Source organism: Macaca fascicularis, chromosome 12 (assembly GCF_037993035.2).
Source record: "Macaca fascicularis isolate 582-1 chromosome 12, T2T-MFA8v1.1".
Lineage (NCBI taxonomy): Eukaryota > Metazoa > Chordata > Mammalia > Primates > Cercopithecidae > Macaca > Macaca fascicularis.
The window spans coordinates 46,080,535-46,152,623 of record NC_088386.1 but is presented as its reverse complement, the minus strand read 5'-3'; the positions used below and the strand labels follow the sequence as shown (position 1 = coordinate 46,152,623).

At 38.6% G+C, this 72,089-nt stretch overlaps 1 long non-coding RNA gene across 1 annotated transcript; it reads left to right on the top strand.

Moving 5' to 3' along the window:
* Positions 1 to 30,179: 30,179 nt before the first annotated feature.
* Positions 30,180 to 49,452, top strand: LOC107127004 (uncharacterized). The gene is made up of 6 exons (XR_001484265.3): positions 30,180 to 30,238; positions 31,272 to 31,301; positions 31,470 to 31,545; positions 31,999 to 32,559; positions 45,286 to 46,303; positions 48,653 to 49,452. It is a non-coding gene; the product is annotated as an uncharacterized lncRNA (long non-coding RNA).
* Positions 49,453 to 72,089: the final 22,637 nt, after the last annotated feature.

Sequence of the window (72,089 nt, the reverse complement as noted above, 5' to 3'; positions counted from 1 at the left end):
AAATAAAATACACCTCTTCTTTAGAAACTAATAATTACATGGGAAGTCAGACAAAACACAGCTCAAGAGATGTGACATTTCCAAAGTATAGCTGTGAACAGCTATAAAGATCCACAGAGAAGAAAGTGAAAGCTAATTCTCGATGTGGGAATAGGTATAGCAATTGTTTCAAAGGTCATTTCCTCAAAAGGATGATCCGTGCAGACACTCACCTTGCCAGGGACTGAAGTTATTTCAGTTCTGTTTACCAAGCAAAAGGTACACATGAACATTTCTGAAGCTGTGTGTGAAACATTGAAACGCCTTACCTTCTCTGGAATTCTGACTGAGAAAGCACTGAATGCTAGCTGAAATTTCTCCAAAAAATTTCTGGTATGCCTCCTTCCACATAAAACAAACAATAAAAGGAATGAAGGAAGAAAGTTCTCTAGGTCACAGGCTCCACATGCACAGCGTCCCCAAGCTTGCATTTTCTTTATTTGACTGAGCAGGCACATTCTGCAATCGGAAGGCCTGTAGTGAAAGCTTGTCATATAAGCATGATGGCTAATGCTAATAGAAAAAATACTCTGTGACTGGCTTTCTTCTACCTAGCTTACATACGCTGACTTACTAATCCACGCAAAAACTATTGTTGTATGTCCCACTATAAGCTCCATATTATAGATGAAGAAATGGAGGCAGAGAGAGGTTTGGCTCAAAGTAGCACAGGTGGTAAGTGGTGAAGCTGGCATGCTAACCCTGGAGTCCACTTTCTTTACCATTAGGACAAAGACACCCAAACTTGCTTGGGTTCATGGTACCTTTAGTATTACAGTAATTTTTTTTTTTCACATTGTCCCAAGGCCAAGAGATATTTGAGTTTCATTTATTAAGTAGCTAAGTCAAAACAACTTAGTTTTATGTCCTAACAACTTAATAGCCATTTAAAAAATAATACATATATATTAAAATAAAATATATTTTAGTTCACTGGTACATAGCCACAATCAGTTACTAACAGGCTGTGTGCACCTATTGGGCACTGCACAGCTTTTCAAATCCTGGAAATCAGATTAGGTATGGCTATCCTCATTTCCTAATTCACACTGATTATGGTGCCATATTTGTTTTTATTGTGTCAGTTGCCAAAAACTCAGCTTTACAATAAGAAGCTGTCATGGAAACGAATGTAGCATGATCTAATAATGTTTAAACTATGTTTAAATGTTTAAACTACCTTGAGGTAGCAGGTCTCATGCTATTGGCAGACGTCAGTTAATACCATGTTTCCCTCCAAAGTTTAAAATACCTTGTAGCCCCTGTGAGTTCCCTGCACCACCCTAGGGCACCTAAGTGCAGCTTGGGAATGGTGACTGTAGACTATATTGTCACTTGAGTTTAAGACTTGTCCAAAAATGAATTGTGATTGCTTTTAATTCAAAAGATGCCTTTTGAAAAATCATACTCCAAGTTGCCAGCTTCATTATTCAAAGATTTACTTATATTTAATTGAAAGATTCTTTCACTTGGCTTAGCACTCCTTTGAGAAAAGTATAACAAATCAGAGGGAATGAAAATGAAGCCATTTGGGGAATCTTAGCCATTTCAGGTTTGTACAGCTACAAAACATGGGGCTGAACTGAATGGTTTCTAAAGTCCTTTCTAAACTTCAATCACTGGAATTTATACACTCGAGTCTTTTCTCTCTAGTTGTAGGTATAATATTGCTTTTCCACATGAGGATTCCTCCTCCCTCCCTCTCCCCTCAGCTTCCCTAAGCATTGAGTCATAGACTATGATACAATCAACACCCTAGATCCCCACTGAAAGATCTCTGGGGTTCTACTCTGAGCTCTGACATACACCATCTGTAAGACCTTGGGCAAGTCACCTCACCTTTTTGCACTCATTCTCCTAATTTATAAAAATGAGGACAGCAGTGACTGTCTCACCAAACTGTGGTGGGATTAAAACAGTGTGTGTGCGCCATAATCCTCTTCAAATTATAAAGCACTACATGATTATATTATTAATATGATGAGTACGAGTTTATATTCTAGTGGTGTTAACATCTCTCCAGATTAGCGCCGCCAATAGGCTGTGGTGATAATTACAATTTATTAGGGGAAAAATGTTTTCTTAGGGTCTCTTAATTTATAATCTATATATGCCAATCCAGCGCCACAGTTTTGCTCATGTATAATCATTTTAATCCTAGGTTGATTAAATAAACATATATAGTGCAATCTATCTTTAATCTAGCTTCGTTCTTCTTAGTGCCTGATCATTTGGATGGTTGCAAATCAATTCTGAAATTATTTAAACATATTTTTAAACAAAAACAGACACAAAGCATAAGACTCCAAACTCACTCATTATAACTCATTAAAAGTTAAAACCCATTAAAAGTTAGCTCCTATCAACCCAGAAAATGAAAACATGACTGTTATTAAACTAGTAAAGATTCCTCTTAGCAAACATTATACAAATCAGATAGTAGTATTTTGTCACTTTGGGGAAAATATTTTCATCTGATTGGGACATTCAGAATGTGGTTAAAGATGCCATTTATTGCATCATTGTTTCCTCTTTACCTTAAAGTAGTTTTCTCTGTTCTTGATGTGACAAATGTTGTATTTCACCTATGAACTTTTTTTTTTTTTTTTTTTTTTGAGATGGAGTCTTGCTCTGTCGCCAGACTGGAGCATTCTCGGCTCATTGCAACCTCCGCCTTCCGGGTTCAAGTGATTCTCTTGCCTCAGCCTCCCGAGTATCTGGGACTACATGCCACGCCCAGCTAATTTTTGTATTTTTAGTAGAGATGGGGTTTCACCATGTTGGTCAGGATGGTCTCGATCTCTTGACCTCATGATCCACCCGCCTTGGCCTCCCAAAGTGCTAGGATTACAGGCGTGAACCACCATGCCCAGCCTGAACTTCTTTTTTAAATATTTTTTCTCTTTGACTTTGTCTGTTAGCAAGTTTGGAGATAAAATGGCTTCCACTTCTCACATGCTAATATAATTCCCAATTTTAGTTAAGTCCTTGCTCTTATTTTTCCCTTTGTCTCTTTTTTTCCTTTTCTTACCAATATTCATTTTATTTTATTTTGTATATTTTGTGGATTATTTTAAAATACAACAAATCCTTTAGAGAACAAATCATGATACATGAAAGTTGTCACATAGAAAAATATCCTAACAAATGGAAATACATTCAGCCTCATGATCAGACCAGGCTCTGACAAAACATGCATGGCACATCCAAGAAGGGTAATTTAAGGAGATTAATAAAAAGAATGATTTACGAAGTTGTAAAGAGGGTATAAGCAGTCTGAAAACGAGGGAGCAATGCCTCAGAGGTAGTGGCAGCAGCAGGCTTTCCACGTCCGGGCTTAAGGTGACAGTGAAAGGAACCTTTACTGGAATCCAGAAAGGGGCCTTGTGTGGAAAGGGCTATCTGGCAAGAGGTGTGGCCTTTGGTTGTAGCTCTGCCAATGTAAAGAGGCCTCACAGGGAGGAAACCAGAGGGAATAAACACCCTAACTTTGCTCTTTTCTTGCCTTCTGATCTTCCGCCAGATGTCAAACCCAACAGGAAGATGGAGGGCCACAGAGCCCACTGATGGAGTGTGTGGAGCAGCCTCTGCCAACAGGCACTGAACAGGGTAGAGATGGCTAGAGAGTGGCCCTGAGGCTGCAAATGGAGGTTCTCCAGCTGATCTAGCAATGGTTAATAATGGAAATAAAAGTAATCCACAAAGAAATGAATCTGTAGGCTGGAGGGAATAATATATGGCACCTACCATCCCTATAGGTCAGTATTTCAAAAAGCAGTATTCAAAAAATTTATAATCATTGAATAATATAAACTCTAGCATGTTAAAGAAAATCCTCAATACTGAGTATATATTTTACAATATACAATAAAATTAAAACTTACAGCATATTATCATCATAACCACAAGTTGTAAAAATAGGAATTATGGCCGGGCACGGTGGCTCACGCCTGTAATCCCAGCACTTTGGGAGGCCGAGGTGGGCGGATCATGAGGTCAGGAGATCGACACCATTCTGGCTAACATGGTGAAAACCCGTCTCTACTAAAAATACAAAAAATTAGACAGGTGTGGTGGTGGGCACCTGTAGTCCCAGCTACTAGGGAGGCTGAGGCAGGAGAATGGTGTGAACCTGGAAGGTGGAGCTTGCTGGGAGCCAAGATTGTGCCACTGCACTCCAGCCTGGGTGACAGAGCGAGACTCTGTCTCAAAAAAAAAAAAAAAAGATACACATATTTTACCCATTCCTAACGGTATACAAATTAAATAGAAAAGTCAATGTTAAAATGCAGAAATTTTATGCATTCTTTGTTATCCTGTCATAGTGAAGACTCAGAAGTCATCACAGAAATGGCAAGACAAAGACAAAATACATCTAGAATAGTGAAATCCAGTACATAAAACATTAGAAAACTAATTTTTAGAAATTTAGAGATAGACATTTAGAAGCTAGAAGAGAGATGCTATTGTCAGCCAACATGATGTAGAAATGAGAGTCTAATAAGATAGAAATATATAGAATCATATTTTAAAATGTTTTATGTTTGTATGGGTCTTCTACTCTTGTTTAACATCCCCGCCCTCCCACCGCCCCCCTGGCAAGCCTAAATATGTCACTACTGTTATTATCATTTGCTGCTTGTCTGGTTTCTTTGCTAGAGAGATGAAAACAAATCATTTTTTTTTTTTTTTTTTTTGCTCAAGGTAATGAGAAAGAATGGAAGGAAAATAAGAAAACAGAAAGAATACTGGGTACTTTGAAAGGACATGATGAATTTAAGTGATTGGGACAGCTTGAACAGTAGTGTATTCAGCAATATAACCCCTTGCTGTTATGCCACTAAAATATTTACCATTGTCACTTGCTTTGATCATTGTTTTGGGTCTTTGTGAGTTTTAAATTGATTTTGCCACTTGTGCCTGTTTGTGTTCTTTGGCTCATTTAGATTTAAACATTTATCAGTGAGGTAAACAATAAATTTTGCTTGATTTGAAAAATTGGGCTGTTGTGCTTTCCATCAGTCATTTTGTGAATTAAATCAGATTTCAAATGCTACTTAATAGCAACCAAGTCTACTGAGTATTGACTTTAATTAATTTTCTGTCTCTGACTCTGCAAAGCAATCAACAATTAAACCAAATTTAACTGCCTTTGGTGTGTCAGCTGCTTGAAATGCAATTTTTTTCATGGCGTATCTTAAAAATCTCTGTTAACATAATAGCTTAAACCCGTTCCTTGTTTTCACAGTGATAAAACTATGTAGGTGGCACTTTTTTTTTTTAGTTGGATTCTCCATCATGAATGCACAAAGTTGTTGAAATTCTTCATCCCAAACTCAGGCATTTTAGAAACTAGTTAATTCCTATCTCCTAACTAAACAATACTTGTAATTTTCTGATAGGCTTCAAGGAATGCCTACCAAACCATTTTAATTCATTCCTGAGAAGCTTCAGTTTCTGAAATGAGCTTTCACTTCTTCCTTATAAAATAACAGCTTTGTTTGACATGCCACTGGATACTTACATGTTAGCTTTCAACCGGATTGTCTTACATCCCAGAAAAAGTGTGTATGGGAGCAAATAAATAGGGGTGACTCCAAGGGTCATGGGAAATTTCCCTGATATACGGAACAATGTGAGATATGTCTAAAGAAAATATTTAGTTTCATAATTTGGGAATAGGATTTCATTTAGCACTTTTGAAACGTGTCTAAATCAGTACGCAGCTAGCTCAGGAAAATAGTACTGAAGTGCCTGAGCTTTCAGTCATTTCATCGTTAGCTCTGATGGTTGTTAGATTCCCAGGCGGTGACAGAGTACGGAAGCTGCCTGGACCATGAAACACATCCGCTCCATCTCCTAGGTGTTGCACGTGGGTTATTTGTTGTTTTTGCTGTGTGATGTCCAGAATTGGCCACATTAAACTTTAATTCTCCATTTCCTTTAGGCTTATAGGACTCTTCGCTGAAAGGAAGATTGGATGTTGTTTTGTCCAATCCACTATCTGGTGCTAAATTTGTATACCCTCCTTGCATTCCCCAAACTCTTCAGCAAGCAGCAGATTCTGAGGGAAACACTTTGTCTTAGTCTGTTTGTGTTGCTACAAAGGACTATCTGATTGGTAATTTAGAAAGAAAAGAGGTTTTATTGTTTGTTTGTTTCATTGTTCTGTAGGTTGTACAAGGAGCATGGGACCAGCATGTGCTTCTGGTGAGGGCCTCAGGAAGCTTCCACTCATGATGGACAGTGAACAGGGGACAAGCATACATGGTGAGAGGAAGGAAGCCAAAGGAAGAGAGAGAGGTGCCAGACTCTTTTCAACAACAATTCTCAACAACTCACTCCCCACGAGAATGGCACCAAACCATTCACAAGGTAGCTGCCCCAACAATCCAAACACCTCTCCCACCAGGCTCCCCTCCAACACTGGGGATCAAATTTCAACAGGATACTTAACCGTGCAAACTGCATCCAAATCATAGCACGCATTAAATGAACTACCCACTTCTCTGTCACTTAATTACCTTTGAGTTGCTGAATATCAAAAGATTCCAGATCTAGATAGATAGAGCACTGGACAGATCCAGATAATTTTTCTCTAAGCCAGAAAAATGGGGGCTCACCATGAGGCTACCTATTGTAGAAACATATATTCCAGTCTGAATGCTGTATGCTTCTTCCCCCTCCCATTTTTGTTCCTCCTAGAGGCTAACTTCCAAAGTTCCTACTAAGCCTTGATAAAACAAGGTTTGAACCCTGTGAGTAATCCTGCCCCAGGTGCTGTTCAGATGATGGCCACAGGGCAGACTTTCCTACCCAAACCTTAGCATGATAGCAAAAACCTTAGCCGCCATTGACTATTTTACTTCTGACTGGCAATTTCTGAGAATCACTTTACTGTGATTTTGGAAATAATCTGATGCCTTGATTTTCTTGATAGAACCTAAAATATAGCATTTGGAGCATGTGTCCTTTTTAGAACCACATTAATAATTGTATTTATGGCACAGAGCTCACAGCTAGCAGTTTAAAGTCAGAACCATAGAAAGAAAACCATGTGAGTTTGTATCCAGCTTCCACCCTTGCTGATGGCATTACATGACCTTAAGCAAATAAATTTCTTGGTTTCCTAATCTACAAAATGGGAATAATACAAAGACATGTTAAGTGCCATGGGCAATGCTCATCCACAGTACGTGTGAGATGAGTATGGGCTATTGTTGCTATTAGTCTTGAATAAGCTATGATGATAAGGCCATCCCTGACCATTGCCAGCCAGGTGGTGATAAGTTGAGCCCAAGCAAAGTTCTCAGCCTTCTCTGTACATGCTATGGATGCTGAAGACATTTCATAGAATTGTTACACTAGACCCTGTACTCTTTACCTTTAGCCAAGTCTACTGAGATTCACTCTCATAAATAGATGACAAGCAATTACATCATAAAAGAGATCTTCCATGTTGTCCTCTTATGGTAAGCAGATGTTGGCATCAGGAAATTGTCTTGCATCTTAAATCTTTTGTATTGCAGCGTAAACCAATTTCCTTATTCTGTTCTTGATGAAGAGGAAAAGCCTCTGCTCACTAGATTCTGTAAATAATGAGTGGGTAGGGACAGAGGCAGGAAATGAGAACGCCCACCGTGAGCTAGGAGATCATCATTTTGCACCCAGTTTTGTCCCAGGCAGCAAAGTGAGCCCAGGCAAGTAGTCAGTTTTCTAACCTGTAGATGATCTTTCAAGTTTATTTAACCTCCAACTTACTGTAACTCTCATAAGTACCTTCATGTGTTAATATGTTTTTAAATTACTGTTTAGAGATAATACAAATAACTTGCCTACTGCAGTGACTGACTTATTGTAGAAATGCAATGCATGTTTGTTCCCTTTTCTTCTTTCTTCCCTCTTTTCACCTCCTTTAGCATTAACAGAAACCCCATTATTGGAGAATGGTTTCTGTGATGACAGCCTGTTGTAATATTTCTCAGATCATGCATATATTGCAGCTTCATTAAGAACCTTTTAACAGTAGACATTGAATAAAATATTCTTTGAAGATAATGGACAAAAAGGAAATAAGAACAGTGCAAACTGTCATTTGTCCTCCTGATCCCTAATCAAGGTTGTCTTCATTGAAATAGATGGAGTTGGTGATGGTATGGTATGGAAGATTCTTCTTATTGCACAACTACACCATGGATGACACTAGGTCTGATTTACATTAGAGTAATGGCAAAAACTGCAATTCAACCTAACAGTTGTTTTGCTTATTCTTCTGGGGAAAATTAAAATGAATCTAATTTGGTTTCAAAATTCATCTGAGCCCAATAGCAGCCACACATTCACCTATTGAAGGCTTCATTCTATTAACTTTTAACCATCAGAGCAAAACTACTTTCTACCAAGTTCATCAGCCTTTACTGATTATGTTAAAGTGTGTGTGTGTGTGTGTGTGTGTGTGTGTGTGTGTGTGTGTGTGTTGAGGGAACAGTGGGGATGGAACTTACCATTTAATGAGCTCAATTATTTTCAGCAACATGAGTTATCGAAATATTTCTGCAGCCAGATTTTGCTGACTGGTACAAAATTATATCTGGCCCACACTAACCATTTGCACCTAAAATGTGAGTATCTCCAGAAGCAAAAACATAATATTTTGCAGAATATTTCCAGTGCATGATGTAACATATACCTTACCTTTACAAGGCAAATATGAGCAGCCAAGGTTAATTAACTGCAAGTGGAACTTGAAGAAAAATGCTCTACACAAGCAGCGCTCAAATGTGGCTGCACATACAGGAATTACCCAAAGAGCATTGCAAACAGCACTAATGCCTGGGTCCCACTCCCAGAAATTCTGCTGGAAGTTGTCTGGGATGCAGCTTGGGCATGAGGATTTTTTAAAAGCTCTCCAGATGATTCTAATATATAGCTAAGTTTCCAAGCCACTGATCTACATTTGTGTACCTTCAATTTGGCTTATCAAAAAATTTATGTGAGGAAGGAGGAATCTTTACATTTAGATTCTTTAATGACCAGTCAATTGCTTCTGAATTGTGATTATAAATATTTCCCTCTTTACATAACTGTGTTCTAGGAAACCAGAAAGGGATTGAAAATAAGGTGGAGAAAACTGTGTCCTTATTAGAGAACCCAACATAACAAGGAAATAAAGGAGAAAGAAGTTTATGTTGCTCTTATGTAAAATGTCTAGAGGTGTGCAGACCTATGGCTGTAGGGTGGCTCCACTGATCATAGGGAATCTCTCTTGCTATATCATGTTCCACTTCTGTCTTTAATAATGCACTGCCTCACGTTTGTCCTAAATAGCTGCTCAAGCTCCAGCCATCACAGCAGGAAAGATGAAATAATAAAGAACATCCTATTTAAAGATACTCCATAGAAGTGGAATAGGATGCTTTCACTTACATTATTTTAACTCAGTGGTCCTCAACTGGGGTACATTTTGTCCCTTAGCTGATAGTTGACAATGTCTCCAGATATTTTTGGTTGTCGCAACTGGGATGGGGGGTGGGAGGCAGCAGAGACTACTGGCATCCTATGGGAAGAGGCCAGGGATGGTGCTAACGTTTTCACAAGGCACAGAACAGCCCCCCACAACTAAGAATTATTCATCCCAAAATGTCAATAGTGGCAATGTTGAGAAATCCTGAAAAGCTTAGTCATGTTAGTCATATGGCCGTAACTAACTGAAAGGAAGACAGGAAATTAAAACCTATATTTTGAGAGGCTGCATGCCTATTTAAAAATTAGAGATTCTATTACTTAAAAGGGTGGAATGGACATGGGGCTGGGGAGGAATGTTTGTGCCGTATTACCCGATACATTCTAACTTTCAACTCTGGCCAAAAATATTTGAGAGCTGAAATTTGTTCACTCATCCATGATGCATCATGCAACCACGATGCAACTTTAAACCTGGCATGGACTGGCCGGTTTTTGAAGCAAAACCAGACATTTGCATGAATAGAAATGCAATTCTAATGAGAGCTTTTTTGGCTTCTCTTCCTAAGAAACTGGGGTTATATTTTAATGAGTTAATCTCATGAATATCCAGGATGAGCCTGCTAGCACTGACTACATCAGTAGTGGGTTACAAAAGGAGTTTCCAAGACAAAATGTGCACGTTGAATTTTCTCTTTCTTCCCACCTCTCCTTGGATAGAAATGTCCCTTGAGATGGAGCAGGGGTACCAAAGATATTCAGATCCTTGGTCTCTTCCAGTACTTACTGTATATGGAGACAACATAAAAGAATAAAGCTGGACCTGTGAGTATATCCAGTCCAACATCATTTGGTGAATGAGAAAAGCAGGCCCCAGAGATTGGGATTCTAGTCCTAGCACGCATTCAAAGTAGACAAGTGATCTTAGGCAAGTTCCTTACCATCTCTCTGCCTCAACTGATCTCTAAAATGAAAGGATTGGAATAGATGATGTTGTAGGTCACTTCAGACTTTCAATTTATTTGTGTCACGAAGCTCTGACTCTAAGAGTTTTAGTCAGAAATATAGAATGAAGAATGGGATAGCTGAGCCCGGAATCTGCCCTCTGAATTTGAGCTCACTGGTGGATTTTGCACTTTTCATTTTGTTGTCAGATTTATACTGACCTCCAGTTAGTATAATGGAAATGTAAATGTCCTGAGAGGCCAGGCTTTCCTTGAAGACCAAGTTTTATTCAACAGAGAATCAGAACATTCTAAAGAGTTTTTCAGTTCTATTTTAGCTACATTCAACTGTAACTCTAAGACAGTAACAATTCAGATAATAAAGTTGTCTGAACTTTGGAAGAAAAATCAATGAAATTCTATCTATGAAGAGATTCTTATTAAAGTCCGTGTCTTTTATAATGACTTTATACATAATTCAAATAAATTTTTATTTTTTTAATATCAGGGCAAAATATCTGATCTGGGTTTATTATTGGGTTTTTAAAAGATTAAAGAAACATTGGCTGAGCATGGTGGCTCACGCGTGTAATCCCAGCACTTTGGGAGGCCGAGGTGGGTGGATTACTTGAGGTCAGGAGTTCAAAACCAGCCTGGCCAACACAGTGAAACTCCATCTCTACTAAAAATACCAAAATTAGCTGAGCCTGGTGGTAGGTGCCTGTAACCCCAGGCTGAGGCAGGAGAATCACTTGAAACCGAGAGGTGGAGGCTGTAGTGAACCGATATTGTGCCAATGCACTCCAACCTAGGTGACAGAGCAAGACTGTCTCAAAAAAAAAAAAATTCATATATATATATATATAGAAACAATGAAACAGAATTGAAAATAGCATAGAAGCTTATCATTAAGTCTTCCTGAGATGGAGAAAGTTTCCTATAGTTAACTTCTTTCATCTGATTAACACACTTATGTACAGCAAGCTTCAGCCACTATGCAGAATGTTTTCATAAAATGCTTTTCTTTAGAAAGTTATGGAGAAAATTTAGTTTTCTGGAATATTTTTTTCACGGTCTTGATATCTTGTGAATGTTAGCTGTACATACAGCCATACTGGGGCAATGACAACATCCTACAGTCTGCTTTCTTTCCTAAATGTACACAGCTTCTTTCAAAGAGATCAGAGAGATGATTCCCTCTGCAGCAAAAACAGACTGTTCGCTCCAGCAATTAACACTGCCCAACACCAGTCAAACGTGACAATGTGCAGATGTGGATAGAGTAGCCCCTTGTAATTTCTACACCTGTCATTACTTCCCAAAACTGGCCTATATGTTCTGAGAAAAAGCCACAGGATTAATATTTAATCTTCAAAAAAAAAAAAAACCCAAAAACCATAATATGATATCCTACAGTTTACATCTATTGGGCATGATTTCCAACAGAGAATGCCAAACAACACTGGCCTTAATTGCATCAGAATCTCAATATACATGTAATATTTTCAATCATCTCATGTTTTAATTCTTGAAATCCTAATCTATTTGGTTTCTTATCGCCTAGGGTTTAGCCTCTAAAAGTAGTTGACAAAAATTATAATGAACAGAAATAATTTTTAACAGGTTGATAAAAATAGGCCTTAATTCAAATCAGAGAGTTTTGGAAAAGTCAATAAATTTTTAATGTGCTCTCAGTATATCCAAATATTTTGAAAAGTGAGTTCTTTAGAAGTTGCCATAGCAGCAGGTATTTGAGACTAGAAATATCTTTGATATTGTATGTTATGTTGGTGTCGAAATTGTCTTATTATAGAAAATGTCACAAATTTTCCATTCAGCATTACTGGTAACAGTCACGGCAGGTAAGAAAAATCTGAGGAAAGTACCAGGGAAGGCAATTGCTAATATTTCCTTGTTTAACTTAGCCTTTCTAGGCAATTTAAGAAAGAATGAAATACATTACCTGGTGCCTATTTCATTCATTCAATGTAACTCTATTTTTTTTAATGATGATATTCAGCACATATCAATAACTAGGTATATTTATCTGCCAAAGACACACATTATGCTTCACATAATACTTTCAATTTTACTAGGCTAGTTTTGTAAACAGAAGATGATTACTTATTCAACAAAGATCGGACAAAGTAAAATTGCAGAAATGTTAGATGTTACCTCTGTGGTGACATCTAGGGATTCCCCTTCAGGGTTGATTAACTTTACATAGGAATCTAAAATAATTATGACTACACATGCTGAAGAATGAAATGTTCCCATCAGGCAATGATTACCACCAGCATCAAGACAGAATTTCAGCAGGCAATCAGAAATCACCAATTATGCAGAGTATCTGCAAGAGATAATGTTGTTGGTGCATAAAAAAGCAGAAATGAATAACTGGAAAAGATTTGTAAAGGGAGCAGATGGACTCATTTTGGCTCCTGACAGTTGACTTATGCATACTGTGTGCACCTGACCCATGGTAATAGCTAACTACCCGCACTCATTTGCAAAATGCTCTTCAACCACAATGATAGAAAACAAAGCAGAACAATTCTTGTTCAAACAGAATCTATTTCTTCTATACTTTGTCTACCCAAGTCCCTGACTTTTCCCAAAAGCATGAATTTCTAATTTACATTTCAATGTTGCATGTAACAATTACTTTATGTGTTTGCCAGCGTGTTTTTGAGATGTTTGTTATCCCACCACAACAGGAGCCACCACTATCTAAGATTTTTCTTGCTGGTTATTCTCTCTCTCTCTCTCTCTCTCTTTTTCTTTTTTTTTTTTTTTTTGAGATGGAGTCTGGCTCTGTCATCCAAGCTGGAGTGCAGTGGCATGATCTCAGCACATTGCAACCTCTGCCACCCGGGTTCAAACAATTCTCCTGCCTCAGCCTCTGGAGTTCCGGAGTAGCTGGGATTACAGGCACCTGCCACTGTGCCCAGCAATTTTTGTGTGTGTGTGTATGTGTGTGTATATATATATATGTGTGTGTGTGTATATATATATATATATTTTTTTTTTTTTTTAGTAGAGAGGGGTTTCACCATCTTGGCCAGGCTGGTCTTGAACTCCTAACCTCGTTACCCACCCACCTCAGCCTCCCAAAGTGCTGGGGATTACAGGCGTGAGCCACTGTGCCCGACCTGGTTATTTTTACTGAACCTTTACAGCTTTCTGCCATCAAGGATCGATTCAAGTTTGCAGATTTGGGAGAAGTTTCCATAACACAGAAACAAGAAGGGACTTTAGTTTTTACATAGTTCACGTTTCCACCTTTGAGATGTGATATAAACTACATAGAATCAAACATCTTGTCAACAACTAATTAGTGGCAAGGCCAAAACCAGAATACAGGTGTCCCTAAAACATAGAAGCATAAACCACAATAATTTATTTCTCATAATGTTGTGAGGTGATTGGGTAACTTTTCTGCTGCTTTCACTTGGGCTTATCTGCATGGTTGCATTTAGCTAGAATGTCATCCTGGCCAGAAGGAACAAGATGGCTTCACTCGTCTTGCTGGCTGGGGCACTTACGCTCTCTTTTCAATGGGTTCTCATCCTCAGAGGGACTGGGCCAGTTCCTTTACATGGCAGTCTCAGTCAGTGTTGCAAGAGAGCAAAAGCAAAAGTTGTAAGAACCCTTAAAACCTGGGCCAGAACTGGCACTGCCACTCTTGTCCCATTCTGTTGGTGAAAGCTGGCCATACAGACAGATCAGACAAGAGAAGGAGAAATGGATTTCACTTCTTGATGGGAGGAATAGCCAAGAAACATTGCAAAGGAGCATGGAAGACATCTCCGTAGGATCTTCGTCAATCTACATTCGGTCAGCAATCTCAAGGAGGGAGGACTACATTTCTATGTCAGCCCAGCCTCTTCATCATTTGACTCATTGTTGCTTTTGCAGCAAATGGGTTCAACCTAGTTTTTCTGCAAACACTTGGCCAACAGCCAATTTGTAGGCAAATTTACCTGATTTGGGTTGTTTGGCTTTATATAACAGTGAAAACTTTTAAACCATCTAGTAAAAATAACTAGGTTCTCTTTTAAAATTAACTTGATTTGTAACCTAATACATTTTACAAAGTAATAAAACCTTGAGAAAGCCTTTTTCTGCTCTAAGTCGAATCCTTAAAGTTTGATTAGTTTCCAAGTGAAAGCTGTCGAATTGAGCAAAAGGCCTGTGCTCACAGTTTATGAGAGATGCCATTTGGTAACCTGAAGGTGGCAGATGCAAAGGCCAAAAGTGGAGGAGGGTAGTGGGGCCAGGGTCGGGGGCCCCCAGCTGCTTTTTTGATGGGCTCTTTGTCAAAGTCTCTCCTCTAAGGAACGTGACTCCATGCAAGTGGCTGTAGGTCTCAGAATAAATATTTCATTAGTCATGATGGTTTTGAAAACTTAAAGCTGTGAAGGACACATTGGAATCTCTGTGATTTATGATAAAGCTGAAGGAAATTTGATCATTCCAGTCCTGCCATATGTAGCTGTGAGAAATGTGCAAATGAATTGAACTAGCAAACCCCACAGATTTTGTTTCTTGATTAAAAAAAAAAAGTCTTAAGTCAGATCAGCTAACAGTCAATTTGAAACAGGGACTTAGCAAGGCAGCTGTTTTAGATGAAATTCTTTTCAGATGCTTCTTTCTCCCTTCCCCCTTCCATATTTTTCTGGCAAGGACTCAGAGCAGCTTATCTTCCAAAATTATTTTAGTGCTGCCTATCAGTGATTAAAAAAAATAAAAGCCTGGCATAGTTCTGTAGGTGCATATGTTACTCCTCTATCAGTTTGCTCTTTGAGGGTGGGTGTTTTACACATCCTAGTATGTCCACCAATCTTATTCTCTGCACATAATAATTCTTTATATGGTACATGTAAGGCATTTAGCACAGAAGCTCAATAAAATGTACACATGTGCTTTTGAGTATACTATTAAATTTAATTATCATAAGTATCTAGAGAGAAAGAGAAGTTAAGTGACTTGCCAAACTATACAGGAGTTAGATGGCTAAATCAATTTGAACCCAGGGCTCCTGACTTGTATCTGAGTTCTTTTTCTGTTACAACATGTTTGACATTTCATAATAGGTGCTCAGTAAATATTTATGCAATGAATGAATCCTCATTGTGATTGTCTTTGTTACCAGGCAATGCAGCTTAGTCAACAGAGCATATTTTAGAATCTAAAATTTAGATCAGCACGTCATTTCTAAAACACAGTGATTCTTTGACTCCTGTCTTCAGCGACCCATGAACAGACCAGACTGGCCAAAAAGGAAGGAAGTGATTCATCAGGTCATTTGGACAAGGACTTCATTTCCCAATATGACGAGTCTTTCAGCACTTGCCCACAGCGATAGGAGCTTGGAGGGAATCAGACTCAGTGAGCTGAATTTTCTTTTCTCTGTGGCATAGGTTCACATTCCTTTATCCAAAACTCTTAGGTGAAAATTCAAAATATTTTAGATTTTAGAAAGGAAATACAGTGTATATTCTAAATATTCTGCATATACAAGCCTGAGGGTACACCACACAATAAATACATTAAAATTTATACAGTGAAATAAATATTCTTAGTAGAATAAAGATTAAGGCAGATTTTGCCACTCAAAGAGCTTTGGAGCCAAAATTGCAAAAACATTTACAGTTTCAGAATTTTCAATTTTGGAATTGTGTATAAGAGATTGTAGACTTGAATTCTGGTGATAAGACAAGTCTCATAGAAATATAGGAAAAACTTTCTCTTGAGTGACATTTAAACATTTGAAAAACAAACAAACAGACACACCACTCCTCTTCTCTGTCTGTGCCAATAAAAGAAAAAAGGCAAGAATTCTTTTCTAGATGGAAGATGTATCTGTATAATGTGCATTTCTCCACTGTCTCAATTTAAATATCCTTCCTTTATAGAGAAAAGCAGTCATGTTGCACCTTTTTAATGCCCATTTGAGTAAGTCCTGTAAGTTGCAAGTTCCAGAGAAATCCACATTTCATTTTTATTGTATGTGAACCAGATATCTTACCTGACACGTGTCAAGTGTATAAACACAATCTTCAGTTAAGTTTTTCGTTGTCTCTGTGCTTGTTCAGTAACCAAGGGCCTAATAAATGTTACTGATTTTTTGGCCCAGTGCTGTCAGATTCCCTTAAGTCAGGCCCAATGCAGAAAAAGATCAATGTAGAATCAGTACAAATGCTGTAGGTCGAAGCATCCATCAGTTCAACCAGAAAGAAGGGAGTGGGGTGGGATGCTGTAAAATCATTACTCTTCACAAATCCTGCCTTTTGAAATCAGAATCCAAATTTCCTCCACGTCGTTTTCAAAGTTCAAAGACAGTTATTTTCTTAAATCGCATTTTATTCTTTTTAGGAACATCTGTCCCGCTGGTTTCATCTTGCGTGTAAATGAGCTACGATAGCAACAATTTCTGTCATCTTTGTCACTGATCTGGAATGAAAGTTACCAGACAGCCTCTTGAGAAATGTGGTAGAGATAATTGTGAGCCCTGCAAAAATGTGAGTCCTACGTTGCATTTGTTAACCAAAAATCCTGGAAAATTGGTATTTTCCTAATATCATCTCTAATAACCAAAATGTCTCTGCATAAATCACATATATAAGGAAGGCACTTACAGTTTCTAGAGTAATAACATTAATAAGAAATCAACTTTAGATAAAGAATAAAATAGCTATTTATGTGGCAAGGTATCTGAGATCTCAGATTATTAAAGTTAGCAAAATAAGATTAAGTCATCCAGGAAAAAGAAGAAAGAATCTACCAGTGTGTTAGTCTGTTCTTACGCTGCTATAAATAACTGCCCAAGACTGGGTAATTTGTAAAGAAAAAAGTTGTCTAATTATCTCAGTTGCACATGGCTGTGGAGGCGTCAAGAAGCTTATAGCAGCAGACACCTCTTCACAGGGTGGCAGGAGAGAGAATGAAAGCCCAGCCGAGGGGGAAGCCCCTTAGAAAACCATCAGCTCTCGTGAGAACTCACTCACTATCACGAGAACAGTATGGGGGAACCACCCCCGTGATTCAATTATCTCTACCTGGTCCCCCCCCTTGACACTTGGGGATTATTACAATTCAAGGTGAGATCTGGGTGGGGACACAGACCCAAACCATATCAACCAGCTACCTATTATATTTCTAGTTTGAACTTCCTAATTCTTCTTTCAACTTTTGTGCTTCTCTCTGATGAGCAGCTAAAGTGATTGTTTACTATGAGAAGTTAGAGCATATTAATCCTCTACATAAAACTGTTTAGTGCCTTCCCATTTCACTTTGGAAATATTCAAACTTTTTAGCAAACCCACAAGGCTCTATGAACTGGCCTGGGTCTACCTCTGAAGGTAGGCATGACCTACACCCCTGCTGACCATGCTATCGACATACTGACCTTCCTCCAGCATTTTAGAAGTGTCACTTTCTTTCTTGCAGAGCTTTTACATGTGCTATCTAAAATGCCCTATTCCAACTTGCTGGCCTTCAGGTTTCAAATTAAGTATCATATCTTCAAGGAGTTTTCACCTGGTGATATAGACTTGATTTCAGATACTTACTCATAAAATCTGTGCTTCATAAAATCCGTGCCTATCTTTGAAAGAATCCCCAAATACTTTTCATTATGTGATTATTGTTGTGATTGTGAATTCATTGCCTATTTTCCCACAAGCTTCTGCTTTCTTTTAGGCCTGAAATTGCACCTGTTTACTCTTTACTCCATTCCCAGTGCCTGGAAAAGCTCCTTGAACATGCAAAGCATCCATGAATACTTAAATGAAATGTCACTTTTATCATATATATCTTTTCTTATTGAAGAGTCCCTTGCTTGTGATGGGAGTCACTTGCCTTATACCTCCTGAACAGTTTCTCGTAGAGACGGAATAAGCATAGTCACATTTCCTTAGGCAGTTGTTTAAGGCAGAGGTTCACGATTCATGGGTAAAGGCCCAGGTGAGGAGTGAGGGCACCCAATTCTCCAGGCTCTCCCCCCACCACTTCAGCATTTGTCGATTCACTTCAATGTTGATCACACTTCTCATTTGTCAAATGTGATAATAATGCCTCCCCAACTCATAAAATTGTGTCAGAAGTAGGCCAGGCGCAGTGGCTCACACCTGTAATCCCAGCACTTTGGGAGGCTGAGGCAGGCAGATCACAAGGTCAGGAGATCGAGACCATCCTGGCTAACACGGTGAAACCCTGTCTGTACTAAAAAAAAAAAAAAAAAGCTGGGCATGGCGGCATGCACCTGTAGTCCCAGCTACTTGGGAGGCTGAGGCAGGAGAATGGCGTGAACCCAGGAGGTGGAGCTTTCAGTGAGCTGAGATTATGCCACTGCACTCCAGCCTGGGCGACAGAGTGAGACTCCGTCTCAAAAAAAAAAAAAAAAAAAAAAAAAACTGTATCAGGGGATGAAGCTGAAGGTTGTGTGAAACATGCTATATAATTTAACTATAATAAATTCTTTTTAACTTCTATTTTATGTTTGAGGGTACATATACAGGTATGTTACATAGATCAACATATGTCGTGGGAGTTTGTTATACAGATTATTTCATCACTCAGGTGTTAAGCCCAGTACCCAATAGTATCTTTTCTGCTGCTCCCCCTCCTCTCACCCTCCCCTCTCAAGTAGAGCTCAGTGTCTGTTGTTCCCTTCTTTGTGTTCATGAATTATCATTTAGCTCCCACTTATAAGTGAGAACATGCAGTATTTGGTTTTGTGTCCTTGCATTAGTTTGCTAAGGATAATAGCCTCCAACTCCATTCATGTTCCAGCAAAAGACATGATCTTGTTCTCTTTTATGGGTGCATAATATTCCATGGTGTATATGTGCCACAATTTTTAATCCAATCTGTCATTGATGGGCATTTAGGTGGATTCCATGTCTTTGCTATCATGCATAGTGCTGCAGTGAACATTCACATGCATGTGTCTTTATGGTAGAACGATTCATATACCTCTGGGCACATATCCAGTAATGGGATTGCTAGGTTGAATGGAAATTCTGCTTCTACCTCTTTGAGGAATCACCATACTGTTTTCCACAATGGTTGAACCAATGTACACTCCCACCAACTGTGTGTAAGTATTCCATTTTCTGCACTACCTTGCCAGCATCTGTTATTTTTTGACTTAATAATAGCTATTCCGACTGGTGAGAGATGATATCTCATTGTGGTTTTGATTTCCTTTTCTCTAATGATCAGTGATATTGAGCTTTATTCATATGCTTGTTGGCTGCATGTATGTCTTCTTTTGAGAAATGTCTGTTCATGTCCCTTGCCTACTTTCCAATGGGGTTTTCTCATGCTCCCACATACTTCTCTAATCTAAACCAAGCTGGACCAAAGGGAAAGAGATGTAGTTTTCCAAATACATCTCCAAATGATAAGAGTATTATAATAAATATATAATAGAGATTCCTTGAGTTATATGTTAGCTTTCTAGAAAACAGAAGACAATATTGATCTGAAATGCCTGGATCTGAAGAGTACAAGTTCTTATTAGAAGAGGAAAATAGTTGCACCTGAGTAGTTATGTAGGCAAAGTAGTCTGTACCAAATATATTACCATACACCTCATTAAGTAACTGCTAGCAAGCTAGTGCTAACCCACAAAAGTAGATGAAGACACTAAAAAATAATATTGGGGATTTAATCTGGAAGTAGACTGGATACACTTGCAGATTCAACAAAAATCTCAAACTAAAGTAAGAGTATCCATGATTTTAAGGAAATAGAAAAGAAGGGGATGAAAACAATTGTTAATTCTTTGCCCTTTAAAGACCTGATGTATTTATCTTGGAGTCAGAGGGAGGGCAGGATGCACATTATTTCTGATTGAACATTTTTCATCACTACCTACTTGACCATGGTTCAGTGCTTGTGTGTGCGTGTGTGTGTGTGTGTGTGTGTGTGTGTGTGTGTGTGTGTGTGTTAAGAGGAGTGATATGGTACTTCAAATAATCTTGCAGCCAGCAGCAGCTGTTTCTGATTTCTTTTAATAATCCATGAGAAAAATATTGAGTGTATAGTAATGCAAACAGCCAAACAATGAAATAAAAATAGGCAGAAGCAATCATTTGCTCTAAGTCTTTTCATTTTATTTGAATATACTGAGTAGGTTGAGATGTTGAAGTAACTGCCACTGTTTATGAAACAGCACATTTGTGGCACCAGTCTTTAATGTGTCGTACATGTTTGTTTAAATCCATTCTTGGGTTGAAGCATTTGAAGTCAATGTAGCTACTCTTGTTATAAAGGAGATCTTTCTGCTTCACTAATTTGTCCTTACTATTTTTATTTTTATGCTATCCGCTAATTGTTTCATTGTGTAACTCACCTAGACCTTAAGCAACCACATCAGATAAAGAGTGCATAGATGAGTTAGTACACATTAGCTTAATATCTGGTACCGGAATTCATTTTACACTGGGAATTGTCTTTTGTCAGGAAAAACTTTTATCAGGTGCCACCCACTCCTCTGTTTACTATACTCTGGAGACCCTGGTCTTCTTCCAGTTTCTTGAACAGGCTACTTTCTTTCTTGCCCCAGGGCCTTTGCATGTGCTATAAATGGGGGCTAGAAGGTGAGACTATGGGGACAGGAGTTAGCACGGAAAAAAGGAAATGGAAGTGATAGATACAACATTTTAAATTAAAAATATGTGGAGAATTGTGCACTTAAGATTCAAGTATTTCATTCTGTTACTAATTTCCTGGGCTGCTGTAACAAATTACCACCAACTAGAAGACTTAAAACAATAGAAAGTCACTCTCTCACAGTTCTGGAAGCCAGAGGTCTGAAACCATGGGGTCAGCATAACCCTACTCTGTTTGAAGGCTCTAGGGGAGGTTCCGTACTGTGCTTCTTCCAGCTTCTGGTGGTTCTGGGTGTTTCCTGGCTTGTGGCCCACAGAAGTCTAGTCTGTTCTTCTATGGTCATCTTGCCTTCTCCTCGTTTGTTTCTTTTTTAAAAGGACACTTGTCATTGCATTTAGGGGCCATCTGGATATATGGGGTAATCTCATCTCAAAATCTTTAGCTTAATCACATCTGTAAAGACACTTGTTCCAAATAAGGTAACATATACAAATCTGAGGGATTAGAATGTGATAATTTTGAATGGTCATTATTCCATTAACTTCTTCAAATTTACTTGCAAAGTATTGAGCTAAGTTGCATCTTCAGTTTCTTTCAATATGCTTTTGGGAACTTCTCATATTGTAATTTTTTGTTTAAGTAGTTTTAAGTTGTCTTTTTTTCATAATTAGGTTAGCTAATGGATTGAAATTTTATAGACTTTTCAAGAAAATAACTCAGAAATTTGATTATAAATTTTGTAATTGTGTTATCTCATTATTTTAATGTATATTTTTATATTTATCTCATTAATTATTTCTACTTTTATAAGATTTGTTGTGGGTTTTTCCCCTAACTTTTTAATCTGAATGTTTAACTCATCTATTTATATTCTTTCTTGTTTATTGATGTAAGACTTTCATGTTAGGTATTTTCTTCCAAGAACCTCTCCAACCAAATCCATCCTGCGAATATGTATTTGAATCTTTGACCCAAGAATATTTTTTCAAAAGATTCTTCTAATTTAGAGGTAGCATGGTATTTTTGTTTATTTTTTAATTTCTACTACATTAATTTTAGTGTAATACATAGGTCTGAGATTGTTACCTTTATTATTATTTATTTTTAGGATTTGACAAGTTTTCTTTGTGGCCAAGATTTGTGATTGTTCCATGGGTACCTGAAAACATGTTCTGCTTTCAGAGTAGAAAATCAAGTAGAAGAGTCTTATTAATTATGTTATTTAGGTCCCCTATATTCCTTATTTTTAAAACTTGATCAAACATAAAATGATAGTGATATGGTTTATATCTGTGTGTCCACCCAAATATCATGTAAATTTGTAATCCTCAGTGTTGGAGGTGGGGCCTGGTGGGAGGTGGTTGGATTCATGGGGTGGATCCTTCACGAATAGTTTAGCATCATCCTCTTAGTGCTGATAGTGAGTGAATGAGTTATCGAGTTATCACAAGATCTGGTTGTTTAAAAGTGAGTAGCATCTCCCCCCACCTCTTTCTTCTGCTTCCACAATGTGAGACGTGCCTGCTCCTGCTCTGCCTTCCACCAAAGTTTCTTCTGCTTTGTTTCCTGACGCCTCCCCCGAAGCAGAAGCCACTGTCTTTCCTATACAGGCTTGCAACCGTGAGCCAATTAAACCTCTTTTCATCATAAATTACCCAGTCTCTGGTATTTCTTTATAGCAATATGAGAAGGAATTAATACAGAAAATTCATACTGAGGAGTGGAGTATTGCTATAAAAATACCTGAAAATGAAGCAGCTGTGTAACTGGGTAATGGGTAGAGTTGGGAAAAGTGTGAAGAGTTCAGATGAAGACAAGGAGATAAGGGAAAGTTTGGAACTTCTTAGAGACTTGTTGAATGGTTGTGACCAAGGTGCTGACAGTGATATGGACAATGAAGTTCAGGATGAGGAAGTCTCAGATGGAAATGAGAAACTTATTGGGAACTGGAGTTAAGGTCACTTTTGCTATGCTTTAGCAAAGAGCCTAGCTGTATTGTGTCCCTGCTCTAGGGATCTGTGGAACTTTTGAGAGGAATGATTTAGGGTATCTGTAAAAGAAATTTCTAAGCATCAAAGCATTCAAGATATGGCCTGGCTGTCTCTAACAACCTACGTTCATATGCGTGAGCAAATAAATAACCTAAAACTGGAACTTGTATTTAAAAGGGAAGCAGAGCTTTTAAAGTTTGGAAAATGAGCAGTCTGGCCATGCAATAGAAAAGAAAAGCCCATTTTCAGTTGAGGAATTCAAGCAGGCTGCAGAAATTTGCATAAGTAAAAAGAAGAAGCTAACTGCTAATAGCCAAGAAAATGGGGAAAAGGCCTCAAAGGCATTTCAGAGACCTTCGTGGCAGCCCCTTCCATCACAGGCTCAGAGACCTAGGAGAGAAGAATGATTTTATGGACCAAGTCCAGACCTTGCCTCCCTGTGCAGCCTCGGGACACTGCTCCCTGCATCCTAGCCACTTCAGCCATGGCCCAAAGGGGCCCAGATACAGTTTGGGCCACTGCTTCACAGGGTGCAATCCATAAGCCTTGGTGGCTTCCATGTGGTGTTAAGCCTGTGGGTGCATAGAGTGTAAGAGTTGAGGCTTGGAAGCCTTCATCTAGATTTCAGAAGTTGTATGGAAAAGCCTAGATGTCCATGCAGAAGTCTGTTGCATGGGTGGAGCCCTCATGGAGAACCCCTACTAGGAAAGTGCCTAGTGGAACTGTGAGAAGAGGGCCACCATCTCCAGACCCCAGAATGGTAGAACAACTGGCAGTTTGCACCCTGTGTCTGAAAAAGTTGCAGGCACACAATGCCAGCCCTTGAGAGCACCTGTGGGGGCTGAACCCTGCAAAGCCACAGTGACAGAGCTGCCCAAAGCCTTGGGAGCCTACCCTTGCACCAGAGTGCCCTGGATGTGGGACATGAAGCTAAAGGAGATTATTTTGGAGCTTTAAGATTTAATGACTGCCCTGCTGGGTTTAGGACTTGCATGGGGCCTGTAGCACCTTTCTTTTGGTCAATTTCTCCCTTTTGAAACAGAAGTATTTACCCATTGCTTATACCTCCATTGCATCTTGGGAGTAACTTATTTTTGATTTTACAGGCTCATAGGCAGAAGGGACTAGCCTTGTCTCAGATGAGCCTTTAAACTGTGGACTTGTGAGTTTGTGGTGGAATGAGTTAAGACTTTGGGGGACTGTTGGGAAGGCATGATTGAATTTTGCAATCAGGGAAGGATATGAAATTTGGGAGGGGCCAGGGTCAGAATGATGTGGTTTGGATCTGTGTCCCTGCCCAAATGTCATGTCAAATTGTAATCCTCAGTGTTGGAGGTGGGGCCTAGTAGAAGGTGATTGGATTCATGGAGTGGATTCTTTGTGAATGGTTTAGCATCATCCCTTGGTGGTGTTCTTGTGATAGTGAGTTATTGAGTTATCACAAGATCTGGTTGTTCAAAAGTAGGTAGCACCTCCCTCCTCTCTCTCTCGTCCTCCTGCTCCCATCATGTGAGGTGTGCCTGCTCCTACTTTGCCTTCCATCATGAGTAAAAGCTCTCTAAGGCCTCCCCAGGAGCAAAAGCCACTATTTTTCCTGTTAAACCTATGGATATGAGCCAATTAAACCTCCTTTCTTTATAAATTACCCAGTCCCTGGTATTTCTTTATGGCAATGTGAGAACAGGCTAATACAGATAGTGAGAGTCTCTTTCTCGTAGTATGATTCTTCTTTTTCCTTTGTGTTTCTTGTGCTATTGACTTTATGACTATTAATACTACATTATTTGGTATATGGCTATCCCTAATTACTGAACACCATTGTAAATTTCATTCTTTACCAATCTAAGTTGACCATAACTGTATCATCAAATGCCTTTTTTCTCCCTATTTACTTTTTCTGTTTTTTGTTTTTGAGACGGAGTCTCGCTCTGTCACCCAGGCTGGAATGCAGTGGCACCATCTCGGCTCACTACAGGCTCCGCCTCCTGGGTTCACACCATTCTCTTGCCTCAGCCTCCCAAGTAGCTGGGACTACAGGCACCCACCACTATGCTCGGCTAAGTTTTGTATTTTTAGTAGAGATGGGGTCTCACTGTGTTGGCCAGGATGGTCTCGATCTCCTGACCTCGTGATCCACCCACCTCGGCCTCCCAAAGTGCTGGGGTTATAGGCATGAGCCACCACACCTGGCCCCTATTTACTTTTTCTAATACTAAGGTTGTAACCTCTGCTTTCCTAATTGTTTGCTTGCATTTTCCTCACATGCATTTTCCCATACTTTAATTTACAACTTTTCTTAGTTATTTTTGTTTTGTTTTAAGTATCTGTATCTGTTGTATAAAGCCTACAATTAAATTTAGCTTTATAATTTCCAAAAATATCTTTTTTGGGGATTTTGAATAGGCAAATTCGTCCATTAATACATTTATTAATGTGAAAATAATGTTTGATCTTAGAAGTATATAGTATTTCACACCACCTTCATCTCAGTTTTTATTCTTACTTTATATGATTTTCTGTAAGATTTGTATTTGCTTTGCTTTGTGGCTATATGACTTAAAAGGTTTTCATATTTGTTCTGTATGATTGCCATTACACAATGTCCTTAATCCTCTATTTCTTTTGAAGGACTCTTAATTCCTTACTATGAGCAATGACAAAATACATATTGTTATATTTCTCATTCCTTTCCCTGGCACCATCCAGTTTTTGGATGATTATGTGTTTTGTCCTAATATTTGTCTTCCTGTCTTTATGCTTCATCTTTTGTGACTTAACTGTACAGACTAAAATAACGTTGTAGCTCCACCCCTCATGGGTTGAGAGTTGCCCCTGGTAGCTTAGCTTTCACTGCAAAGCTCCCCTGCACTCACTTTCTGAGCTGAGTAGGTTGCCCTGACTTTGATGAAAGCCCTGCAGCAGAAGAGCAAAAAGCCTACATGGAACTGTCCACACAACTGCACAGGATTCAGAAGTGGGTCCAGGGATGTAATGTGAGCACCAAAAGCATCTGTTCCAGTATCCACAGAAGAGTGAGTGTCAATTCATGCAACATCAGTTGGACATTGATATCATGCGTGAGCCTCAGGTTGCATCACCTCTGTGATACCAGCAAGTGTGGGAAAGGCCGTGAAAAAGCCTGTTCAGTTCACACAGTCTATCTTTTGGGCTTATCTTCTCTTTTGTGTTCTGAGGAACAGCTACCGTTCTTGCTGTTCTTGTTCCCATGAGAACAAACACAGGTCATGTGGCTTATGAAGGTACACACTAGTTAGGGCCTGATCAGGCTTCTGTTGGAGACAGACACTAAAACTAGATGGCAGTCAATAAAAATACAGGTCAAAAGTATTACAACTATAGTTGCCAAAGTAGCTGGTCAATAACAGCCTTCATAAATCAGGCTGTTAAAAATGGATTTCTCTGTGTCTCTTCCTGGCCTAAAATACACGAGATAAAACAGATCAATGTATTAAATTGCTTAGATATATCTGTTTTTCTAAATTCCAGTTACTAAGTGTGTACACTTTTGGGCCTCACATCTGGATTAAAATCTTGCCTTTGCCACATACTGACCATGCGAACTTGGGCACGTTACTGAACCTTTCTGGGACTCAGTTCCTTCATCTGTTAAAATGAGGTAATAATAGTATTTACTTCATAGTGTTGATAAGTAGATTTTTAAAAATGATATATGTAAAGTGTTTTAAACAGTGCCTGTTCCATAGTAAACACTGTACAACTGTTATCTCTAATCATATTATTGTTGTTAGTATACTCCCACTGTTAGGTGAAGCCTCCTTTCTTGTGTGTGTCTATAATGCCTTCATAAAACTGATCTTACAGCCGGGTGCGGTGGCTCACGCCTGTAATCCCAGCACTTTGGGAAGCTGAGGCGGGCAGATCACGAGGTCAAGAGATAGAGACTATCCTGGCCAACATGGTGAAACCCCATCTCGACTAAAAATCCAAAAATTAGCTAGGCGTGGTGGCACGCACCTGTAGTCCCAGCTACTCGGGAGGCTGAGGCAGGGGAAGCACTTGAACCCAGGAGGCAGAGGTTGCAGTGAGCCGAGATTGTGCCACTGCACTCCAGCCTGGTGACAGAGCAAGACTGTCTTAAAAACAAAAAACAAAAAACTTATCTTACTTACAGTTACTTATGCAGTGCGCATCCTACCTACTAGACTGCATGCTGTGAAAACAGGGATCCTGTTTATCTACTCCACAGTTTTTTCTAGCTCCTGGTAATTAGTGTGGAACATGGTATGGTTCAATAAATACTTTGTTGCATAAAAGGGTGAATTACTCAGTGAATCATTCAATCAATCCTGCTCATTTAGCTCCCTTATGTGCCAATTTTCTGAAGTAAAGCATATATTTTGAACTCTCTCACTCATTATAGAGAAGCACTATTTGATATAAGCTTTGAACATACCTCTTAAAACTATATTTATATTTCCCCTTCAGTGATAAAATACAGATCAGACTGATAGATCAACTTAACCCATAACTCTTCTCCCTAACCACCATACACAGATTGACTTCAATTACTCGGATACATGATATTTTTTCTCAGTGGATTATACAGACCCTATGGTGTGACCATTCAGGCATTATCTTGAAAAAATTCTCAGTCCTGACCCCACTGCATCCTATTTCTGTTACCCTGGAAAATAGTCATTAATACCTCTGCTGCCATATGGGATAAAAACAGTTAATTTCTAATTGTCTGATGCAGGTAGTTACCTTTTTGGCTGTCTTTCACTCTTTTTAAATTGTATGCCCCCAAAGCTAGAATTGATAAGCTTCAAAGTGAATGGGGAGAAACTGACCCCAAAATTTCTGATTTCCAAGCAGTCAGAGGTGGTTCAAGAGTGTTAGGACCTGGATGGGGGAGCTAAATGAACAGGATTGATTGACTGATTCGTGATTATTCATTGATTTATGCAACAAAGTATTTATCGAACCGGCTTCAGATGAGATAAAATTGTCCTTTGTCAGGGGCCTGAGATTTCTTCCAACATGGAAACACTGCATTCCACTGACACATTAGGAACACTCATTGGCTGGGCGTGCCTGATACAAAGCTATGAAGAGGAGCAAAAATGGAAGGGAACTAATATTAATTAACCCCCAGTTGTGTCAGATGCATCATCCTATTTAATCCTCACTGCTGTGAATCCTATAATTAAACCTCTTTTCGATGGGAGGAAACCAAGATTCAGAGAGTTGATGCTACTTGCTCAGGGTCCAGATAGAAAGAAACAACTGATCGTTGATTATTTGACAATGCTGATAACTAACATTGGCTCACCCAGTGTCTCAACTGCCTAATTAAGTGGGTCCAGGGATGTGATGTGAGCACCAAAAGCATCTCCCCACTCCCATCTTCCCCTCAACTGTATGAGATCTCACATCACAGGGAACACCTCTTTTGCTGTGTCTATTGCTTCTTAAACCCTATCCACCTCCAGTCATTGGTCTTTCTGTCAAACAACCCCTGTTTACATGGAGTTTCCCTATCTTTGTCCCACTCTGGGGCCTGCTCAGGTAGAAAGTGATTTACAGAAAGTAATTAACAGCATGTTTTGTGTTTGTATTTTATTTGGTTCTTAGATTTCAGTATATACAATCTGTTATTTTCTTGACTTGATTACTTTCTTCCTGAGTTCTTCAAATTCTATTTTTACTTCTCCATCTCCCTTGCTGACTCCTGCCCCCAAGGACCTGCCCTTATCCTCTTTTGTGAGCTACACAATGTTCTCTTCTTTTTTTTTTTTTTTTTTTTTTTTTTGAGACGGAGTCTCGCTCTGTCGCCCAGGCTGGAGTGCAGTGGCGCGATCTCGGCTCACTGCAAGCTCCGCCTCCCGGGTTCCCGCCATTCTCCTGCCTCAGCCTCCCGAGTAGCTACAGGCGCCGCCACCACGCCCGGCTAATTTTTTTTTTTTGTATTTTTAGTGGAGACGGGGTTTCATTGTGTTAGCCAGGATGGTCTCGATCTCCTGACCTCGTGATCCGCCCGTCTCGGCCTCCCAAAGTGCTGGGATTACAGGCTTGAGCCACCGCGCCCGGCCACAATGTTCTCTTCTTAACTAAAGTCACAGCTTTACAACTTCCAGTGTCATTTCTACTCAGATGAATCACATATCTATTTCGGACCTCTCTTTTGAGCCCAAGATTTGCATTTCCAACACCCAGTTGGACATCCAAGAGATGTTTGCTCAGGTTTGGACATGTTGATTCTGATGCAGGCCTAATGTCTATGGGAAGACTCACATTCATGTCTGTATTTATTTGTTAATCTATAAATGGGTGCCAAGCTAATGCTTCAAAATCAACAAGCCCAGACTTCTCCTTGCTCCCTGCTTTGATAAATGTTATCACTTAGCCACTCAAACTTAAAACCTAGTTACCTTTGTCTTGCTGTCTTCCATAAACACCCACATGAGTTGGGCCACCAGATTTTGTGGACTTTACTCAATCCTTATATGCTCGCTTTTTATTGATCTTTCATTAGGATCCTAGTCAATCTTTTCACTTTTTGCTTGACCACTTTCTATATTCTCCCAACTAATCTTCATCCCTGCACATCTTTCTCTGAAAGTTCATTGACACTGACACTAGAGTTATTCTTCAAAATCACAGGTCTTATCTTGTTTCTCATTTATCCAAAATGCTCTAATTTAACTCCCTTGCCTCCAGAATATCAATACAAATCCATAGTGGGCATTTTAGGCCCCATTTAGAGCCAGACCAGACTAATTCAGCATGCACTGAAGGCTCTGACTTTCCCTCTATGCCTGTGCTCATGCCACACTATTTTGCTTAGAAAGGCCTTCCTTCCTACTCTGTCACACTCAGCCCAAATTCAACTTTGTCTTTCAATATCCCAATTCTCTCTGATATGGTTTGGCTCTGTGTCCCCACACAAATCTCATCATGAACTGTAGCTCCCATAATTCCCATGTGTTGTTGGAGGGACCCAGTGGAAGATAAGCAAATCATGGGGTGCTTTTACTCAGACAGTTCTCATGGCAGTGAGTAAGTCTCACGAGGTCTGATAGTTTTATAAGAGGTTTCCCTTTTCACTTGGCTCTCATTCTTTCTTGTCTGCCACCATGTAAGATGTGCCTTTCGCCTTCCACCATGATGGTGAGGCCTCCCCAGCCACATGGAACTGTGAGTCCACTGAGCCTCTTTTTCTCTGTAAATTACCCAGTCTCGGGTATGTCTTTATCAGCAGTGTGAAGACAGACAAATACACTCTCCCAGTCAGAGTTTATTGCCCCTTCATCTATTTTCCTATTGCTTAATTGAAATAATATCAACATCTATTTTTGAGACAGAGTTTCTTTTTTTTTTTTTTTTTCACTCTTGTTGCCCAGACTGGAGTGCAGTGCCATAATCTCGGCTCACTGCAAACTTCGCCTCCCGGGTTCAAGTGATTCTCCTGCCTCAGCCTCCCAAGTAGCTGGGATTATAGGCGCATGCTACCACACCCAGCTAATTTTGTAGTTTTAGTAGAGACAGAGTTTCTCCATGTTGGTCAGGCGGGTCTCGAACTCCTGACCTCAGGTCATCCACCCACCTTGGCTTCCCAAAGTGCTGGGATTTCAGGCATAAGCCACCGCGCCTGGCCCAACATCTATCTTTCTATGTTTGTTTAAGTTTTTTGAGCAGAGAGAACTTTTCATAATCATTTCTGTAATTATGCTACCCCAAGTAATTCAATACAAGTTGAAATTAACTTCCAAATATCTTACCTCTTAGATTAGAAATCTATCAATAGGACATTTATATTGAATAATCTTATATTTAAATCATATTATGTCACTAACGTTTTTACTTAGAGACCATGAATTGTAAGCACCATTTTAAAGACAGGAAAATAAAATACAAGGGAGATATTTGGCAGAGATCAGCCAATGAAATTGTGAAAGATTTTAGAGAAGAATTTGGTATTCTTCATCTTTAGTGCTATTTTTGAGACAGGCTAAGAGAGAAGCACTAGCCAAATGTTAATTTTAAATTAACTAAAATTAGAGAAAAAGGTAAAACTTAGTTATTTATTCACATTAGAAATATTTTAAGCACTCAATAGTCCCATATGACTAGTGACTACTGGTATTGAATAGTGTTGGTGTAAACATTTTCATCATCACATAAAGTTTTTTCAACAGCATTGTTCTATTTCCCTTTTTTTCCTTTGTAGTATACACTTGATAATTCATTACCTATTAAGGTAAGATTCTACTCCTTTATTGGTGTTTTGTTCTTCATTTTTATTTGCTCCTGCATTGTGAAATCCAGTGTTTGGGGTGTGTCAGAATGAATAAATATATGATTTTCCAAATACCTCTTGTAAACTGACTGACATTCTTCCATGCCTTTGGAATTTCTTTCAATCCAGCTTCTTCTCAGCTGAGGTCATGCAAAAATGACTCACTTGCATACGATACTTTCCTTGAGGAATTAAACCATAAACCGTATCCTTTTGTGTAAATCCCTTACACATTTCAGTTATGAATCTGTATATCTCTCACTTCATTTATTCTGGCTTAGTTATCAGCATAAGCCTGTAAAAGTCAAATTTTGCTAACAAATGGAAGTAATAGCAAAGAAAGCTAAGGACAATTTATTTCTCTTAGGAGAGGGGAAGCTGAGGTACAAACAACTTTTGTTCCACTACCCTTTTAACTTAAAACACACACACACACACACACACACACACACACACACACACACACACACACAATCTTACTTGAAAATGAGGACATTAGAGTCTATAAAAGGGACAGAGGGTCAGAGTACAGTAGTGTGAAGATCTCTTGTCAGTTGTACATTATGAATACAGAATGGGATGATATAGCCCATTCCTCAAGTCCTGGGTAGTTCAGCCTTCCATATCCCTGGCCCCATTCCTCATTCACCATTACTAGCTCTCCTTGCATTGTGTATTTCAGGAGAAGATTCCTAGAACCAATATTCATCATCTCTCTTTTCAGTGATGGACAACTCTCTGCTGTGCCAAATATACTAATTTTAACCACCCACTCCCAAACTCACACCTCCTTGTTCAACAAGCCAGTTAAGGGCAGTGAATGAATCTATGATGCTGAAGAGCCCCATGGGAATCTTCTCACTGGACACTGGCTAGAATGCAATTGCATTAGACTTTCACAATTGCTTTGTTTCAAAGCAAGGAAGGAGAAATCAAAGGCAATTCACCACCTTTCTATATCCAAGATGAAAACACAGCACTCTTCTAAACTTCGGAAGTATAACTCAGTAGGTTAGTACTTCAGATCTAGCCTGAGGCAAAATTATGATTTTTCCAAAAGATTTTCTTTTTTTAGCATTCTTTTCCTTACACACAGGCCTTTGATCAAGCTACAGTTTTGAACTGATTGCAGCTTTTGAAGCCTCAGAAGATTTAAAGACCCACATTGTTAACAATGGTGTTTTAGGTGTGTGGGGAGTTGGGTACTCAGAGGAGTTTGGTAAGTGCAAAATCCTGAAATTTACACAAGGTTTGCAGCTGCCTCCTCCACTAGACATGAGTGTACCCTGCTATGGTGGGTCTCAAATGAAGAAAAATCCTAAAGATAAAAATAATTAATTTAGCTTTGAGATCAGAGTCTAACAGCTGTGGAAATAATTTCGTATTTCCCTCCAGAAAGGAAAGAATTACAGTCTGCTCAGTTCCAACCAAGCCTTTCTATGACATATGGAACAACTAAGTTCTTTTTTTCCACAGAGAACAGCTTTCATTAATCAAGTTTCTCAACTTCTACAGAAGAAAGGCTGACATATAACTTAAACAAGTGGTTAAACCAAAAATATGGTGTAGTTTTTATTTGGTTAATCAATGATTTAATAGCTTAAGCTGAACTTTTAGGACTTCATTTATTTTCAGTTCTCTTTATCAACAGAATTAGATCTAATTGACTACACAAAATTGCTCATTAAAAAGATTGATCAACAAAAGGAAAAAAAATGAGGGAAAGTCAATTAAAATGCCAGTATAAAGACAGAGCTATTGATACTGGGAAGCTCCAGGAAGCTTATACAACATGCAGAGATTTTTTTTTTTCTAAAGCTTCCTTTTAAAAGGTGGTATTGATCTTGTTTTGGACAAAAGCAAATATATTTTCCCCAGGATCACCCTATGTTTTCTGAAGTTACCAGATTTATTTCTTTAAATCTTCTTTCTTTGGTCTGTTAACATAGTCTATCTGGGTAACTCATAAACAATACACAAAACTGTGTCTCTCTACTGAGACCAGGCTAATGCTTCCCTATGTTAGCTTTATTCTCTTGTTTGTGACTTTCCTCATCCTTTCGTATTTAGAGCTTAATATAAAAAAGCAAAAATATTAAAAATATGGCAGAGGATTGAGGATGGGGAAGAATATCTAAATCTCAGCAAAAAGGTACATGGGCCATGCATTTTTATTATCCCCATGTCTTGCCAGTATTGCATAGTCAATTTAGGGTGTCATTTTTTCAAGCACAATTTTATCAGACAAGACACTCTGTACCTCTGCAGAGCTTGGACACAGGGAAGGTGATCACACTATGGTGCTGAAGAAAGCTATGTAGCAGGTGACTTTGCTCTGGATTCATATATTTGATACCCAAATTGACATCCTTGAAGCTCTGGGTATTTTCTGAACAGAACATACTAGAAGCTAAATGCCTAGTGGGAAGTACCTTGACAACCAACTAAAGAATGGACATTGGGAGCATACAGTTTGGAGCATTAAGTGATTGAGAACAGCAGATAAGCTTTCAGACTTGAGAGTCCATTTTCCTTTTAAGCTGCATAGACTCCAATAATAATAGATCAAGGTTACCTTTTTACACTTTTGGCATCTGTCTTAATCTACAGGATATAAATGCCCCAGACAATGCATACTTAAAATTGACTTTATACAGAATTTGGAGAGGGAGAGTAGTGATTGTGCAACCAGATTACAGAGGCCAGCCACATTCCAGCAAATTCACATTTACTCAGCATCTGGGATAGTTTAAAGCTTACAGAAAATGGGAATGAATGTTGACAAAGGTAGAATAGTATATATTAAGTTCAAACATAATACAAACAAACCATATAACCAATGACATTTTCCGTGAAGAGAAGCTTTTAACGGGAATAGTGAGAGGCCAGGCCGCACAACCCTTTGGGTGTCTAGACATTTGGATGGAAGGAAACTAACCAAATTGTTCCAAATCCTTCTCTTTTGCACTGATTGAATCTGGCTGCAAGGACTCAGCCTGTGTCTAAAACAGAACAACTCAGTCTTCCTCTTCTTCTTCCTCTACTGTTTCATGTTTCAGAGTTGATAGTTTGGGTCAAGGAAGCTACAGACAGCATATGAGTCTATGTATAAAAACCAGAAACAGTTCAATGATCTTGAACCTTAGCTAAGTGTTTCCTTTATTTACAGGCACTCTGCCTTTCCTGAGTTATCAACCTTTAGGTCCTCAAACTAGACACATCTATAATGGACATGGCTGACCTCCACCAGGGAGGCCCTGCAGTCCTTAACACTGAGTACACTTGAAGGCAGGGGCTTCTCTCGACTCTTTTTTTTCTGAGACAGAGTCTCGCTCTATTGCCAGGTTGGAGCGCAGTGGTGTGATCTTGACTCACTGCAACCTCCGTCCCACCAGGTTTCAAGCGACTCTCCTGCCTCAGCCTCCCAAGTAGCTGGGACTACAGGCATGCACCACTACGCCCAGTTAATTTTTGTATTTTTAGAAGAGACGGGTTTCACCATCTCTTGGCCAGGATGGTTTCGATCTCTTGACCTCGCGATCCGCCCACCTCGACCTCCCAAAGTGCTGGAATTATAGGAGTGAACCCCCACGTCCAGCCTCTCTTGACTCTTAAATGTTTGTTGACTTCTCCGTAGGATTCCAAAACTAACTTCAAGTTAAAAAAAAAAAAGATGCAGGATACCTTTAGCTTTTTTTCCTTCTTACCAGCTATTTGGACAGTTGCTGCTAATTGACTTGGTTGAAGATGTCCATTCTTGAGGTAGTTCATAGCCATGTTTCTAGGGTCATCTTTATCTAAGGGTCAAGGATTAAATTGGGATCTTGAGAAGGAAAGTGAGTATTGACATATACGCACACATTACAAAGGAAGCAAAAGAGCCTACTATCATTTGATTAAATAAAAATAGGCTGGGCACGGTGGCTCACGCCTGTAATCCCAGCACTTTGGGAGGCTGAGGCGGGCAGATCACGAGGTCAGGAGATGGAGACCATCCTGGTTAACATGGTGAAACCCCATCTCTACTAAAAAATACAAAAAATTAGCCGGGCATGGTGGCGGGCGCCTGTGGTACCAGCTGCTCGGGAGGCTGAGGCAGGAGAATGGCATGAACCCGGGAGGCGGAGCTTGCAGTGAGCCGAGATGGCGCCACTGCACTCCAGCCTGGGCGACAGAGCAAGACTCCGTCTCAAAAAAAAAAAAAATAGATAAGATTTTAAAAGTGATGGTATTTTAAAATCTACCCACTACAAACAGGAATTGCAAGACTTTCAAGACAGTGTCTACTGAGTGGAGAGAAAGGTAAACATTTAAGAAGAGAAAAACTGCCACACTTAAGTCAGACTGTCTTATATCTGGATAGTTTTTTTCCTCTTTCGACAAGGGACTTTTTGTAAGAAAGTAGTTACTTCCTACATTTAACTCTGAAAGATAGGGATGTTCCCCAAACACGCAATTTACTGTAATCAAACATGGATGATGTTAAATTATTCCAAATCACTGCTTGCATTAGTTAATTATGCCCAATTGAATGATGTCATCAGTGCAGATAGCCAGAGAAAAACCATTAAGACCAAATACTATTTAAAAGTCTATATTCACTGAAGCATCTGAATTCTTAAAAGGGATGCTTGGCTAACCTCTGGAAGCACAAAGTAGTCCTCATCCTCCACCTGCAGAGTTAGCCTGCCTGGGACCAAAGACTGGCTCCACCACCATAGTACTGTGGAACTGTTTTTGTCAGGGTTCTCCAGAGAAACAGAAACAATAGGATTTAGAGAAAAAGAGAGAGTGCCAAAGAGATTTATGTTAAGATATTGGCTCACATGGTTGTGGAGGCTTGATGAGTCCAAAATCTGATTGAGAAGGATGCAGGCTGGCAACTCAGGAGAGAACTGCAGTTGGAGTTCATAGGCAGTTTGCTGGCAGAGTTCCCTCTTACTCTGGGGATGGCGGTCTTTTGTGCTATTGAGGCTTCCTTCCAATTGACTGGCTGAGGCTCACCCACATTGTGGGAGCAATCAGTTTACTCAAAGTCCACCGATTTAAATATAAATCTCATCCAAAACACCCCCATGGAAACATCCAGAATGTTTGACCAAATATCTGGGCATTGTAGCCCAGCCAAGCTGGCATAGAAGATAAACCATCACAATGACCTTGGGCAGGCTACTTAACCTTCTTGTGCTTCACTGTGCTCGTCTATAAAGGGAGATTGTTTAAAGTATGGGCACATACTTCATCGGATGATTGTGAGGATTAAACAGGTTCATTTCTAAGTGGAGTGCTTAGAACAGTGTATGGCTCATAGTAGGCACTTTATTGCAGAGCACTGGAACAGAAGGGAACTTTCAAGATATCAAGTACACTCTGAGATTCAGAGTGGTGAAACGACTTCCCCAAAATTGCAGAGTTAGTTGTTATTAGGGATGAGATTACAATTATAATGCCCCAAACACCAGTCCAACCACTATTGTACAAAGTTTTACTGCTGCTTCCCTTGGTGTGGGTAGACTCAACAACAGTGTATCAGATGAAATGTATTATCACTGGAATTTAGAATCCCTTCATTTTTGAGATGTTATTAAAATAAGTACTTGGTAATCATTATTGCAGAAATGTATGCTTGATATTCCTATCTACAGATTGTTGAAAAAATACCTCTCTTGTCCACTGCCTGATTTATTGACACTGGGATTCCTTTATCCTTCTGCTGTTTCACATGAGACATTGTATTCCCTTGAAACAGACTGAACTAATACACCTGGTGCTTCCACAGAACCTACCCTCTAAAGTTCAGTGAGAGTCAAGGTACGACTAATTAAAAATACTTGCCTAGTTTGAGTTGTTGGGGTTTTTTTCTTTCTTTAAGGCTTAGATCTGCATTCCATCCCAGCCTGCTGAGAAGAGCTCTCTCTTGCAAAGCCGTTTCTTCCTTCCTATGCGAAATGTTACTCAATCTGAGATTCTAGATCAGTGTTTCTCAACGTGAGTTCTACCGAGATTATTTGGATTATAATTACCTGCAGAGTTTGATAAAAATATAAGTCATTGGTCAGCACTACAGAATCACCGAATTTGAATTTCTTGAGGGGAGATTTGGGAAAAGACACTTTTTATAAGGTCCTCGTGTTGATCCTTACGCCATAGGAGCTTGAGAATCACTGCCCTCGATTACCTTGATCTTGCTAAGAAACACTGCTTCGTGGAATTTCAAAGCTTTAATAATGTCAATTAAAGTTTGTAGGTGGATCAATCTCCACTTAATTATGTTGCATTATACATTCCTTCTAGCTGAAAACAGTTTAGTTCTTCTGCATTAATGAAGTGTAGCTGTGCTTACACAGTATTTCCTGATTTGAACTGCAAGCCTGGTGATTATTGTTAGCTCTGCCTTATAGAAGCTCCAGGATAGGTATCACGTGTTTTAATGCTGACCGTTAACATTCATGGTTTATTACATTAAGTGCCAAATTTTTAATCACCGAGTGTAAAAGTTTCCATTTTCAAAGCACATTAAATCCCAATGATATTCTTGACTGAAGTCATTCACATCCTTAATAAACGGTTTAGTAAGTGTATTTGAAGGGCCAGTTGGTAACAGGTAGAAAGATACATGTGTAGGCCAGGCGCGGTGGCTCACGCCTGTAATCCCAGCACTTTGGGAGGCCTAGGCAGGCAGATCACGAGGTCAGGAGATCGAGACCATCCTGGCTAACACAGTGAAACCCCGTCTCTACTAAAAATACAAAAAAAAAAAAAAAAAAAAAAAAAAGCCAAGTGTGGTGGCAGGCACCTGTAGTCCCAACTACTCAGGAGGCTGAGGCAGGAGAATGACGTGAGCCCTGGAGGCAGAGCTTGCAGTGAGCCCAGATGGCGCCACTGCACTCCAGCCTGGGTGACAGAGCGAGACTGTCTCAAAAAAAAAAAAAAAAAAAAGATACAGATACATGTGTAGATGTTGGTACTGATGATATAATGATATAAACTTACATTGAGGAAAGAAGTCTTTGCAACCTCAAGGTGAAAATACCCACTGGAATTGATTCTTGACTCCTGCCTGACCAATTATCATTGACAATACTAAGATCGAGAACAATGCAACATTCAGTGAGTGTTCACTACATTGAGGGACTTCTATGCATTATATTACTTAATCCTCCAACAACACAATAAATTATATAATTTTATTTATCTCCATTTTTCAAAGAGGACCTGGGGCTTGGAGAGGTCATGGCTCTTGCCCATAGTCAAACAGCCTGCCAGGAAAAGAGTGTGGATTTGAACACAGGTTTATTTTACCTCAAAGCCCTTGTTTTAACCTTGTCTTTCAGTAGACCAGCTTCCTGTTTCTGTTCTGTTCTGACGTTATTCATAAAGTGAGACAGCAGACAAAAAGAAAATGGGATTTGGCCTTTGAGAACAGTGTCAGCACATCTTGAACATGCTGCCACTCCAAAATTAGAACCATGCCATTTTCGTTTTACTGCAGAGGGCGCTGCCTGGGGCCCAGCTGAGCTGAGCTGAGGTTTGGAATAGCTCAATTACTAGTTAAATATGGACTCTGTGCAAGTCATTTATTTCTGTGGACTCCACTGATCATATGTAAATCAAAGGGGCTAAAATCACATGCCTTCAAGCTTCTGGTATTTTACAAATACTGTGATTTTTGTATATTTTCACAGAACTTTAGAACCAGCAGGGATGATCTGGTTAGGAATCATTTGGCTATAAGGAAAAGAGATCCACCCAAGCTTGCTTAGGTAAAGGAAGTTTATGGTAAGGAAAACGGCTTATCTCATAGAAACCAAGTTAAGGGATATAGCCAGGCTTCACAGGAAAGAAAAGCCATCATTTGTCTTCTGTTTTCCTTTTTTCTGTAAGGGGCTAAGGGATGTTCATTTCTGTGTGTTGTTATTTTGTTTCTCTCCAACTCTGAAGATTGGTTTTCTTTCCTCATCTGCTCATGGCCAGTCAGAGCTGCCCAACTGGCAGCACTCAACACTGCTTCACTTCAGTCTCTGGGAATGAATTCCAAATTTTAAGACAAGAGAATCTAACTGATTGAGTATGGGTTCCATGCTTAACATTAATTATCAAGCCAAAGAGATGGGATGGGATTGTTTGGTATTTGGTACTGTTCTTTCAAGAAATGATTTTAGTAATTTATGCAGAGATTATACAACCTTTGTGAGAAATTGAGAATGAATGTCTAATGGATAGGATAGACATGGTTTGCACTAGGAAAAGCAACAGCGTTTTTTTACTCTCTCTTATCCTATTTCTGTATCTTTGATCCTATTTTATTCTCATTCTTTCTCAGTGCCTTCATCTTATCTTTCATCCTGGTCTTTTCTGATCTCCCTGGTTCCTTTCCTTCCTCTACTCATGAAATTTCTCATTTCTTTGAGGTGCTGCAGTTAGGTCTTTGCAGTAGTAGCAAAACGAATCAGATGAAGTAATTTCTGCCTCGAGTTAAAATAAATACATGTTCATTTTTCACTGAGTGATTATTATGTGCCAAATCTAGTGCTAAGCCGTTCACATATACTATTGTATTTATTCCTCACTGTAAACTCACAAAATAAACATTAACTTATTTTTCCATCTGAGAAACTCAAGGTTCTGTGAAGTTGAGTAGTTTGTACAAGCTCACACAGCTAGTAAATGAAACTGTGGGATTTAAATTCAGCCTCCAGAGCCTGAACCACTGTATGCTATGGCTGCTATCATCATGATATGTTATCCAAGCACGTGAAGCAGCGGGGTTATCCTGACTCACAAGAGACAAGTGTTACATTTGCATGAATTTTGAGAGCTGATTATTAAACATGACCATTATAAAAATTTAAATTATACAAACTTACAATGAAATTACATTTATTTTTAAAAAATAATACTTAAAGCACATCACTAATTATGTTACTATATGTGACCACTACATATGCATTTGAGTTTATTTCTATCACATCTGTATGATAGAAATACTGCACCTCTCCCAAAATCTAGAGTATTTACACCACAGAAATTGACAACTGCCCATCTAAATGCAATTAAAAATTTTTTTTAAATGAATAAGTAGACAGCCATAGAGGTGAACGAAGTCCATCTAAAGGCTAAATAGGACTGTGAGTCACCAGTTTGACCTCTGGTTTTTTTGTTTTGTTGTGTTTTGTTTTGTTTTTTGAGATGAAATCTCGCTCTGTCACCCAGGCTGGAGTGCGGTGGCACGATCTTGGCTCACTGCAACCTCCGCCTCCCAAGTTCAAGCGATTCTCCTGCCTTAGCCTCCCAAGTAGCTGGGACTACAGGCATGTACCACCATACCTGGCTAATTTTTTGTATTTTTAGTAGAGATAGGGTTTCACTGTGTTAGCCAGGATGGTCTTGATCTCCTGACCTCATGATCCACCTGCCTCGGCCTCCCAAAATGCTGGGATTACAGGCGTGAGCCACTGTGCCTGGCCCTTGACCTCTGTTTTAAAGAAATGCATCTACAATGAATGAATCTCAAGCACTCATGCCAGAGCACTCTTTTAAGTGTGGGCATCAGACACAACTACACATCTGGTCAATCATGACTGCCTCAGGAACCACTCGTTGTCCAGACAAAAAAAAAAAAGGAGTTAAGTTAGTGCTAGCCAAAGGTTGTCTGTTGCCTAAGCTGAGGACTTTTTGAGGCCTGGCTAAGGTTTCCTGTCCTGCACAGCCAGGTATTTGCATTGGCAGATGTGGCATCACCACAGTCTCTGCAAAGAGCTGGCTGGACTTCTTGACTAAAGCAGCAGTGAGCAAGAAAGAGCTGACCCAGAGATTACATTTTTGCTAACCCACAGCAGTGTACTTTTTATGCAGACTGCCTTTGCATCTGTTTTAGACTTTATTTATTCATTAGTTCTTCTTTCTAGGTCAATGAGAAGCCAAAGAGAAGAGGGTCTTGCAGCTGGAGGAGATAAATATGTGATGGGGTGTGTGGGTGGTCATTTAATGTTTCTTTCTGGGCTGAAATGATGTCGGTTTCTTATGTTGTCTGTGGAAGTAGCAATTATCCTTTTCTCTTTGACTGGAGTAGTTATTTTTGGTAAAAGCTATTAAGTCTTTTGAGTAAGAACATTTTGGGTACCCTGTGGTTGGTTGTCTATGTTTAGATCACTTGATCTGTGACCTTGGACAAATCTCCCAGCCTTTCCATTTCTCTCTTGTTAAGTTGAAAATGATAGAGTGACTTGTCAATAACTAGACAATTTAAAAAAGGTTTTAAAGAATTGTTTAACTTCTAGAATATTTCAATTCAATTATGATTTAATATTATTTCAATTTTTAATGCCTAGAATGTTATTTTAAGTCACATTTTAGTGAGAAAAAAATCTTATTTATTTATTTACTTAAACAGTTACCCCAGTTGCCACTAATTCATTTTGTGCTTTGGATACCATATCATATCCATAATTGTATATGGTATATTGTTTCCAGTTGTGAACCTTCGGAGTGTTTCTCTTCTGGGTAGCTCTAAAAAGCCTCTTCACTTCTACCTTGCTATTTGAGTGTAAGGAGCAAAGAAAATTTAATGAATACTGTATATATAAATACATATATATTCTGTAAAATATCACTGTGCTTTGCTATGAGGAAGACCCTGCTTTGCTATGAGGATGACCCTAAAGGAATTGTAAACAATGTTCCTGGAGTCAACTATAGCAGTTTAGATGAGAAAGATAATTATCGCCCGAAAAGCAGTGTATAATCAAAGTCGAGTAATGATATAGATTACAAATATAAATGAGAATAATCTCTCTTCACTATCCACTTAACCAGTACTCTGGAAGACATTCAGCTCTTCATTCACCCCATCAAACACGCTGACCTTTGTCATAGCATACTGTCTGCTCAGAGCTAGCATGCACCCCTCTGCTAGGGCCACTTGAACAGTGTGCAGCCCAAGTGTGTTCATTCCAAACTGCCAGTGGCACTTGTTATTAAAATCATGTAACATAAATCAATGAAATATCGTACAGAAAGTAAGGTATGAGATTTTTTGTATGAAAACTAAATTGATTGCATTATGAAGACTTTTATATATGAATGGCTAAAAACAATTACTAATGAATATTGCAAGAAAACTTTTTTAAAATTTGGGGCAGAAATCAGAAAAGTGTATAGGAAGACTTCACACTCACAATACTTGGAAGGTTCTTGCTCTATTTTAAATAAACCAAGACTGGGAATCATGGAGGATGCATTATGGATGAATTGTATGCAAGAAAGATACTGTAGGATTGTTATTAGCAGACTCTTAATCGCAGGAAAATATCCCCTGAATCAAAAGCTTAATGAAATAACACATGTGTAGTTTTAAACATTTTAAATCAGAGTATTTATAAAGCATATGTATCATTGTTAGGATTCCTTCTCTGATCATTTTTTTTCTCTCTCTTTTTTTTTTTTTTTTTTTGCTGCTGTTGTAGTTGATTGGCAAATCAACTACTAGTCTTGCTTTCATCAAATTAGAGAACTTCTACTATATTGAGGATTTGAGAAAAGATGAAATCAGTTTTGTTTAATAGTTGGGAATTTGACTGTAAAATGATTGGTGTGATTTTCTCACCACAGAAGAACAAAGCAACATTTTTTTTTTTTTTTTTTTTTTTTTTTTTTTTTTTTGAGATAGAATCTCACTCTTGTTGCCCAGGCTGGAGTACAGTGTCATGATCTCAGCTCATTGCAACCTCTGCCTCACAGGTTCAAGTGATAGTCCTGCTTCAGACTCCCGAGTAGCTGGGATTACGGGCGCATGCCACCACACCTGGCTAATTTTTGTATTTTTAGTAGAGATGGGGTTTCACCATGTTGGCCAGACTGGTCTTGAATTCCTGACCTCAGGTGATCCACCTGCCTTGGCCTCCCAAAGTGCTGGGATTACAGGCGTGAGCCACCAAGCCCGGCCCAAAGCAACATTCTTAATTAAGAATAAACACACAAGTGGCAAGACAATGCAAACTTCAGAGCAGGAGAGGTAAAAATCCATGCATAAGAGTAAAGAAAAGGCCCAGAAGAAGCTTTTGGAAAGATCTGGGAAGAGCTTAGGGACCTGATTATAAGTAGTAGGCAGTATTGAGCCATTGACTAATTTTGATCAGAACAGTGAAATTATGAAAGCAATACTTTGAGGGAATTCTTCTGATAACAGTGTGCAGAATGAGATGAATCTTTAATGGCAAATATGTGTTTGAGGATTGTGCAAACTCAGATTACTGGTAATGCTGATCTGGAGCACTGTGATGAGAAGTATGAGGCTGAGGCTATTCTCTGTAAAACGTGCTGTTTTCTACTAGTGATGCCTGACATGAGCAAGGGAAAGGAGGTTGCAGCACATCTATGCCTGATATTTGTAGGCCTCTGATCAGATTAAGGGTAAAGATAGTAGAAGCGTTTATGATACCACAATAGCAAGAGAGATTATAGAAGAAGGTATAAATTTTTTTTTCCAAATACATACTAATTTGGTTCCATGGATAAAATTATGTCATAAGTAGAATTTTTAATTTGTGTTTTGGAATCAAGCAAGATTAAGCTTTTCCTTATTATTCACATAAGGGGTTCATTAGAATATAATCATAAAGAGCAGCACGGGATTTCGAGTAAGATAGAATTTTGCTCAAAATCCAGACCTGCCATTGGCTAGTTAAGTAATTTGAGACAAATTTCCTGAACTCTTTAAAAATTTATTAAGTTGCTGTAAAATGGGAACTAAGTTACCTAGCTCATAAGGATCCAACATACTAAGTTTATTGGGTAGTATTAAAGGCAGTTAGCATACTGCCTATCACAAGCATGGTCAATGAAATTCTGCTTAAAAATATTTTACTAATTTTTTTTTCATTAAGCCTTAAAAATAAAAATCCATAAGATTATTATTCTAATAGTTGGAATTTTCTAGCTTCTGAGACCCCAAGTGAAACTGAACTAACTCTAGATAGAAAAATAAGCTAAAATATATTTTTCCAGGTTTTTGGAAAAGAGACACCAACAATTCTTTTTCCACAAGAAACTAGATATTATGAAATTCCTCCTCTGTCTGAGCCACTGTTTGCCTGCTATTTAAAGGCTTTATAAATGAGGGATCATCATGACTTTGAAGCCATGGTCTGAACTGCAGGATGTTGGTATACTCATATACAGATATTTCAATACTTTTTTTTCTCCTACTTCTATCCCGTGGGCAGTGATTTCTTGGCAATTCACATGCAAAGACTGGGCATCCATTCACAGAATTTCTCAGTTTGTTTAGGAGAAGTTGTGATGTTCATTTGCAATAGGGTTTTGGCAAACTCCTGTCAGAATGTCTTTATAAAAAAGGACAGAGCACTTAATTTGGCATGGCTCTTTCATGTGTAGGTTTGTATTTCCTCTCTTCTAGTTTCCTTAAAAATATGTAGAAACACACACATACCCATTCATTAAGCACTTTGAAGCAGCAGTTTGTAATATTTCCAAACAAAACATTACTTTACCAACGTGGTTGAGTGTCTCAAACATCTCTTTTCTGTTGAATTCTACCAACTGACAGTTGAGACAAAAAAGGAAGCCAAAAATGTAGGTTCTGGCTAGTTGTATAGCGTGTTGCTTGTGGTAAAGGAAGATTTGAACCAATTCTAATCCAAGAGAAATATCATGAGTCATCATATTGTTCAGGGTGTGAATATCCTAGAACTGATCTATTTGCAAAGCCTACTTCTTCCCTATGAACTTTTCTTTTGAAGCAAATGGTAAGCTTTGTTATAATGTAAAAATGATATAGCTTTTTTTTTTCTTTTTGAAACCATTGGTAAGCTTTTGTTTCTAATGTAAAAGTGATAAAGCTGTGATATATTAAACATATTATTTATAACAATGGCTTGAATTATTATAATAATTACCTCTATCATTGTTAATCATTCAAACCCAGCTAATTCTAAGTCTTCAAGTGCTCAAAAAACAACATTAAAAAGTCTGACATTTGAAAAGTATGGAATTAAACATCATGGACTGGCTTTAAAAAGGTGTCCATTCATGGCATGAAAATGTGAAGAACTTTCTTTCTTTACAATGTGAGTTCAAGGAAATGCCTAAGAGTGAATGTTCCATCCTAAATGCTCTGCCCCCAGCTTTTCGAAGGACACAGAAATTGCACCCAGCAAAGATGTCCTGTCAAAATGATTTAAAAGAAGAAAAAGAAAGTTGCTAGAGGGGAACTGGTACTGCAGATCAAAAAACAATTTTAAGCGGTCTATTCTGGTGGTCTGTGTTGAGACATATAACAGCCCAGGCTGCTGTTTTTCCAAGAGGTTAAATTTCAAAAAGAGGAAACAACAGCAAACAGGCTGCCAATTTACTCAACGATGTCACAACTGGCTGGAGCTCTGTTCAAAGTAAAACCGCTGATTTACAAATTCCTGGATTTACTCTTAAATATTAACACTTCTTAGGAAACTTTAGAGCTTACATGTCCCATTTATGACTCCCAGGCAGACACAGCCCTCTCCACAAACACATGGTCCTCATGACAACTCTTCGCCACGTATTTCAGCCCCACTAAGGGAAGCCACTGTCAACTCAACCTGTGATGCCAAGAAGCAGCCCAGGTACCAAGGGACACAGACTGGAGTTAACACCATTTGCGTTTCTGTATGGTGTAGTTTGGAGGAGGATGTTTACAGCACAATTCCAAAATAATATGCTGTAGCAGACAGAAGTTTCCCTTCTATCAGACACAAAGAACTAGTTAGGGAAGGCAAGCTGGCTAGACCACGGTTCAGTTTTTCTCGTCTCCTTTCTCCAAGTGGAAAATCTGCTGGCTGGCAGTGGAAACAATAGGGAAACCACCTCAGAATGTTCGAGAAGAGGATGGGGGAGGAGTTGCAGCTCAGGAATACTTCAAAGAAGATGTGTGGGGAGAGGAAGACAGCACACATAAACAGGGAGAAGTAAGTGTTACATAGCCAGTAACTCTAAAAATTAAGAGAGGTGTAAGAGCATTTAAACATTCTATATCCCGAGTAGTGCTTCCCTCCAGAAAGCAGAAATTTCTCCAGGTTATTCAGCTGGAAGAAGGGTCCAGGATCCAGTCACAGAATAAATTTAAAGTAGGTCTGGTAAAGGTTGCAGGACTGCATATATAAATATACCAAATGTATTTTTTAAGAAGAGAAACAATGTACACTCCTTTTAAGAAGGGAAATGCATACTCCTTTAACTAGAAAAGGACTCAAGTTGTCATTCAAAAAAATATGTGTGCAAACAACTAGAAAAACATAAGACACTCCACTAAAAGTTGCATGACTATAAATTGTACTGTATGCATTCATTTTTATATATTTTTGTGTGTGTTATTTCATCTGTATCTATTATCTGTCTATATCTATCTATCTACCTATCTATCTTCATTATCATCATCTGTCTCCCTATTAGTTTACCTAGTTATCTTTGGAAAAGGAACAGCTGTAAGAAAAACTTATTAGGGGAAATAATAGTGTTAATCATAACTACATCCGAAGTTTCTATGACATCACGAGGTGTTTTTAAATAAATCTGTTATTCATCAGCTTGGCGCCGTGGCTCACACCTGTAATCCCAGCACTTTGGGAGGCCGAGGCGGGTAGATCACGAGGTCAGGAGATTAAGACCATCCTCGTTAACACGGTGAAACCCCATCTCTACTAAAAATACACACACACAAAAATTAGCCAGGCGTGGTGACAGGCATCTGTAGTCCCAGCTACTCAGGAGACTGAGGCAGGAGAATGGCGAGAACCCAGGAAGCAGAACTTGCAGTGAGCTGAGATTGTGCCACTGCACTCCAGCCTGGGCGACAGAGCGACTCTGTCTCAATAAATAAATAAATAAATAAATAAATAAATAAATAAATAAATCTGTTATTCATCTAGAAATGAAAACACACACGGTAATAGAGCACACCTTAAACACCTTATTGCTAACTGAGTATGTCTATCTTCTGCAAGTACACAAGTAGTAGCTAAAATTTATTGAGTGGTTCTCACCTGCCAGCCTCTGTGCAAGGCACTTCACATATATCACGTATTTGATCCTTATAAGAATGTTAATGAGATACAGCCCATTATTTTCATCATTTTCAGTTGATGAGACTGAGGCTTAGAGAAACCAGTTGGCGAAGGCCCACTAAGTATAGTCATATTTCAGGGGATAAATGATTTGACTCTAGATTTATCCAAATTTGTTCAATAATTAGTAATGTTGTAAATGGATCCTTGTAGTTTCTAAGAAAGAGATCTTAAATGATTTGGAGGGGAAAAAAATGCATGAAAATGTCTAGTGGGCTGAAGAGTTAATGGACTTTGGAAGCAGATGGCCTGGGTTTGTGTTCTGGCTGTACCATGTTTTAGCTGCATGATCTTAGGCAACTTATTGATATATTGGAAAGTGAGATTATCTTTCATTGTTTAATCTTGCCAAATGAATGTGTAACTTTAGCACTGACTTTACTGAATCCCTTTAGTTCTTTATGTAGGTGATGGTCGTAATTAATTTTATAACTATATTTCTTATCCAGAAATAAATAGAGCTAGCAATTCTTTTTTTTTTTTTTTTTTTTTGGATCTTTCATAACAAGCAGGTAATGTTTTTCAAGTACTATTTTCAAGTTGTCATATCAGGATGACACTGAAAAGTACCCAGCAGAAAGACTTACTTGGGTTATTGTCCATAGCTAGATATAATTCATTATTGTTTTTAGGTTACAATAAGGGAAACTCAGAGTTTCAAGAAAATATCTTATGAAAGATGGTTTAAATTTTAAATAATATTTACCAGGAATAATAAAAGCCTAATAACCCTGTAACTAAGCTTTGGGTTACTTCTTATATGATTCACTTTAATCAAATGTGTAACCTCATGTATCATTTTTTTAAAGAACTTCCAATCCCAGCACTTTGGGAGGCTGAGGCGGGGGGATCACAAGGTCAAGAGATCTAGAGCATCCTGGCCAACACGTTGAAACTCCGTCTCTACTAAAAATACAAAAATTAGCTGGTAGTGGTGGCATGCACCTGTAGTCTCAGTTATTCGGGAGGCTAAAGCAGGAGAATCACTTGAACCTGGGAGGCAGAGATTGCAGTGAGCCAAGATTGTGCCACTGCACTCCAGTCTGGCAACAGAGCGAGACTCCATCTTGAAAAAAAAAAAAAGGAATTTCCACTCTCATTTTGTTAGTTCCACAAGAACACTCAGAAAATGTTACTAAAAATACGTCTTTATACTGAAAAGATTAATTTCAGATATCTTTTTATTTACCACAGCTTAAGAGCATGAACCTTACCAACATGTAAAAATGTGTCATGTTAGTCTTTTCAACATCAGCAACCGTGTTAAAAGATGGAGCACTGGAAGCTGCATTTTAAACAAATGTCCCAAGTAATGCATACTGAAAATGTAATCCTGATGCCTTAGGTGGTGGAATTATTGTTGTTTGGAGAATGCACCTGTAAATTTCTTTTGCAGTCTTCTCCCCTCACTTTCCGTGCTTAAGAAGTCTAAGTCCCACTGCCCCTGCTAATTGTCCCTGGTTAATTAGAATAGAGAATAACCCCTGAACCAGCACGGGCCCATAAGCCGCACTGGTGAATTGTCATTCAGACCCAAATTGCCATTCAGTCTCCCTGAGCATTGAGAAACAACAGAAAGCAAGTATGTTCTTTGATTAAAGATTAATTTTCTAGCCCCAGAGTTGGAACTAAAATATGTAGATAAGATAGTGGCAAGAGACAGACAAATGCCTAGGGAGATAAGGGAGGGTCCCTGGAGAACCTCTGACCTACCCAGGTCAGTGTGCACCAGGGTTTTGCCTAAACATGCCCATGGTGAAAAATTTCATCCTTTAACACACGCAGTGTACAGTGGCTCAGACGAAGGGCCTGCAGGCACATTGGAAAGACAGGGTAGAGCCACCAAAAATTTGCTCCTTATGCAGGGGAAGAGCCTGGCTTCTTCAGCTTGTGTGTGGTAGCCTGGTATTCAATTTGTGAGGTGGAAACCTGTGTCCAGGACCCCTCTCTTTGCTGACAGCTTTCCTTTTGCTTAATAAATTCCACCCTCCTCACCTGTCAGTGTGTCCACGTGCCTAATTTTTCCTGGTTGTGAGACAAGAACCCGGATTTAGCTGAACTAAGGAGCAAAAAATCCTGCATCAGATCTACAGATAGATAGACATAGATCCAGATATAGATACAGATACAGGTGTAGACTCAGATGTAGATACAAATACAGATAAAGGTATTTTTACAGAGTACACATCTATGTAGTATGAGTAAAACAAAAAGTTAACACCACTCCCCATGCCCCTAAACCAAGTGTGTAAAAACAGGAGACTAGCATAAGAGAAATAAAATCTTTTGGCTTCTTATTTCCCAGGCAGATTATAGTGTATGCCAAAAATGGATGTAATATTTAGACTCAATTTAGATTGCCTGTCTTACATTTAAGGCAGATGGGTTTCAACTACTGCAGCAGATAGTTGGTAACCTAAGGCAGAAAGCTTTGTTACAAGGTGGCAGATGGAAGGACAGAGGTACAAACTCCCAAAAATGACTCTCTCAGAGTCTCTTAAAATACTCCAGAACAGGGATGATCATGTTTGGCCCATTTGCCAAGAAAAACTGAGAACAGATTCCATAAAGAAAAGATTAAACCGACATGAGTAGAGAAATGTATCCTGCCCTTGGTTTGTATGAGATACCACTGATTCCTCCTAATAAATCCCTTACCTTTGATTTTTCTTGATATCACATGTGTAGTTTTCTGTTCTTTGTAATGAAATAATTCCTAACCAAGATAGCCACAATAGGCAAACAATTAGAACTCCTAACCAAGATAGCCACAATAGGCAAACAATTAGAACTATTAGAGCATGAATTTACAGGATACCTTGGCTATTTTGTTTCATTGATGCCTGAAATTCTGTATTAGGGTTTTATTTTTTTCATGTCATTTTAAATTTCATGTCATTCTTTTGGTTTCCACTCATTCAAATATAAATATCTCTGAGAATAAAAATTACTCCTGAGTCCGTACATTGTGTATACCCTCAGAATTATTACATCAGAAATTTTTCTTGTGAACACTTTTTGGTAGGGGAAAAAAGCATCTGGTGTGGTAGGAGGGGTGGAAGTGATGCTACTGTCCTTGCTGCCAACTTCCTCTACAGTGACTGCCCCTGCCACCATGGTCTTCCTAAAGGTGGGGGTCTTCCTTCCTAAAGGATGATTTGGAGAGCCCCTTGTTACTGTGTTCTACCTGGCAGGATCTGAGTTAGGCATTTCAGATGTATTAAGGCAGGAATTTCTCACAATTACCCTATGATGTTGGCATTATTATTAATGATCTACAGATGAAGACTTAGAGACTTAGAGGATCAGAATGGTAAAGAAACTAGCTCAGAAAGAGCTGAATTGGAACCCAGGTCTGTCTGCCTGACTCAGAGTCTGTGGTTTTTTGTTTTGTTTTGTTTTTTGTTTGTTTTTTTGAGATGGAGTCTCGCTCTGTCACCCAGGGTGCAAGATCGCAGTGGTGCGATCTTGGCTTACTACAACCTTCACCTCCCAGGTTCAAACGATTCTCCTGCCTCAGCATCCCGGGTAGCTGGGATTACAGGCACGCACCACCACGCCAGGCTAATTTTTGTATTTTTAGTAGAGACGGGGTTTCACCATGTTGGTCAGGCTGGTTTCCAACCTCTGACCTTGTGATCCATGCGCCTCGGCCTCCCAAAGTGCTAGGATTACAGGCATGAGCCACCATGCCCAGCCAAAGTTTGTGTTTTTAACCATGGATATAACAAAAGAAGAGACATGAGTAAATAGGGGACTTAAGTAAAAAAAGGAAAGTTTTGAATGTCTATGACATTTCTACAATTTAACTTTTTGCCCAAGAATCTTAATAGAAAATGAATATTTTTTAACATTTATAACCTAACAAGATACACTATGTTAACTGTGAAAATTGATCATATTACTACATGTAGATATGAACAACACCACATTTTCCTAACTTTATCATTCTCTAGTTCCAGTTTCCAGTAACTCTCTGTAAATAATCGCAATAAGGAGGTAGTTTTGGAGGATTTTTGATCACAAGAATGTTCATGCTTGCAGTGTATAGGTAATTTCTAACATGAATAAGATGGGCATGATCAAAAACTGCTTAAGAAGGATAAAACTTCTTTAAAATGTTAGATATGTGTAATTTATTACTTTTAAAATATCAACAAACTGTACCACAATTTTAACTGGAAGATGCTATCTTTTTAGACACTTTGCAGAGGGGTAGCCATCAAGGGCAAAAACTCCAGTTGAAGACCCTTTGCCCTATATAGTGGGACGTTTCTGTAAGGTTACAATTGGAATATTTATCTTGCTTTTTATGTATAGGTTATATGCTACTTTAACTTAACCTTTCAACACAGTGATTACATGTAAGCTTGTCCATGTTTGATAAATACTCTGTGGAGTGGCAATCTCATGCATGAAGTCCTTTTAAGAATGAAAATAAAATGATTTTTATCGTAACAATGCTGGCAGAGAGAAAAACTTTATTAAGTCAAGTTCTGTACTTTAAGAAATGTGATTAACTCCAAGTTCATTAGCACAGCCTAATACCATACATCACAAAATATGAGCATTTAGAGAAGCTTTTTTTCTAAACTTTAATTAGAAAATGAATGAATTAAAAATAAATATAATTCTTTTGACAGTTGAACAACACATGCATATGATCACCAGATTTATTTGGTGAGAGAATAATCCATATTGCAATGATATGTAATGGTCAGTTAATTGCTTGTCGGCCTCTTGGCTGAGGTCAAGTGAAATTGTCAGATGGTCTGGGCTATATTGTGGTCTCTTCACCATTTTACTTGCTGCTTCTGGCATTCTAGTTTTTAAACAGAAAACAATTACTATCCTCACTACTTGGGTCCATACCCACTTGGTAGAATAAAATAGCAAACTGTCAATTGTTCAGTCTACATACAAAGTATGAATTTTCTGACCGGATAATGCACAGTAAAAGCAGATTGCTGGCATGACTGGTTAAGCTTTTGTATTAACACAATTGACTACACAATTGCTCGCTACCTTAGGAAGTTCCGCTGAGAAGTTCTGGCAACTTACCCACAAAAATTGGAGTCAACATCACCAACATAGTTGTAAAGCATTTTAAAAATAAATATATACAGGGCCGGGCTTGGTGGCTCATGCCTACAATCCCAGCACTTCAGGAGGCCAAGGCAGGCGGATCACAAGGTCAGGAGATCGAGACCATCCTGGCTAACACAGTAAAACCCTGTCTTTACTAAAAATACAAAAAATTAGCTGGGCATGGTGGTGGGCACCTGTAGTCCCAGCCACTCGGGAGGCTGAGGCAGGAGAATGGTGTGAACCCGGGAGGCGGAGCTTGCAGTGAGCCGAGATTGTGCCACGGCACTCCAACATGGGTGACAGACCAAGACTCAGTCTCAAAAAATAAATAAATAAATAATAAATAAATAAATAAAGTTTGCAGACAAGATAAAGATATGATTATTTACCTTACAAATAGTGATATCTCTTCCTTGATTTATTAAATAATAAATGTGCAGTGTATTTAAAAAAATTCTTACATTCACAGAAGTCTCCTTTATCCACAACTTTCAAGGAATACAATTATTAAATAGTTATTTGTGTTAATTCTTGTAAATGGGTTCATATTAGCCATTTTATTTAGACAAGATGGAGACATAATAGTCTTCAAATAATATAGGGATGCTAAGATTTGGCTCCAATCCCACCTTTAGGTGTAGGGTGTGAGAGAATAAACAATTCCTTATTATAGGCTTTTAGGTAATAAAAAGAAATAAGTCCAAACTGTAACATAAAACTAGGTAATGGATCTCACATGTTTACAGAGATTATTCCTGCCATAAAGTTAAAAAAAAAAAAAAAAAAAAAAAGGAATGGCATAAGGTAATTCCCTCCTTTGTAGTTCCTGGGTTGGTTTACCATAGAAGATGACATGTTGCACTCACCACCTAGGGCATTTATCTATTCTGAAATCCAAGTCCAACAGAGTAAAGCGTGAGAGAAAAAGTAACTCAGACTTCTCTGTTTCACCTCCATAAACTCTCCTTTTGTGCTTCCACTTTGCTGACTGAAAACCCATCTTTCTCTAGTGGTCCAAACTGTCCCATACAGAGTGGTGTGGCCTCTTAGGTTTTGGCAATATTACTACTGCCTTCAAACAGCACCACCCCTGCTCATGCAGGAGATATTAAGCTACACAGTCCTTAAATGCTAAGTCTGGTTTTGTTCCTTGTGAACCATAGGAATGTGGCAACATCAGAGCTACTGTAAATTTCACATGCTTTGCTGACTCTGTGTGTGTGTTTACAAGTTTATGCAATATTAGGATATATAGAAAATGCAGTATTACAAAGAGAACTCACTTAAGAAATAATATTTTGTCTAAATAATTGAAGGCCATGTGTACTTTTTTCCAATTATACCAACTTACTTCCCTGCCAAGAATCACCATTTTAAATTTGGTATCTATCATTGCTTGCATTTATTTCCTGCTCATTCCTTTTATGTGGGCTAACAATACTCTTAATATTTTTTTTAGTATGGTTGATTATTTTATTTTATAATAAAATAAATAAAAGGAGTAAACTTTGGTTAAAAATGAAAAAGATATTTTTATAGAGAATAACATCAGCATAGCTTTACTAATAGTCATAAAATGGACTTATTTTGAAGATGTTATTATTTTATACTAAATACACTTCCCCTTATACCACAATACTTATTCTCTTGATCAAATTTGCAATTTTAGTACCTGTTGAATATTGAAAATCAGACAAATATTAAGAAAAACATCTCATTTCTGAAATGAACTACACTATAGAAAAGTGGAAAATTTCTGAGGACTCTGTTCTGTTCCATTGGTCTATATCTCTGTTTTGGTACCAGTACCATGCTGTTTTGGTTACTGTAGCCTTGTAGTATAGTTTGAAGTCAGGTAGCGTGATGCCTCCAGCTTTGTTCTTTTGACTTACGATTGTCTTGGAGATGCGGGCTCTTTTTTGGTTCCATATGAACTTTAAAGCAGTTTTTTCCAATTCTGTGAAGAAACTCATTGGTAGCTTGATGGGGATGGCATTGAATCTATAAATTACCTTGGGCAGTATGGCCATTTTCACGATATTGATTCTTCCTATCCATGAGCATGGTATGTTCTTCCATTTGTTTGTGTCCTCTTTTATTTCACTGAGCAGTGGTTTGTAGTTCTCCTTGAAGAGGTCCTTTACATCCCTTGTCAGTTGGATTCCTAGGTATTTTATTCTCTTGGAAGCAATTGTGAATGGAAGTTCATTCCTGATTTGGCTCTCTGTTTGTCTGTTACTGGTGTATAAGAATGCTTGTGATTTTTGCACATTAATTTTGTATCCTGAGACTTTGCTGAAGTTGCTTATCAGCTTAAGGAGATTTTGGGCTGAGACAATGGGGTTTTCTAAATATACAATCATGTCATCTGCAAACAGGGACAATTTGACTTCTTCTTTTCCTAACTGAATACCCTTGATTTCTTTCTCTTGCCTAATTGCCCTAGCCAGAACTTCCAACACTATGTTGAATAGGAGTGGTGAGAGAGGGCATCCCTGTCTTGTGCCAGTTTTCAAAGGGAATTTTTCCAGTTTTTGCCCATTCAGTATGATATTGGCTGAGGGTTTGTCATAAATAGCTCTTATGATTTTGAGGTACGTTCCATCAATACCGAATTTATTGAGCGTTTTTAGCATGAAGGGCTGTTGAATTTTATCAAAAGCCTTTTCTGCATCTATTGAGATAATCATGTGGTTCTTGTCTTTGGTTCTGTTTATATGCTGGATTATGTTTATTGATTTGCGAATGTTGAACCAGCCTTGCATCCCAGGGATGAAGCCCACACATATACAGCCATCTGATCTTTGACAAACCTGAGAGAAACAAGAAATGGGGAAAGGATTCCCTATTTAATAAATGGTGCTGGGAAAATTGGCTAGCCATAAGTAGAAAGCTGAAACTGGATCCTTTCCTTACTCCTTATACGAAAATTAATTCAAGATGAATTAGAGACTTAAATGTTAGACCTAATACCATAAAAATCCTAGAGGAAAACCTAGGTAGTACCCTTCAGGACATAGGCATGGGCAAAGACTTCATGTCTAAAACACCAAAAGCAATGGCAGCAAAAGCAAAAATTGACAAATGGGATCTCATTAAACTAAAGAGCTTCTGCACAGCAAAAGAAACTACCATCAGAGTGAACAGGCAACCTACAGAATGGGAGAAAATTTTTGCAATCTACTCATCTGACAAAGGGCTAATATCCAGAACCTACAAAGAACTCAAACAAATTTACAAGAAAAAAACAAACAACCCCATCAAAAAGTGGGCAAAGGATATGAACAGACATTTCTCAAAAGAAGACATTCATACAGCCAACAGACACATGAAAAAATGCTCATCATCACTGGTCATCAGAGAAATGCAAATCAAAACCACAATGAGATACCATCTCACACCAGTTAGAATGGCGATCATTAAAAAGTCAGGAAACAACAGGTGCTGGAGAGGATGTGGAGAAATAGGAACACTTCTACACTGTTGGTGGGATTGTAAACTAGTTCAACCATTATGGAAAACAGTATGGCGATTCCTCAAGGATCTAGAACTAGATGTACCATATGACCCAGCCATCCCATTACTGGGTATATACCCAAAGGATTATAAATTATGCTGCTATAAAGACACATGGACACGTATGTTTATTGCAGCACTATTCACAATAGCAAAGACTTGGAATCAACCCAAATGTCCATCAGTGACAGATTGGATTAAGAAAATGTGGCACATATACACCATGGAATACTATGGAGCCATCAAAAAGGATGAGTTTGTGTCCTTTGTAGGGACATGGATGCAGCTGGAAACCATCATTCTTAGCAAACTATCACAAGAACAGAAAACCAAACACCGCATGTTCTCACTCATAGGTGGGAACTGAACAATGAGATCACTTGGACTCAGGAAGGGGAACATCACACACCGGGGCCTATCATGGGGAGGGGGGAGGGGGGAGGGATTGCATTGGGAGTTATACCTGACGTAAATGACGAGTTGATGGGTGCAGCACACCAACATGGCACAAGTATACATATGTAACAAACCTGCACGTTATGCACATGTACCCTACAACTTAAAGTATAATAATAATAAATAAATTAAAAAAAAAAAAGAAAAGTGGAAAATTAATCTAGAACGAGAGGAACTCAAACATAGAAAGCCATAAGGAACTTTAAATTTAAAAAATCTAAAGCTATTTAGTGATATATAAGAACAGAAAGCATGAAATTCAGGCTAAAATTCAGTTGGTTGAAGTTACAACTATGGTGACTATTACGATATCTAAACTATAACACAGATCATTGGAACTCTTTAGTTTATCTTAGCAGCACTCTTCCAGATGGTTTTATAAAATTAGGAAATAGAACAAAAGAAATCAAATTCAAAATAAGTATTTGTCAATACTCTCTGGACTCCTAAGGACAATTTCTTTCCAACCTTCATTTACCTTTTCTCGTGAAATATTCAAAGAATAGACCAAGAGTTATTGAAATCGTTTATCACTTTTCCCCTTCAGAAAACTGATACCGTTTCAGAGGTGTTGTGTATTTCTACCCATTGGAGCTTGAAAATCATAATTTCTAAACTGGATTTTTTTCTTTTAATAAATCAGTCCATACATGGTTAAAGTGTTTGTGTATATACTTTGTTTTAAAATATTTTATTTACAAAATTTCAAAACAAATAAGACAAATTAACTATCTGTATTTCAAAAAGAACTCACTTAAACTGAAAAGGTTTCCTAAAATATTAAATATATGTTGAGGCCAGGACTTTGAGATCAGTATGGGCAACATAGTGAAACTCTGTCTGTACAAAAAAGTTAAAAATTATCCAGGCATGGTCACATGTCTCGGCAGACCCATCTGCTTAGGAGGCTGAGGCAGGAGGATCTCTCAGACCCAGGAGTTGGAGGCTGCAGTGAGCTATGATCACGCCACTGTACTCCAGCCTGGGCAATAGAGAGAGATGCTGTGTCTAAAAAAATAAATAAATAAAACAAATATACCTATGTGTCTTTATTTCAGGTTTTTTGTTGTTGTTGTTGTTGTTGTTTTTTCTTTTTGAGATGGAGTCTTGCTCTGTCACCAGGCTGGTGCAGTGGCAAGATGTTGGCTCACTGTAACCTCTGCCTCTCAGGTTCAAGCGATTCTCCTGTCTCAGTCTCCCAAGTAGCTGGGACTACAGGCACATGCCACCATGCCTGGCTAATGTTTTGTATTTTAGTAGAGAGAGGGTTTCACCATGTTGGTCAGGCTGGTCTCGAACTCCTGACCTCAGGTGATACGCTAGCCTCGGCCTCCCAAAGTGCTGTTATTACAGGTGTGACCCACCATGCCCAGCCCTTTCTTTCAGTTTTATAAAAATATAGGTATGTTCTTTCTTTTTCTCTCTCTCTTTTTGTGATAATTGGTCTGTACATATTTAAAAATGCATGCCGTATTCAAGGTACTGTCCAAAGCCTGGAAATCCTCCCAACTTTTATTGTTGTATTTGTACCTACTATTTTATCTAGTCACATTTGTAAAAGGTTCACAATCCTTCAAAATTATTGCTCTAAGAGTCAAGGAAATTGACTTTCTTAATGCTCAAGTAAGAAATGATACTGGCAGAACTGTGCCTCCAGAAAGGAAAACCGTAAGGCCTCGCTCTGATATTTGAAACAATGGATTTCAGCAACCATGTAGGTCTTGTAAGGCACTGTTTATTCACACACACACAAAAATATTTCTAATTCTTTTCTTAGAAATGAAGAGGTCACCAGCAGGTATGCTTCATTCTACAATGATGTCTTTTGGAAACCTTGTTCAGATAAAATCTAGAGATAAAATTCTTGCCTTCTCAAAAACAGCTGGTTCATTGGCACGGGCATGAGAGGATAGGTATATGTAATAATATTTAAGAAAGAATTAAACTTGACTTAGCAGTTCTTGGAAAAACTGATTTAAGCAAATAGTTGACCTTAAGGCTTTGAATTCTCTGAAATTTTCCCTTCAAATTTTAATCTTTCATAGATATTTAGAAATATATATTCAATAGGGAATAAGAATGCCATTAGATAATATGAGACAGACAAACAGTACAGGTAAAAGGAAAGTGATACATTCTAGACTATTTTCCTGGGAGTTCCGAGTTCCAAAGTTAGCATACTAGTACAGTGGGGGAGAATAGACATGTTTGGTACAACAAATCAATTGCATAGAATTTTAATCTCGGAGAATTTGGAAATATTAATCTTGCTACTCAGAGGGTCATAGTAAGTTGAGAATTGGCCTGACCACTTCGGAAGTAACATCTAGTCAAATCTTTTAGCCTGGAATAAAATTCAAGTCATGATTTTCAACTTTTAAAAATGTCTGAATTGTTCAAATAATGGTGTCAACGTGTTATGGTAGAAAAGTGATGGAATTTGGTTTAAATTTTTCCAAGTAATTGCTTTTCTTTTTAAAAAAAATATGCCATTGATTTTTTTTTAATCAGAGTAATACATGTACATTATTTTAAAAGCAAGCCAGTTGTAGATGCTATCTCTTGCTTTGCTATTGGGAAAGTTAAACATTTAGCTTTCTCAACCTATGTGCTATTTCTCATCTCACCAAAAAATCAGATGCACTTACCTTACCCTGAAAATTGTTATTGCAGTGGAAATACTAGTCACAGATATTACTCATGATTACGCTTCTTTTTGTGTAACTTGCTTTCCCTGGAGTTAAGCATTACCTCTTTTTTTTCTTACTTTTAAATGTACCAATTGCTAATTCATCCCTAAACTTTCTGCCAAAAGTGTCCTAAGTATTCCAGCATATTGGTTATTCCAACTGGAGCCCTCCAACCTCCTCACCAGTCTAGACTGGTTTCTCTCAGACCACAGGCAGCTGATGTTCTAGAACTTTTCTTCATCAATATCCTGGGAATTTTCTTTCTTTTCTGTTTCTCAATGCTTGTTTCCTGGATCCTCTAGCTACTTCTGTTTTGGGTTATTCCCTCATGTTGCTCAATCATATCCTCCAATAGCTCTTAAAATATGGTATGTGGACGCATTTTTTGAGACCTTGCAATTGAAAATGCTTATTTTCTACCTGCAGTTAACTATTTTCTTTTCTTTTCTTTTTTGAGATGGAGTCTCTCTCTGTTGCCAGGCTGGAATGAAGTGGTGTGATCTCAGCTCACTGCAACCTCCCGGGTTCAAGTGATTCTCCCGCCCCAGCCTCCTGAGTAGCTGGGACTACAGGCGCATGCCACCATGCCCAGCTAATTTTTTGTATTTTTCGTAGAGACGGTGTTTCACCATGTTGGCCAAGACGGCCTCGATCTCTTGACCTCGTGATCCAACCGCCTCGGCCTCCCAAAGTGCTGGGATTACAGGCATGAGCCACCACGCCCAGCCTAGTTCACTATTTTCTTCCCTCATATTTGTCTTTTAAAATTTCTTGGCATGGAATTCTAGGCTGGAATCGTTTTCCCTCAGGTTTTCAAAGCAATTTGCTCATTATTTTCTACTTTCTAAGGTCGCTTTCTGACCTTAGAAATCTTTTCTAATTTCAGTCTTTTCAAGTGACCCTTCTATTCCTGGCATTTTATCATTTTATATACACGTGCCTTTAGTTGAGTATTTGAAATTCATTTTTCTGAAAATCTGAACCGATCAATCTGAAAATTTATTCATTTCCATTCTGGAAAACATTTCTGTATTATTTGCTTGACAATTTTTTTTTTCAATTTTGTTTAATTCTCTCTTCTTATAACTCACATTACACTTTATTCTTTATCTTTCTTAAATTTTATCTATAATTTTCCTGTTTTATCTTGTCCTGCTTTCTGAAGTTTATCCTGAACTTTTTTATATTTCCAGTTTCCTGTTAACTTTTTAAGATAATTAACATATTTTTAATTACAAAGATTTTTCTCCATATGATCCTTTTCATAGCCTGCTGCTCTTGTTTCTTATATACCTCTGAAAACATTAGTTTTTAAATATTTTCCTACTCTCTAATTTGTCTCTATTTTCTCCAGATTCTTTTTTTGTTTGTTTCTTTAGGTCATGGCCCTTTATGTAAGTTTTTCCTGTAATAGCTATTGATTTGGTCATCAGCTGACATTTTAAATGCAAAGTTTTTAAAAATAAGTTGCTGACTAGAAACTTTGGTTTTCACATGGGTGAGGGTAGTCAGGCTGAACCACAGGGTAATCTGGTGGGGACCAGGCCATTTTGGGGAGATCCCCAACTGTTAGCACTCCAACCACTCTCCACATCTTAGGGTAGTTCCTCAGATTTTAGTTCTTCAATTTCTTTTCTTTTTTATTTCTTCTTTTTTATTGTTTTTTTAGACGGACGCTCACTCTGTCGCCAAGCTGGAGTGCAGTGGCGTGATCTCGGGTCACTGCAACCTTCTCCTCCCAGGTTCAAGCGATTCTCCCTCCTCAGCCTCCTGAGCAGCTGGGACTACAGGTGCGCCCCATCACGCCAGTCTAATTTTTGTTATTTTTAGAAGAGACGGAGTTTCACCTTGTTGGTCAGGACGGTCTCCATTTCCTGACCGTGTGATCCACCCACCTCCGGCTCCCAAAGTGCTGGGATTACAGACGCCGGCCACTGCGCCCGGCATAGTTCTTCAATTTCATACCTGGAGATTATGAACCTGGTTGCCAACATCCTGGTAGTTGAATGAAAGAAGAGAGTTTGGGTGTCTCCATTCAGTATGTTAATTTTCACTTAACTCCCCTGTTTTTGGTACAGCATGTCAGACTAACTAACCCTCAGTAACTCTGGCATACCACACTTTACAGTCTATCTTATTAAACTCTTATCTGCAGATTATGAGAGGAATAATCACCCGACTGGGTGTGGTAATTGAGGGGTTCTAAGGACCCAATTTCTTCTTTAATAGACTTTCAACATTTCTTCTTGCTTTCAGTCCCACCTTGCCCTTCTACTTCCACAGGTACTAAGGTCTCAAACTCGTAAGCTTTTCCAGGGTTTTCTGCATTGAACAACTTTTTGTTTGTTTGTTTGGTGGTGGTAGTCAGGAATAGACCTTCCCCCTTTGAAAGCTTCCCTTGTTTCCTTTAGTCTGATAAATCAGTTACCACTTAAATATCTGCTTCCTAGCTTCTGAATTCATGCTGATAATGTCCATCTGCTGTCTTTACCTCCCTAGTGTCCCTGATGGTCATTTTTCTTAGGGGCTTATTCAGTGCCAATAAATCACTTTCTAAGGAAAAAAAGAAAAGAAAGGAAAAACTCTGATTTATAGCATTTGCCCATTTCCAGTGGTGTAGACACTCTTACTTTGACTGTCTTCAAGCTGCCAATAATTTAACAAGCTTTCAAGAGTCCTGAACACTTACTAGTTATATCTCAGTAGCAGTTAAGTGCACTGTTTATGCCTTTGTTAGTTTTACTCTCTTTAGTAAGGTTTTTGGAGAGGGTTGAGATAAAAGTATATCTCTCCATATTTAACTGGAAGTCTCAATTTCTTACCTATTCGTGTAGACATAAACTGACTAGGAAAATTAGCTACTTGAGTGGAATAAATTTTAAACATGGAAATTATCTGGAATATATGTGTAGGACTTTGCCCCAAACAATGACAAATTTGTTTTTTCTATAGCCCCAGCTATTCAGGGGACTGAGGCAGGAAAATCCCTTGAGCTCAGGAGTCCCGCAGGGGCAACATAGCGAGTCTTAAGGAAAAACAACAACAACAAAAAACAATGTTTCTTCTTTATTCAATGTCATTGCCCTAACTTTCCTTTAAGTGAATAAGGCTTCTTCCTGCTCATTCTTTCCCTAACATTCATAAATACATTTATTAAAGTGACTAAGGGATTTAAAAGAAAAAAAAAAAAAGTTCACTTCCTTAAACATAAGCCTGAAACGAAATGAGTTTACTTAGGAAGATGTGTTTTAAAACACTGAGAGGGGCCGGGCGCCCTGGCTCACGCCTGTAATCCCAGCACTTTGGGAGGCGGGGCGGGCGGATCACGAGGTCGGGAGATCGAGACCATCCTGGCTAACACGGTGAAACCCCGTCTCTAGTAAAAAATACAAAAAATTAGCCGGGCGAGGTGGCGGGCGCCTGTACTCCCAGCTACTCGGGAGGCTGAGTCAGGAGAATAGCGTGAACCTGGGAGGCGGAGCTTGCAGTGAGCTGAGACTGCACCACTGCCCTCCAGCCTGGGCAACAGAGCAAGACTCCATCTCAAAAACAAACAAACAAACAAACAAACAAAAAACACTGAGAGGATATTTAGGGCTATAATGTACTAACACCAACTCATAAGCATTATCAGTCATTTACATCTTGGAGGTGTGGAACACGTAAACTGAGATAATGAAATAATATTTGCCTTCACATTAGTCACTGCTCAGTCACTTAGAGATGTAAATTGCAGAAGATATACAACTTGTAAAAATTATCTCAGTCTTTCTAATTGGATTGTGAAATATCTAACAGCAGCTCCATTTCTAAGAAATGTTAACGCAAACCTGAGAGACTGCAAATACTGCTGGTGTTGCCTTCTATAGGAACAGGGAATTTGGCTGGGTGATATCCCTGGACTAATCACCTACAATGTGGAAATACTAAGAATCATGGCACAGAGGTTAATACACTTAGGCAAACAACATAGTGAGTAAATTAAACTCGCGATTCTTTTAGCGAGATAAAGTTTGTCACATACCCACAGAATTCATGAGGAAGTTCTGAAAGGATCATACACTCTCAAAATTTACAGCGAAAATGATCTTAGATAATGTCGTTTTCACAGCACTCAGTTATGGATAAGGAAACTAAGGCCCAAAGTGGTGAAGCCTGTGAGAGAGGGGACTAAAGAAAGACTCATTGTATCTACCTCACACTTGTGAATTTCCTATCTAAAGATTTCTGTTAGCCCCCAAGCCTCCCCCAGGATCAGGAGAACATGAAACCAGGATATTTACATTTCCCATACTTCTCATATGGGAGAAATGCTTTCAGTTCCAAGTGCTGTTGTCCACTGAACATGTCAGTACACATGTTTGGAACGTTTTACTTGTGTGAAATAATTAAAATCCATGGTTCTGAGGGTCATGGATTTGTTTTTGTTTATTCCATGACTTCCGCCTCTGCTCATCACGAGATTTTGCATGAGTAAGTGAGGAATATTGCCTTTGGCTGTCTTATTTCCTGTGTCTAAAATACAGACAATGTGACCAAAAGAAAACCAGACTGAAAACCTAGCAATGCTGAAGGCAAAGCAAAAGATGGTGATTTTGGTAACTGCTCTTTGTTTCCTGTGAAAATAACCCTGGTGTTTTGTTTTCTTTAATTTTAATGTCTTTTCTCAAACGTTTGAAGTATTTCCCATGTTGGACACCAGTCAAGTTGTAGCATTTGTTGTCATGTGCAGCGTGTTCAGAAAATCTGCTTCGGTTTATTCTGGATGATGTCATGTTACGTGCAACCATCTTAAAATGTAGCTTTTCCTGAGGGAGTTGATGAGAGATGTGACAAAATGTGCACATGGCTAGAGTTAACTTTTGGAACTTAAAATCTAGATAATAAAGACAACATTTCCCTTTAAGTTTTAAAAATAGCCCAAAGATATGTAGAGCCTAGGTGAGTTTTGATGGGCAATTTCTTGTTTTTCTAATCTTTCATGGGGTTGGACCATTCCAGACCATTACTGGCAAAAAAACATCCAGATTTTACCTTCAGTGAGTCGTCCTTTGGGAGAGTCAATGTAGACAAGGCTTGCCAATTAAAACTGGAGTCCATCCTCTATGAGTATTTAACCCTAATGCTCATTGTCTACATGCTTTGGATAGCATTTCTTTTTAAAAATTTATTTTTGGCCTGGCGTGGTAGCTCACACCTGTAATCCCAGCACTTTTGAGAAGCTGAGGCAGGCGGATCATGAGATCAGGAAATCGAGACCATCCTGGCTAACACAGTGAAACCCCATCTCTACTAAAAATACAAAAAAATTAGCCTGGCATGGGCACATGTCCATATTCCCAGCTACTTGGGAGGCTGAGGCAGGAGAATTGCTTGAACCCGGGAGGCGGAGGTTCTGGTAAGCCAAGATCGCACCACTGCACTCCAGCCTGGGTGACAGAGAGACTCTGTCTTAAAAAAAAATTATTTTTGAGGGGTAGAATGGGATGTCACTATGTTGTCTAGGGTGGTCTTGAACTGGCCTCAAGCAGTCCTCTCAGCTCGGCCTCCTAAGTCACTGGGGTTACAAATGTGAGCTATTGCACCCAGTCTGGGTAGCATTTCTGAGCTATTTTTAATATCTTTTGTCCCAGGGAGTTGAGGGCCACCATTTATTCTATTTAATCACAGGTTGACAAGAGTAGATGGCCTTATGGAGGTTTAATATCCTCTTAACATTTTGTCAGAATTTCTTTCAGCTCTTTTTGTACTTGATGACTTACTGTTTTCTTGGTGTCATAATTGTCATAGAAGAAGTGGAAGAAGTTCTTTCATTATAAGTCCCTGATGGAGAAGAAAGGAATTCCCACAGGCCAGGAAAAAGGAACAAGAGGATTAACACCTGGCATTGTGGCTGATATGGTTTGGATCATCTGTGTCCCCACCCATATCTCATGTTGAATTATAATCCCCAATGCTGGAGGTAGAGACTGGCAGGAGGTAATTGGAACATGGGGACAGTTGCTAATGGTTTAGCACCATCCCCCTATTGTAGTTCTTCTGATATCGTTCTCATGAGATCTGGTTGTTTAAAATTTTGTAGGACCTCCCCGACTCCTCTTCCTCCTGCTCCTGCCATATAAGACATGCCAGCTTCCCCTTCACCTTCCACCATGATTGTAAATTTCCTGATGCCTCCCCAGAAGCTGAAGCTGCCATGCTTCCTATATAGCCTGCAGAATCTTGAGTCAATTGAACTTCTTTTCTTTATAAATTGCCCAGTCTCAGGTATTTCTTTATAGTGGTATGAGAACAGATTAATACAGTAATCCATCAGGAGACTGTGATTTACTAGGTAAAAAAATTAAAAGCATTTTTAAATTTAAGGAAGTCAGTATAATAAACAAATAACAATAATATTTTACATAATGTCCCCTAGTTCCATCCATGTTGCTGCAAATGACAGGATTTCATTATGTTAAGTGAAATAAGCCAGGCACAGAAAGACAAATATTGCACATTCTCACTAATATATGAGAGCTAAAAATAAAAACTTGTAGCCATGGAGAGAGAGAGTAGAATGATGGTTACCAGAAGCTTGGAAGTGTAGTGACGAGGGGGGATAAAGAGGGAATGGTTAACGGGTACAAAAATAAAGTTAGATAGAAGGAATAAGATCTAGAATGTGGTGGCACAATAGGGCAATTATAGTTAAGAATAATTTATTATATATTTCAAAATAACTAAAAAAGTGCACTCTGGATGTTCCTAAAACAAATAATATATGCTTGAGGTCATGGATACCCCAATTATCCTAATTTGATAATTAAACATTGCAGGCTTGTGTCAAAATATTACATGTACCCAATAAGTATGCACAACCAGTATGTATCTGTAACAACTAAAAATTTTTAAAAGAATATTTAAGGATTAATTCCTTCTTTAAAAATAATTCAAGGGAAGCTCAAAAAAAGGGAAATTAAAGACGTGTCCAGAATCCTTTAACTTTCTAACTGCTGCCATTCTAAGTTGTTGTTGAAAGAGAACTAGAATATTCGAGATGAATAAGCTCATGTGTGCTCCTACACATCACCATACTATCACAACTGCAGGAATTCTAGACAAATAACAATTAGACTTTTAGAAAAATATTTGCTAATGATGTGCTACAGGATATCTATTTACTCCCTGTAATTATTATCTGGGGGAACTCCTTGTAAGTTCTTATATGGATGTGTCTTTGTTAAGATCATTATGTCCAACAATTTACTTGCATCCATGCTGGTCCCATTTTTCTAAGAAGAATCTTTCCCACTGTCTTCTGGGGAGCATTTTATTTCTGTAGGGCAGGGGGCTGCTTCTTTTGTATTGCTCTTCTGTCTCGTTTACCTCTTGACTTGTTACAGGACACACCCCACAGACACGTGGAACTTAATTGGCCTTTATGGTTTGGTTATTCCCAAAAAGTCATACGAAGGGTTGAAAGTTCTTTAAAAGCATGTAACTTCTTTCCTATTGAATTATAACTGGTTTCCTTCCATCCCACCTGTTTTTTTTCCTCAAAAAAGGCAGAGGAAAATAATCAAAAATTCCTGCTGCTTTCATATCATGGCTTTTGGTCAGCAGATTGTATTAAGGTGAACAATTTCTGATTTTTTTGATGACCTATGACTGTCATTGGATATGTAGAGTTTGGTTATCATTGCAAGGCTCTGATTGGGAGGAAGGGAAGCTCCGTCAACCAAGGAAGGGGACAAAGGAGTTAGGTTTTAGCTGGAGATCCACGATTGATTGTGCCTCATTGGTTATTAGTCAAGACGGCATATTCTAGGGTGTAGAGAACGATGCAGACAAATTGCTTGTTTTTATGGAAGTAGAAAGCATAATAATCTACAGTGTAGATAGATGCTGAGTCCCTGGGCTGGCAAAAAGCAACACATTTGACAGCATCTAACCTAGCACAGAAATACAGAATGCCAGGCAGGAGGCAGGGAGACACTAGGGACATCAGTGAGGGAGCAGCTTCCTTCTGTGACCCCGCCACCTGGCTTTTGGACCTGGGAGTATTGTAGTGGCCAGAGAGACATAATACCTTTACAAATTACCAGGGATTTACTCTTTAGCACCATGATGTCATGTAGATTAAATAACAAAATAGAACAAAAACAAAAGCAGTCAATGTTGCTACCTTTGAATCATTTCCTGTTGAGGATAGTCAACCTAACCAACTGTTTAGAGACCACTTGATCAAACAACATGACTCTCTGATGCCTTTTTCCATTTTTACCTGGTTCGTTGATAGTAGGTTGAGACAAGTTTAGACAGCACACTCACTTCCATACAAAAGATAGAAGATAGTTTGTGAACTCTTATGAGAGAGACAAAAACAAATATTTTAAATTTTTTTCTCCAGAAAATTAAGCTTACAAAAATTGTACTGCTTTATACATGACAGGCTTTTCTTTTATAGCTGTACTTCCCCAAGCCTTAAAATCATTTCATGAGTTAATACACAAAATTCATTGGATTATTTTTCTCCTGAGGCCCTCTCCTGCCCATGCCAATCAATTTACCTTCTTCTGAATCCATTCACTACCTTACAGGAAAAAAAATTTTATATATATATATATATATATATATGTATACACACGAACACACACACACACACACACACACCCATACATATAATATTTATACATATATAAGCCCACTCAATTTTTGTAAATAGAAATATTTTAAAAATCTGTACTACATTATAAAATCTAAATATTGTTAGGTTATATAAACTGTTATATAAATATATATGGCACCTTAAAGACTGTGGTGCTAGCCTCTTCATGGGGCCAATGCAAGAATCAGGCCTCTCTATTTTTGGGTGAGAAAAGAATGAAACAAATGTTTTGTAAATTCCAAAACCTTGTTATTTAAGATCAGATATCTTACAGTGTTCTGAAGAAAGAATGTATAATCAAGATGTGAGCAACAGAAAGTGATTAATTCCTGGCATTATTACAAAAATGTTAAGTTATGATTCCAGAAGGTCTGACTGTACTTACTAAAGAAAAATATTCACCCAAATGAAGACTGAACAGAGAGCCTTCCACCAGAGTGTGGAAAAGAGTTCATCTATTCTTCGTGGTCATGGAGGTGCTCTGCACCTCATGGGCTCCAGGGAAGCCTGGATCTCAGAGGAGCCACATGCAGAGAGGCAGTTTGCTACAAGGATCACAGAGGCAATGATGTCAGAGATTCCAATTTCTATTCTTCCCCAGGCTCAGGTTCAATTTTAAGACCACTGGAGTCATCTCTGGGCACAATGCTATAGTGTCAAACACTTGGAGGCTATGGGGAACTTAAGCCAGGGGCCTCATGCTTTGGGCCACCTTCTGATTATCTGGTCCTCCAGGAAATCAAGCTTGAGGACCACCCATCATGTGCCACTGCCCTCTTTTGAGTCTGTTTTGTGAATCATCTCCTCCAGTCATCCATCCATCCCTGGGGCTGCTCAGTGTCCTCCTTCTGCCTTGAAGGAGACGGAGGAGAGAAGGATGATGCACTTTGGTTCCATGGAGGCTTACAAGAGCACCGTAGAACTATGCTGCTTTGAGGAACTCTACATGTAAATTTGTGTGCATGTAACATATACACAGACACACTGCTCTTTCAGACAGCTTGGAATCACTCCTACATGGGCTACAGGTGAAAAAGAGTAGAGCAGGGAGGCAAGAAACCTCACAAACAATGCCACTGTCCCTACATGAGAGGGAGAAGGTGCTCTGATCTCCTCCTCATCCCCTTCCGATGGCTGAGATGTTCATGCCTGCCTCTCAGGAAGACTATCATAACATGTTAATGAGGTATACAATTGAGTAACATTGCACATGTAAGTGAAATTAATGCAAATACATCAGAAAAGTGGTATGAGAATGCATTATTGAGATACAAGTGCCCTATTTCTAAAAATAGGTTGCTAGCTGTTTTACACACACACATGTGCACACATGCTCCATTTCTACCAACCCCAGCCACTAGTAAGGGGTTTTCCAAGTCACATGTTGGGAATCCTACATTATTCAGGGTAATATTTGTAAGCGTGTATAACCGGCTGCCTTTTGAGCCAGTCCACACATTTAACACAGAATTGAAGTTTTAGCAAGGACTGGTCATTCCAGGATGTGGCTGTGTGTTTCCAGAATATTTCTAGACATGTTTGAGTGAGAAATAAATTCAATGTATTGCAGACTCCATATATTAAATTTTTCTGTTGCCCACCATTTTGTGTATTTTTCAGATATGTTTTATTCTCTAAATCAGGAGCATTTTGTCAGGAATTTCCCTCAGAACCTCTTAAAAAGTCTGTGCATTTGGAGGTAAATGAAATCCATATGTTCCTGATTTATTCTCACTTTCTTCATCAAAACATTACTTTCTACAGGGACTTGATCATCAACAAGCTATATGAGATTTTTAAAGGCCTTTTTTTCCCCTAGAAAAGGGAAACCACATTTGATCAATAACATAGTTATAAAGACAACGTTACACATGAATTTATAAAGATACATTGTTTTACTATTTAACTTTAATAACTTAGGCTATATATATTTGGAAACTCACCAATCATTGTCAGAAAAATGCACATTTTTATTTTTTTCTTCACAGGCTAAAAGCAATATTTTTTGTTTATCTTTTCTTTTCTTTACAGTTTTCTTTACAGTTTTCTAAAAAATTTGGTTCAAGATCTACAAATGTACCTAGCTCACATTTCAATACATCTGAATATAAATACCTTTAACTGAAAAATTCTAAGTTTGTAAACATAAACATATAGTCATAATACATAGTTCTATGCACATAATATAATACAATACTCCTCTCTCTAGACTCACAGCTCACTGAAGACAACAGGGATGTATTTCTCATCTATCTCACCTATCAAATAGGCCCTTGATAAATATTTGTTGACCAAATGAAAACATTGAAAATAACAGTAAGGACCGCGTTTATAGAAAAGAGTCTGCTGTTTCAGAACTCAAAGGGATGCCAGTTGAACAAGAAAGAATGTGTCAACAAGACAAGATAATACACTAACTCATACTACAGTCTAATTTAAAAATTGATTAAGGCCGGGCACGGTGGCTCACACCTGTAATCCCAGCACTTTGGGAGGCCGAGGCGGGCAGATCACGAGTTCAGGAGATCGAGACCATCCTGGCTAACACAGTGAAACCCCGTCTCTACTAAAACTACAAAAAAAAATACAAAATTATACAAAAATAATTAAAAATTAGCTGGGCATGGTGGCAGGCACCTGTAGTTCTGGCTACTCAGGAGGCTGAGGTGGAAGGATGGCGTGAACCTGGGAGGTAGAGTTTGCAGTGAGCCGAGATCGCGCCACTCCACTCCAGTCTGGGAGACAGAGCGAGACTCTATCTCAAAAAAAATTGATTAGAAGTACATGGCTGAGGGCAAGAGGGAGTGGGGGATGTTCTCAATCACACAGCTGTTTAGCCTTCCTCAGCATAGCCCCTTGTTGAGAAGAGGAGTTGGGAATTGGAGTTGGTTACAGGGCTAGAGATTAATTTACATTCAAACTTGGAATGTTAACATGATCATTGTACTTCAGAAGTAGCAATATTTTTTTCTGTCTATGTAGCATTTAATACATGTATATACACACATACATACACATATATAAAATATAACATATAAATATATACAACAAATAAGTATTTGTTATGTGTATTTGCTCAGCTATATATATCTAATTCTACATGTAAATTTGTGGGCATGTAACATATACACAATATATATGTAATATGAATTTATATATTATTTATAAAGGATAATAAGGTAAGACAATACCATTGCAGTTCATATATTCCTTTTACATTACATATTATTTACTTAAAGAATATTATTTTCTTTTGGACCCTGCAAGGAGGCTGGCGATGATTTCTGATGTCTGAAGCTTGTCCACACTCATAATTTTATGGGCATTACCAAAGAGTAAAACATGAAACTCCCTAGAGACACTCAAGAAACTTAAACCCTTCCTAATTGATATAATCACATTTCTAGAATCACAAAAGAATAAAGAAAACTTGTTTGAGGCTACATTCCCCATCAAAGATTTTCATTGGATTATTTTTTAAGCTGCAAAGACGATGAAATGGAGACCAAAATGAGATCTGAACAGCAACATTTTCCCACATACCAGCATTACTGACTTCTAAACATAAAGCCATCCATCAGAGTTTCAGGCTCACAGAATTCCCTGTTTCCACAGAACCCACATTCACCTTTATGCAAAAATGCTGATTCAGAACAGACATTGTGAGGAATATTTAGATGTGTAGCAACTCTTTCAGTTCTAAACACTGAATGCGGAGTATAAACGTGGAGAAAGGAACTTGTGAAAACAGGAACTGGTGTAATTCGCTACGGGGCAAGACTTCGAAATGCAAATAACAGAGGAATAATAATGCTATTAGTCATTCAAACCTTAGTGGATATTAGTTTAGTCAGGGCTGCTGTCATTCTCATTAAAATCAGCTGCTTCTTTTAGCCTTTCTCATCACTCACCCCTGCAGAGATTTTATAGTGAAAGTATAGCACAGCAAAAAGTCATTGTGGAGGTAGGTTGTGGGAGTGGAGAGCAAGTAAGCACAGCATGATTTGAGAGACAATTGCCAGTAATAAAAAAAATAAAATGTGAACGAATATCCCAAATGAGCTTGATCTATTTTGGAATTTTGATAAAGCCAACATTCCAGGTACCAGAAAATTATCTTCTTTCTCTATCTTCTTCCCTCCCACACTATACCATGACCACCTGCTCCTAGAAGACAATTCCCTACCCTACACTCACAGGACGAAGTCCAACACAGCACTGTGGTGACTTC